Source organism: Schistocerca cancellata, chromosome 4, assembly GCF_023864275.1.
Source record: "Schistocerca cancellata isolate TAMUIC-IGC-003103 chromosome 4, iqSchCanc2.1, whole genome shotgun sequence".
Classification (NCBI taxonomy): domain Eukaryota; kingdom Metazoa; phylum Arthropoda; class Insecta; order Orthoptera; family Acrididae; genus Schistocerca; species Schistocerca cancellata.
In genome coordinates, this window is record NC_064629.1 from 98,069,354 (window position 1) to 98,141,442 (window position 72,089).

Consider the following 72,089-nt stretch of genomic DNA (forward strand, 5'->3'; position numbering starts at 1 on the left):
TAGCGCCTAGAACCGCTCGGCCACTCCGGCCGGCTCGAAATCAATCCATGGGTTTAGGAGAAGTTTTTCCCCATGACCTTGCTAGATTATGTATATGTCATATGTATTTCAGATCTATTTAACATATTTCACACGTGCAGGTACACATATTTCAACTGTATCTAGCGAATTTCGTCCTACAGTTCAGATTTCATATAGCTCAATATGTATGACGTCAAGTCTCCTGAACAATGTGTCTTGTAATTAGATAATTTTGCAGGTTCATTCAGTAGGACAATTTTTATACTGTCTGTGAAATGTGTAGTGAACAGTTAACACTAAGGACGTAAAAAATTAAATCGTCATTCATGATCTCGCTGTTCTTCAAGCATCTTAATTTTTATGAGCCCGCCGGTGTGGCCGAGCGGTTCTAGGCGCTTCAGTCTGGAACCGCACTACCGCTACGGTCGCAGGTTCGAATCCTGCCGCGGGCATGGATGTGTGTGATGTCCTTAGGTTAGTTAGGTTTAAGTAGTTCTAAGTTCTAGGGGACTAATGACCTCAGTTGATAAGTCCCAAAGTGCTCAGAGCCATTTGAACCAATGTTTATGATGTCAGATATCCTTAACTGTATGTCATAAGATTAAATAATCTTGCAGGAAAATTCAGAGGTACAGGCGAATACTGTATGTAAAATACGTCGTTAATACAGTTATTACCAGAGAAGCAATAAATTTTAACCTCGTGCAGGATGCGGCAGTTTTACTCGCATCCCAATGTTTATGATGTCGTATCTCCTGAAGCATGTGTGGTACGACGATATAATTTTACAGGTAAGTTTAGTGGTATATGTGAACATTATGTGAAAATTGTTCGCGAGTACAGTTTGCAGAAGTAATAAATTAAAACGTCCTGCCTGCTGCGGCAGTTTTACTTCAAGAACAGCGAAAATGTAATAAGCGATAAAGTTTTTTGCTTTCATCAGTTTGTGTTGAACCGAGAAAAAGTTTCTTAAGGGCTTGAAATTATGTCTACAGTTTGTTGCTAATCATTAAGTGCTCTCGTTCTCAAATACTGCAGATTCGAGCGTCGTGAGCTACGCTACTATTTCACCCTCGCCATTTGCTAGCTAGGTGGTTCTTTCCCCACAGTGATTATCTCCAGACTGTAAGTGATATGTATACCAAGTTTTGTTGAATTCGGTCCATTGGTTTAGTAGGATATATATATATATATATATATATATATATATATATATATATATATATATTAGTTTTAGTTTTTATATATATATATATGTTGTTGTTGTGGTCTTCAGTCCTGAGACTGGTTTGATGCAGCTCTCCATGCTACTCTATCCTGTGCAAGCTTCTTCATCTCCCAGTACCTACTGCAACCTGCATCCTTCTGAATCTGCTTAGTGTATTCATCTCTTGGTCTCCCCCTATATATATATATATATATATATATATATATATACATAGTGAACAGTTAACACTAAGGACGTAAAAAATTAAATCGTCATTCATGATCTCGCTGTTCTTCAAGCATCTTAATTTTTATGAGCCAACCGGTGTGGCCGAGCGGTTCTAGGCGCTTCAGTCTGGAACCGCACGACCGCTACGGTCGCAGGTTCGAATCCTGCAGCGGGCATGGATGTGTGTGATGTCCTTAGGTTAGTTAGGTTTAAGTAGTTCTAAGTTCTAGGGGACTGATGACCTCAGTTGATAAGTCCCAAAGTGCTCAGAGCCATTTGAACCAATGTTTATGATGTCAGATATCCTTAACTGTATGTCATAAGATTAAATAATCTTGCAGGAAAATTCAGAGGTATATATATATATATATATATATATATATATATATATAGGGTGGTTCATCTGAAGTTTCGAATGAGATTATCTGTAAGTAAAACTATACATGGGGTAAAAATAGTGGGTACGACAGGTTCATAAGCTCAAAGGGGGACGGCGGGGTCAGGGATTTTCACCTGCCTCGAGATGACTGGGTGTTTGTGTTGTCCTCATCATTTCATCATCATCCAGGAAAGTGGCGAAATTGGACTGAGCAAAGACTGGGTAATTGTACGGGCGCTGATAACCACGCAGTTGAGCGCCCCACAAACCAAACATCATCATCATCATCATCATCATCAAAGGGGGACATCAAATGATACTACACATGACCTCCAGTTCCCGCCCCCTTGGGGTGGGACGGGGCAACTTTTAAATCTTAAATGGAAATACCCATTTTTTATTGCAGATTCGGATTCTCCATAAAAAAGTAATCATGTTTTGTGTGAAACATTTTTTAAACCATTGGCAGATGGCGCTAAAATCGAGAAAAAACTAAATTCAGTGAAGAATTCTGATTTATTTAGACTTACCCGAGAAAGACACATCAAATCGATACCAAATGTGCACTAATTCTTTCGTTAAACCAAATTTAGCTATTCTTGTACAAAATGTACTGTATCCTACTTTTAGCGTTCCCCAGGAACAACGACGTGGATGTAGTAGAATGATGTTCCCATGGGGTACTTCATTTGTGTGAGTCCCCTTGCCTCTCACATGTTGGGGTGCTTCATTAGTTTTAGTCCCCCTGCCTCTCACATGTTGGGGTCCTTCATTAGTGTGAGTCCCCATGCCTCTCACATGTTGGGGTGCCTCACTGGTGTGTCCCCTTGCCTCTCACATGTTGGGGTGCCTCACTGGTGTGAGTCCCCTTGCCTCTCACACGTTGGGGTGCTTCATTAGTGTGAGTCACCTTGCCTCTCACAATTTATGTGCCAGACCGTGTCGCCAGAACAACGCCGCAAACACCACAAACTTCATAAATATGACTTTACACTTTTTTCTTTCTAATTCACATAATTTGACAGTATGCACAAAATAGAACATACAAATTTTGCATAATTATAAAATTTATGACTTTGAACGCACAGGGAAATCAGTAATGTCAGAGTACATCTTTACCAGCGAGATGTGTTCGTACTTTTTGCGTTACTTCTCGATAAAAATTTATTATTTCGTCAGTTTGTTGGAGTGACAGTGAGAAAAAGTTTCTTAAATGTTTGAAATTATCTCCAAAGCTTGTTGGTAGTCATTGAGTGCTCTCATTCTCAAATGCTGGATGAATGAAGCCTGCAAATTCGTCTTATAAAATAATATATTTCAAATATTTTCTTTCATGAGCATGCTGTATATTAATAAACTTTTGATCTCGAAGGACTACACCAGAAGTTACTGGATAAATAAATACACCAAATTTAAAATAAGTTTTGCGTCAGTGTACAGTGTACAGTATGATCGTAGCATCAGTGTAATGATTCAACACACACACGATGCAGATTTGATGAGGACTCGTTAAGAACTAATGTATGTTGTTAGAAAATTAAAATCATTCAGTATAATAATATGCATCGCTCTTCCTGACAGTTCGATCGCAGATTTCTCCCGTGAGCTGGCTGCCAGCCGATTCCTTGACGTGAGCTGCGCTGTCGCAGGCCGCATCTGCTGGACGGTCTACTGGACCATACTGTCATGAACTCGTGCCCTCCGTATGTAACAGAGAGAAACTACGCATATCTCTAAAAATTTTATTAACACCGCGTAATTTACGTTCCAATACCTGAGTGTTACTTAACTGATGTCGCTGAAGCGGGAAAATGTGGCGGTGTTTCAATTAAAATTTTGGAACACTATAGCTTTTATTGACATTGTTGCTTAGTTGTTCCATGCTATGTGTGAAATGGTTCATCTGTAAATAGATAGTTGAAAGCTTTCTTTTTGGTTTAAGATATTTAGTTGCATCTATTTTTCACAGCTAGTAAAACGATGTAAATGCGAAAAATTTCAAGTTGCGCAATGGTATTCTTTGTTGAGCCGCACGCCGCTCATAACCATCTGGGTAAGAGTGCTTAAACTCTTATACTACCACCAATATGACCATTCTTGTTAAGGTACAGTGATCTTGAAATTAATCTCAGGAAGTGGAAAAATCAAAATACCCGTAGACAAAATTTATTTAGGGAACATGCCAACAGCAATCAAGACACAACAAAACATTACAGTGACATGGACGCGTTCAGAGCTTCAATAAATGCATATCATATACAAATACAGGAAAACATGTAGGAGTTGTAGTTGTGGTCTTCCCTCCGAAATCTGATTTCATGCAACTCCTGACCCTAGTGTATCCTGTGCTGTTCACTTCCTTTCAGCCGAACTATGGCAACCTACACACAATCAGACCTCTTTACTGTAGTCTAATGTTAGCATCCCTCTATAATTTCTACCGACTACACTACCCTCCATTAACTAATTGACGATTATTTGATACCTTATATTTTGCCATAAATTTCTTTTTTCCTCAATTCGATTCAGTATCTCTTGATCGTTTATTCGATCTTTTCATATAGTCTGTATAATTCTTTTGTTGGGCCACATTTCAGAAGCCCGGAATCTGTTTTTCTCTTAACTATTTGTCATCCATTTTTCGTATCCTTACAATATTACACTCCTGACAAATACTGTCCGTCTGCATTTTATATCCTCTATAGTTCTGTCATAAGTTATTTTGTCGTCATTATTTAAACCCCTTCTATTACTTTTAGTATGTAACTGTCTAATCCGGTTTCCACGGCATCGCCTGTTTTATTTCAGCTACACTTCTTTTACTTTTATTGATTTCACTTTATGGCTTCAAAGCTCTTACAGTGCTCTTTCAAATACTTCTCACAGTGTGATATTCTAACCTCATCTTCATTACATCCTCTTCCCCGTCTATAATACTGTGTTAAGTTTAGTTCTAAATTTATCCTCCAACTTTCTACCTTTTCTTCTTTGCTTGATATTGATTTTCGATCTGAGGCCTGTATAACAAGTAGGTGCCTTTCTTTTCTCCGAAGGTCGGTTTAATATTCCTGTAGGTAGCATCTCTCTTTGGCCTGGGAAAGCATGCTTCAAAAATCTTTTATTTGCCTGCTTAGATGTTTTGTACTTTTTGTCAATGTCAGTTTTTAAATGTCCATATTCCCTCTCACCTGCTTTATTTACTACGTTTTCATAATTCCCTTTTTGTTTAGTATAATTAATATCTCCTTTGCTGTTACAGATTTTCTACTGAGCCTTGTATTCTTGCCCATTTGATCCTCTGTTAACTTCACTACTTCATCTCTCATTGCTAACTATTTATCTCGTACTGCGTCCCTTTCCACCGTTTCAGTCAATCGTTGCTCAATGCTCTCCTTGTAATCGTTAACAACCTCTGTTCTTTCAATTTATCCCGGTCCTGTCTCCTTAATTTCCTAATTTTCCTCAATTTATTCAGTTGTAATTTGCAGTTCATGACCAATAAATTATGTTCAGAGGCGACATCTACGACTGGAAATGTTTTGCAGTTTAAAATCTGGTTGGGAAATCCCTGTCTTACCATTATATAATCTACCAGACACCAACAGGTGCCCCTGATCTCTTACATGTAGCCAATCTTGTTTCATGATTAATTGTTTGTAATGTGTAAATTGTGCTATGTTTAATATTCTACCAGTAAGTTTCCCTTTCATTCTTCTCCTGTAGTGCGTGTTCTCCTGCTATTTTTTCTTCTCTTCCTTTTCCGACTTTCGAACTTCAGTCCCTCATTAGAATTAAGTTTTTGTCTTCCTTAAACGTTTGAGTAATTTCTTTTATGTCATCATACATCCTTACAATCTCTTCATCGTCTGTGGCACTAGTAAGCATATAAACTTGCACTACTGTGGTGCGTGTTGGGCTTCATGACAATCCTAGCTTCAATAATACATTCACTGATAATAGTAGCTCGTGTGTATTCCATTTTTCTTACTGAACATTTCATTTACTCCTCAACTTGATCATCTGTCTGGAAGGCCCGTTCTTCCTGAAACAGCCCTTCAGAAGCTCACATTTCAAGCAGTCCAGTTTTTTTTATTGAATTCTCTAACCTACCTACCCAATCTAATGTTACAAATTCCAATCTGTAGAATACCAGTTTCGTTTTGTCAGAAAATTTATCATTTTCATTATCAGCTGTCGGTATTTGTGCATTATCTCTAACATCTACAGAAATCTTGGGAATGCTTGTAAGATTTCTTGCTAGTTACGTTGTTCCAGGCAATGTGATGTTCATGCAACATAAATTTCTATTTCATTCGTAGATACTATCATTAACTTTAATTTATTTACCTTACCAAAGTTCTGTGGCACATATTTCGTAGTTGTTTTGTTTAGTTCAATATATTCTGTCACATTCCTGTTAGTATTTACATGAAACTCTCAGCCTCACTTGAATGGTTGACTTGTTTCATTTCAATTTTCTGGTCCTTTGCACATATCTGTAGCATTATTAGCTGTTTCTGTAATCTCATATTCCATCTCATTTTTCAGTTAATTCTCATTCATAATATCTATGTAAAGCAGAGTGTAAGTATGTATATCTGAAATCTCTGCCAAATTCCTGGATCGATCTCAATGAAATGTGACATACAAACAGTGAGCTTCACGAGTATCAGCAGTGTGGTGTTTATAACCTCCTGGCTCCATTAGGAATGGAAATATGAGGAAAAACGTGAATTTCAGCCCTTGAAATATAGGCTGCCCTGCACAACAGGCCTATTATGTGGTAACAGTATCAGCCTGCCTTATCGACCTACTATGCAGGTCACGCTATGCATCTGGGGCGCGAAACGTTTTTCCAGTCTCAAATAAACAGGCTGCTCTGCACAAAAGGCCTGATGTGTTAATTGAGCTGTTTTATTTACCTGCTTTGCAGGGAAACCTACATGTTAGGATCGAAAAATGGTTATCAGACCTCTGATGTGTTGGATGACTGGCATGATGAGCATGTTGTGGGAGTAGTATTGGCCTGATTCACTAATTGACCAACCAAATGTCTAGGGACTACATATTTGATTGGGCATGCCTGAGTAGGGAGAGAGGAGAAGGAGATGGGCAGAGAGAGAGAGAGTGATGGAGGAGATTGGCAGAGAGAAGGGGAGATGTAGGAGGCAGGTGGAGAGCACAGAGGCATAGTGGGGAAAACGAAAAGGGTCAGGAGAACATGGAGAGGTAAGGATGGGAGGATGAGGTGCACACAGAGGTGGGTGAAAAGAACAGCTGGAGAGAGTGAGAAGGGGAGAGGAAATGTGTGGAAAATATGTGTCAGAAGCATTGTGGATGAAGCAGTGGGGAAGAGCTATAGTCTACATTTCTGATTTGCTGTCGGATGAGATTGTTTTATGCTAGTTTTGTATCTATCTTGATTATGAACACTACTAGTCTTTGACCACTTGAAATTCTAATGTTTAGATATATCACACACTATACAATTTCTTTTTCATTTGAAACTACACTCATTATCACCTTCAGTTCCATTAATCCTAGTTAAGTTTCTTCCTATCTCTATACACCTGGAAGAATTCCTCAAGGGCGAACATGCAGATCTCAGAAATGTATACTTCTGTATGACCTGTATCATTTCTGCTGTTATACCCATAATTTCCCCCTGAAGAGTCATGTTTTTTAAAATTTTTTTCCTATTTTCGCATTAAAATATTCTCTTACCATATGTTCTTGTTACAGTGTATTAGTTTCTGTAAAGGTATTCTACTCTCTTATCAGTATGTGAGCAAGGAAAGTGCATACATCTAAATGATTTCTAAGTAATATATTTCGTATATATATATATATATATATATATATATATATATATATATATATATATATATATATGAGAAGTATTACTATGCTGTCTGAGATTCTTGCGATTTCTATAACGCAATTTTGAATACACTCATGTCCTCATCTTCATTTTATTTAGTACTTCATTTTATTTAGTCTCGTAACTCTGGTACAGTCTGTTTGGTGTTAATTAACTCTTATTCCATCTCCATTTACTTATTTTTTGGAGAAATAAAGAATAGCAAACACCTAAGAAAATCCACAGCTTCTACGGCTTTCACTTTAGAGACAATCAGTTCCAAGACATTAGGCTCCGAACTTCATGTAGATGCAAATTTCGGGCAGGAAGGTACAATTAGAAACAGATGGGACTATGACTGAAGTCATTGCCTGAGTTTCCTGAGTCCTCTAGTCTCAATATTCTTGCACAGGTGTGGAACACCGAAGTCTCAAGAACTTATTCCTGTCTGTGGTACAACAGCCTGCCCGAACTAAATGCTCCTGAAGTACGGTAGCAGTGCTCAACCTCGGCTGAGAAGTGTCTGTCAAGGCAAAAGTGTCTCTAAATCTCAGAGTCCGGGATCGACTCAGCTAGTCGACGTTAACATCTGAACTAGACATTGGGAACTCTCATGGACGATCAAACCAATGTTCATTAAGCTGTAATTAAAGACTCTCTGTCCAGTTGTTAGAAAGTCATAATATGTACCTCTGCATTACATTATATGAGAATAAAACCGGTAGAAAAGTATCGTGAAAGAATTTTCTACTGATTTGTATCGTTCAACGAATAATTTGACGAAGAATACTGGGAAATGAATTCCTTTATAAACAAAGATTTATTTCTCTATTAAAAGTTTAATCTGGCACGTTGGAGTAAGACCGCAGTTAACTGTCCATTACTCGCTGCGTTACAGAATATGGTCTCAGCATGCTGCATGAGAGGAACTGAAGGCCAGTAATCCGTTGTTGCTACGGATGGCCCATAAGCACCACAAGTACCTGCTATTACCGAGAGGAACACAGTGCTACATCTCACAATCTTCCACTGTCACCTGCGCGATGGCTTAAATCCGGTTCCTTTTGAAACACGTGGTCCCAGGTTCTTTAACAACGACTGTAATATACTAGCAACTAAAACGTTTTGTCTGACTATTGCGACCACAAAGCGTAGTGGTCCGAGCGTGCTAAAACTTTAAAGGCCACCTACCGCCTACCTTCCTCTGAACATATCTGGCCAGAGAAATTTACGACCTTCGCGCATGCGTGACAGGCGACGGGACACTTTTACGTAGTGGCATATATCGTGCCAGGCTCTGAATTAATGTCCCTCTTCGTGGATCGCTTTACTACAGCAGGGCCAGGCGCTGAATACGAATTCGCAATGGCCAACGTTTGTGGTGTATTTATCCGTGTCGTTGGAAACTTAACGTGTACTTAAGAGTACGAGAACGCTATAACGCTATTCACACTGGTTACAATTTTTTTCTGTTAAATACAAGCAATTCTGCTAAAAGTTTGACGGCACAGTGAGTATTACGTAGCTTCATAAAAGACTACGTCCTAACAGGTATTCGCTAGGACGATGATTTTATGCAGACTTAAATTATTTTACAAATGAATGGAATTATTAATATCAGAATGGTGTGAACAGGTTGTAGGAGCATCTCGCCGATAACCGACTCTCTCTCTACGCCACGCTATCCGACAGGCTGAAACTACCGGGGTTGCATACTATTACATCTCGCTTGGTGCACCGTATAATTTTTTATGTTGATTTGAAATGAGGCTCCTCAAATAAACGATTCTGAATCCTGAACAGTAACTCTGACTGTTCAAGTAGCATAAAAGTGGGTTGCTAAATTAGTTTTGACCAACGGTGGGGACCACCTAAACATAGAACAAGCTCTCAGTATTCAAAACTTGATTATATTACGTATGATGATATAAGCTTCAGCAGCCTCGCGTATTTCTGACATACTGGTAAACAGAGTGAGGACATAACTAATAAGAAATTTGCAAGGGCTGTTCTAGATGCATGCTGAGTGATTTCCGATCAAGAATCGAAGGTTCCCATTAGTTTATCACCTTGTAATTATATGTTGACTTTTTACACGTGTAACGCGTCGGGGAATGCGACGTATAACGGATGTATTTAATAATAAAAAATAATTAAATCTGAAACTCATATGTTATCGAAATTGAGAGATCAGGAACATGTACCCTGAAACTTACCATCTGAAAGATATGCGTGTCAGAGCAACTCTCAAGTAAAACACTTAAATTTTATTGCAACTGCTGTTCCTGTACCTAACTGTGTTCTTTGCAGTAATGTGAATTGTACAGCCTACTACATTTCAGCTGAGATTCTCATACACGATTGCTACACTGTCGACAAATCTTAAATTTTAACTCATAGGAAGGTACAGAGTGTGTTATAGTGTGTGCCATGTCATTATACTGTCTGACTTAGATGTGATTGCTGACAGTTTGAGCAACTGTGGAAGAAAGACAGTTGTTTAAGTGAGAGAAAACACGTAAAACATTATAATAATAATATATTTGTTTAGACAGAGAACTGGAACATTACTGACATTACTATAAGGTTTGGTCATTTGAGAGTGACTCTACAGCCGTCAGTCCGTGAGTATTGAATAATCTCAACATCAAATTCCAAATCCAAGTGTCACTGCCCTAGAGGATATTATCTGTATAGCTCATCAATATTACATTCAATGGAAACTGGCCACTGGATTCCATGTGTTCCGCACAATAAACCATTCAACGAAAATCCCTGAATTAATTCCAGAAATATATCGGTGGAGTACATTTGCACATTTGTTATTTTTTAATAGATCCAACGAGTTAATGGAAGCGAATTAGCAAAGAGCTCATTTGTTCTGCGTCGATACTTGAACAGCAAATCCGCACTTGGTCACTCCTGGATGGCGCTCCGGAAGCCTACAATGGAACCTGCACACTAACATAAAAGCTAGTTTTATACGTATCTCAATTTAATTTTAGTGGTAGTTTCGAAATTTAACGGTTTGAAACAGACTAATGTGAAGTTTCAGACACAGACCAACATTATTCAGTTTTCATATTATACAGTATTAGACTCTGATAGTACTTAAAGTTCCTTTGATATCTACTTAAATGCAAAATTGTTGGTTATGTCATCATTAGTATCATCTGTGTCGTTCTTATTGCTTCCTGTTACCAGTTATTATATACCGCGTAAATTTCAAATCACAGTAACACTTCTTCTTCTCACAAGATGCCTTCTTAGTCCAAGCCTCTTACGCACACCGATACTATCGGAGGCAGCCGGTTCAATTCTTGGCGGCGGAAGAAATTTTCACCAAAAATATTTGACCGATAAGGAGAGAAGAGAAGGTGACTTAAAATTCATGATTTTGCGCTAAAGTTGTGCATAAGCGTGATACCATATTATGCTCACAAACTTTATAGTTGCCTACATTCCCGTGAAGTACGTAAGATACAACAGATCATGTGCAAAGGCACCCTTGTGCACGGAGGAAGAAAATTCTTTTTCATTAACCAGCTCACAACCTCTTGGGGTCTCTCAGTCAACTACACTAAACCATTCTTTCTTCCTTCCAATAATCCGTCCGAACTGATTTTTGGGTTTTGATTTCATTCATTTCTTTTTCACATAACTTACCAGTTTCACTCTTCATTGATTTCTCTAATCCTTTCCCATTATTTATAGCCACCTGTATAGACTCTATTAACCGCTCACTGCTTCGACATCGCAAATTTCTCAACGCATTATCTCTTTATTTAACTTGGTATCCATTGACTGCGGGGATCAACATGTCTATTAACAGCTATTTTTAATTGCTGTTTATTATGCTGAGAGAGACATGTTTTGAGAAGTTTTTTCCGATTTTAAAGTACTTCCGGCTTTAGATTTGTACATTAGGTCTGTGATGTATGAGAGCCTTCGAGCAAACTTAAGCGGACAAAATGCGTTGAAGTAAACATTATTTAAAAATTATGTGAATTTGCAGTTACAGAAGTCATTGGATTTACGCACAGATCATTATTCTTTTGGTGCTGCATAAAGTCATTCAAAAAAGCGTAAATAAGTATTTCGCAACTGAGACATCTTTTTATGGAGGTCACTCCTACAATCGGTAAAGAAGAAAATTCCTCGGCCTGACAAGAAGATGGCGTTGATATAAAAGCAACTTTACTTTTGCTGTAATGGTGCCTGTTTTGAGGTAACGTAAAGTTCGGCTTCATCTGCAGAATGGTTTAGTTAACGTGACTTTTTAAAGTACTCATATGAGCATTTTTCGTTCCGTCTATTATTCTCATTGTGAATGACTTCCCAAATCTGTAATGCTAGCCCAAAAAAGTGAGAAACTGCATACTATTGTATTGAAGTATCAATGATAATGAGGATCGAGGCAGATGATGCTAGAGACATATCAGAGGAAAGAGTATGGTTCCCATTTCATGCACAACCAAAATAAGTTTCAATCTTGTGAAAAAAGGATAAAATGTAGTGCAAGCACAATGAAATTAAGGAACGAGAATTCTAATATGGAGTGATAAATGCTCTCGATTTTCTTAACTACATTTTAAAATTGCGTTAGGGAAATTATGACACAGGCATATCCTGAATAAAAACTGTGAGCCAACACTTAAAACACAGGACTGATTTTTTAGCAGTGACTTTTTGATGAACGGTAATTATCCATTTTCGGATAGCATTCCTTGGTAGCACTGTAATCCATCGAGAGGGGAAAATACAGCTTTGTATTCCTAACATGAATATTCTCCTACGGTCTCTCCTCATGTTTCGTAAGAGCTTTTATGTTCTGTTTATACTTTATACAAAAAGTGTCCTCCATGTGCGTAATCACCGTTTCTGTTCTGTGGCCTGAAAAGGAAAGTGGCTATTTTTACCATTCGAATCTATCCAGAGAACTGGGAGAGGTTTTCACAGGACCTTGTTTTACTCTTCCTGAATTGAAAATTGACCTTTTGACAATTTGCTCGGCTGAGTGTGCTTCGTGGTTGGATAAATCGTCTCAAAGCACCGCTGTGCTGTAACGGTGTCGCGGATGACAAACAAAGGTGTCCTCATATGAGAGGAAACGATACGGCAGACCATCACTCCTAGTTGTCGGGCTGCGTGACGGGTGACATTCAGGTTGATATCCCACCGTTGGCTGGGGCGTCTCCAGCCACGTCTTCGCTGTTCATTTATGTTCATTTTGGTGCGAGACTCATCACTGAAGACTATTATACTCCAGTCAGTGAGATTCGAGGCAGAAGATGTATCTGGAGACACTACAGACAGCGGATACTAAGTTCAATGTCGCCCGCTGTACGACGCCACAACCAAGAATGTTGATCTGGAGTGACATTTCTTTTCATAAGATGACCGATTTGAGGAAATATACATTTTAATCTACGATTTATGATTATGGAATGGACTATTTATGTTTTACCCTGTGGATGTCTGTCTACATGTGTTAGTGATAGTGATACGAAAGTGTCATTGAAATCAGGAGAAAAATATCGTCTTCAGTCCAGAATTTTGCCCACCATGATACTATCAAATGTAGCGATATTAACGAATTAGTACTGCCCCTACACAGAATGTATTATGTGGAGCTTATGATAAAGAACCAACGGGTTGAAGAAACATATGACATTCCTTGTTAAATATTTCATGTATAAATGACATATTTGTAACACAACTGTTTTGCCTTAAATGTGTTATAATAGTAGAAAAAATACACGTGGCTTACATATTGCCACTACTGGGGTAGTGGGTGTCTGTTGCCTACAATTTTAATACCGTGAAATACAGCGATACACCTTTGCTTATGTGACACTTTGGACATGCATGGAGACTTACAGTTGTGCTTAAGACGTATGGGAATATCACCATACACTACAGAGAACAAAATGCTAAAAGCAACTTTTGACGATAACAGTTGACTGTCATTACGATATTTTGTGCTACATTTGTTGTTTAAAGATGGCAAGGAGAGACACAGTGTTCGCTTGGAATTGGTATTTCTCTTTAAAAAATCACTGAGGCTGACACTTGAATAAATATATGCTATTAAGTTTCCCCATTAAGTAGGTATTTCCTGGTCTACAGTGACACTATGCATACAGATACACGTGGATGGTCAATGTTTTATGATCTTATTAAATTCTCTTATGTACCTCTTTCTGTCTAAAGAACATGGTATTAAACTGGTAATTATAGCTCCATGCCCATGCTAGACATTTTTGCGCTATTAAATAGTATTTTGTTACTGTGTACGCCATGTGAGATGCATATAAATACTTAAATAAATAAAAAAGGCAAAAAACCTTTTCTCCCTGTTTGCATCAAAATCGGTAAGTATAATATTATTTTTAGAATTTCCTGTAGTATTCTTAGTTACAGCTAACCAAAAAATTGGGACAATTTACCCCATATGTTCCACATTACAGCAAACTGTTGGCAAGCTACTCTGTTGGCAGTAAAATATTAGTTACGTAACCTTATGAGTATGTAGTGGAATAGTATACACAGCGCATAAATAAATGCTTTGACTGTTGCAGGGTGGCAATTCTCTGTAGTTAATAAAGTGTAGAATCGTTATTTCGCTTCGTAGTAAAGATGCATATTAACCGCATGCTACACACTCCGAAACATGGTTCTAAGATCCCAGAGCTCCACACAGCAGTCATGTACCCATGACATCCGTCTAACTACATCATCAAGCTCAATAACAAATGTAGGCAGACGCTGTATAAAGTGGATCGAATTGGGAAGCTTCAACAGGCAGCTGACTAAGAAGAAAAAGTTTTAGGTAAACCACCCTGGAGTTTACAATGAAGCGTGTTTTCCCCTATTCACATTCCCAGCACGCTATATTAACCAGAGCGAGGAGATTGTGGTGTTATTTGAGTTAGAAGTGAAGTTGTCGCCGGAGTGACATTTCACCTTAAAAAGACGTCAAGGCTGCTACTTTAATAAATATACACCAAAAAACTTCCTTCATCAGTAGGTGGAAGTAATAGTGTGTATACAAAACTGATGCAGGTTATAATACACAGGTATGATTACGAAACTCTGATTTTTCCATAATACTCTCAAATATAGATATTAACGAATTATGATTTGTTCCCATAACAATGTTGTTGCACAGGTCTTAGGAAAAATAATCAATGTGTCCAATATACACTCCTGGAAATTGAAATAAGAACACCGTGAATTCATTGTCCCAGGAAGGGGAAACTTTATTGACACATTCCTGGGGTCAGATACATCACATGATCACACTGACAGAACCACAGGCACATAGACACAGGCAACAGAGCATGCACAATGTCGGCACTAGTACAGTGTATATCCACCTTTCGCAGCAATGCAGGCTGCTATTCTCCCATGGAGACGATCGTAGAGATGCTGAATGTAGTCCTGTGCAACGGCTTGCCATGCCATTTCCACCTGGCGCCTCAGTTGGACCAGCTTTCGTGCTGGACGTGCAGACCGCGTGAGACGACGCTTCATCCAGTCCAAACATGCTCAATGGGGGACAGATCCGGAGATCTTGCTGGCCAGGGTAGTTGACTTACACCTTCTAGAGCACGTTGGGTGGCACGGGATACATGCGGACGTGCATTGTCCTGTTGGAACAGTAAGTTCCCTTGCCGGTCTAGGAATGGTAGAACGATGGGTTCGATGACGGTTTGGATGTACCGTGCACTATTCAGTGTCCCCTCGACGATCACCAGTGGTGTACGGCCAGTGTAGGAGATCGCTCCCCACACCATGATGCCGGGTGTTGGCCCTGTGTGCCTCGGTCGTATGCAGTCCTGATTGTGGCGCTCACCTGCACGGCGCCAAACACACATACGACCATCATTGGCACCAAGGCAGAAGCGACTCTCATCGCTGAAGACGACACGTCTCCATTCGTCCCTCCATTCACGCCTGTCGCGACACCACTGGAGGCGGGCTGCACGATGTTGGGGCGTGAGCGGAAGACGGCCTAACGGTGTGCGGGACCGTAGGCCAGCTTCATGGAGACGGTTGCGAATGGTCCTCGCCGATACCCCAGGAGCAACAGTGTCCCTAATTTGCTGGGAAGTGGCGGTGCGTTCCCCTACGGCACTGCGTAGGATCCTACGGTCTTGGCGTGCATCCGTGCGTCGCTGCGGTCCGGTCCCAGGTCGAGGGGCACGTGCACCTTCCGCCGACCACTGGCGACAACATCGATGTACTGTGGAGACCTCACGCCCCACGTATTGAGCAATGCGGCGGTACGTCCACCCGGCCTCCCGCATGCCCACTATACGCCCTCGCTCAAAGTCCGTCAACTGCACATACGGTTGACGTCCACGCTGTCGCGGCATGCTACCAGTGTTAAAGACTGCGATGGAGCTCCGTATGCCACGGCAAACTGGCTGACACTGACGGCGGCGGTGCACAAATGCTGCGCAGCTAGCGCCATTCGACGGCCAACACCGCGGTGCCTGGTGTGTCCGCTGTGCCGTGCGTGTGATCATTGCTTGTACAGCCCTCTCGCAGTGTCCGGAGCAAGTATGGTGGGTCTGACACACCGGTGTCAATGTGTTCTCTTTTCCATTTCCAGGAGTGTATTTAAACCATTCTGTATTACATAAGTTGTTCCTTTAAGAGCAGTTAATGTGTTATAAGGAATCTAGAAATGGAAGAAAGGATGAATACTGGCGTGCATGGCGACAAGTGTCACAATGGATGAATATAAACGGCGACTGGAAAAAGAGCAGATTATGGCAGTTGAGGAAACAAGGCTTATGTATTACTTTAAACACAGTGTAGGGAACTCTTTCACTACAACTGCGGAATACAAAATATCAGTACTTACTGTTACAATGGAAAGTGGCCATATATGGTGATATTTGCTGAACTCTATGGATCCGTGGACGTTTACTATGCTAAACAATGTACAGACCTTTTTATTAACATTCATTCTCATTTGGATTCGCTTTAAAAAGAATGGTTACACTATACCTAAATGTAGTGGAATGGAGCTTATGGCTCATTTCCATGGGATGCCTACCGGGTTGGATTAGTAGAATATCTCATGCAGAGGAGCCACATATTCCGTGTGTCTCATGTGGTATATGCTACAAGAGGGGTGTTATCTTGTTATCATCTTAACAAGATGATAAACGAATTCTAGCATGGTCGCAAAAAGAGAGCTTTATGCATCATGGAGAAGTTTACTGTTTCAAACATTGGAGGAAATGTTTTGCAGGCGATATATTACTTCCTCCTACGCACATCTCGCGAAATGACCACAACAATAAGTTGCCCCACACGTCGTAAAGTGGTATGCCAGGGTTACGTATCTAATTTTAGGTGTAGACTGTAGCATCGTCCGGGAGGAGCTTTATGGAGCATGGAGTGGGTGAAAACTGTATTGTGCATGCCACATGTTTCTTTAATCAGACATCAACAGTGTACTAGGGACTCTAATCTGCAATGGGACACTGGAAAAGTTATAAGCAGTGCCATATTAAAGAAAATACTTCCAGGTTCCTGATGGTACTTGGTGGCGATTTTAGCGTTGTTTTATCTCCCTTGATCAATGGACGTCTGAGAGTTAACAAAGGAAATGAAATTTCTATACACTGATTTGCACATGCTGTAATCTCTCTTATCTTATTCTCATGGTCTAGTATACGAGATACATGACTGTGGCGATAGAATTATCGCGAAGTCTACCTTGAACACCAGATTCTCAAAATTTCCTTCATAATATATAGCGTTTCTTTACTATCATTGTTATGTAGACGTCATAGAAAACTACAAGTTTCATAGCTGTGGAATGAGTATACCGATACAGAAAAAACAAGTGATGGGAACACTGCTGGATGATTGCTTAAGTGAGAAGTAGCAGTTAGAGAGAAAGATAAATGCTGAAGACAGCAAATTCAGAATCGGATAATGAAAGTTGATGTGTATCTTATTAATGTAGCATTTTGCATTGGTGAGGACATACGGAAAGACAGTGCATGCAGCAGTACACTAGTGTGAAGTGTAGCCAATCCGTTTTTGTACAGATTTTCTGCATCTTCTATATGTTTGTGTAATAAAGTGTAGTATCTGGCTTGTCATTGCATGTGACCTTATCACTGCTGTATAGTGTAGTAACGTTATTTGGGCCCATTTTACCATGAAGTTATTTAGAAATGCGATTACTGACTTAATACGAGGGATATTGGGCATTAGGTGTGTTGACAGAGGATGAGTTATACATGGTGGGGATTAAAGCGAAAATTTCCCGAGCTGCATGTAGTGGGTCACTGGGAAATGATCATTACTTTTTGATTTGTGGTAATATGAATGGAAGCACTTCAGAACATTGGCTTTAGAAGTGGATTGTCGTGGGGACTAGAGCAAAGGCGACGATGTGGCGCAGACGGATAGCGAAATTCTCCATGAACCACTGAAGTGTTGGAACATCAGTGCTGTCGATGACCTCCTGAATGGCTGTTTTCAGCTCAGCAATGGTTTTGAGGTTACTGCTGTATACCTTGTCTTTAATACAGCCCCACGAAAAGGAGTCGAATGTGTTCAGATACCAAGAATATGGGAGCCGATCGAGGCCTGTGCCAGTGTCCTCTGGGTACCCAGAGCCAGTGTGTGGTCCACAAAGTACTCCTCCAGAACATCACTCTCCTGCTTCAATAGGGTCGAGCTCAGTCTTGCATGATCCACATCTTGTCGAAATCAGGGTCACTCTGAATAATGGGAATGAAAAGATCTTCCAGAACCTTCACGTGTCGTTAGGTAGTCACCATTCCATCAAAGAATATTGCGCCGATTATTCCGTGACTGGACACTGCACACCACACAGTCACCTGTTGAGGGTGAAGAGACTTCTCGATCGTGAAATGGAGATTCTCAGACCCCCAAATGCGCCAGTTTTGCTTATTGAAGAACCCATCCAAATGAAAGGGGGCTTCGTCCCTAAACCAAGCCATGTGCGCATATTAATGCCCATCATGCCCTGTGGCCAACTGTGCAGTTTGAATGTCCTAATGTAAACTCTTCAGAAGTTATGACGATTTTATTTCATGTAATTCAATAATTGTCATTGTGTTAGAAGGGCGCAAGTTATGCCCCCACTGTTGTTAGATAGAGCAAGGTGAGACTTTTTTTATGTATCATCAGTCTATTGGCAGATGCACTTGGCATGCATGCTCTAGGTCTGGCAATTACTTGTTGCGAAAATTAGATGACCACTGCTGTAGAACTGAGTCATACCACAGCCCTGTGTACTTAGGATGCACATCACTGACATGGAAGCAACTCCCGCCAATTTTTATTTGCTTCTATAAAGAAATTGTTATTGTTCCAGTCATAGTGGTGGCAGGACAGTTGTGGGATATTGGGGTAATTTAGTGAAGTCTTGTCTGTAGAAACATTTTTATCTAGATTTTTTATTTTGTCATTACTACTTGCAGATCTGCAATAATGCTACTGTATTAGGCTCATCTAAAGAAGACTGATAGTGACATCATAGTTCATAGGAAGTTACTTACTTACACACAAATAAAACAGGGACACGTTTCTTACAGTGAAACATAGACTTAGCATGTAGAAATACTGTATTGGTTCTTAAATAATGCACTGTGCTAATTGTTAAACATTTGAAGCCTTCATACTTGTGTGTGTCTATCGACAATGGTCTTGAAAAGTGGGTATTTGAATAATGGAGAGAAAAATCAGCAGAACTGCAACAAACCGACACAAAATTGCATATTTCACTGTATTTTCACGAGCATGCCGTATCACCATAGTGTCAATGTGTCTGATGTCAGTCTTTTATCTTAAATAATTCTGATTAAGATAAGCTTGACATAAATATATAATGATAGTCGACTATAATTTATATTAATGAAGGTAAGTGGAATAACATTCTGGGCACAAATTGTATGATACACTCCCTTATTTTTAATGCATCTACAGTGATGTCAAAATGTCTGATGTAATTTAGTCCACAGTGACACGGAACATCAGCCAACTGACCTAATATACATATATACATTTTACACATGTGTGGTTCATTTATATAAGGACCAAAGCCAAGTGGCAGCACTGTTTATAAATGGAGAACAAAGGGAACATTGAAGTAGAACTCTCCCGGCCCCACTACCCACATGCATGTGGCAAAGGATGCTGTGATCTCAGGTCTGCAGCTGTTGTCTCTGCTTCCATGTTGCTCTGTCCTGTATTCTTCGTTTTGAAGTTGTGGTAAATCACTCGTTAAAGTTATAGTAGTGCATACTGTGGAGTGAGGTGCTGGAAAATTTACAGTTTTGGAGTAGACAGATGCTTTCAAGAAACTAGAGATGAAATGTTCTGATTCCATTTATACAAAAGTTTTGGTGACACAAATGTTTTTCAGACAAAAATGATCTCAGTCAAGATTTAATTATTTTTAGTGAGAGAATGTACTAAATGATGACGAAATTTTATTGACTGTTGTTCTACATCGTGCAGAACTGTATATTTCACTGAATCTGCTTTACATACAGATGTCTCGTACAGTCAGTCAATTCAGTCCCTTTTCTTTGAAATGTTATTATGAATTCATTTCAGTTCATGATATTTTTACAGGCTTTGCACACAAATATCTAAATTTTTATGCAGTTGCCCATAAAATCTTTGTGCCCCACAATATCGACAACCATTACAACCTCCTTGGAATATGCGCTATTCGTCGATTTCTCTGTGGATTTTTTTGCTAAATAGTACCACTTAGTTATATACAACTCTCTACGTCATGCTAGTTTTCATACAACTTAAGTCACATTATTTATTTTCAGGTCATCTTCTACGAAGAAATTACACAGTGTCTCCTACCACAACTTCATAATTCCACTCCCATTCTCTTTCCAATGTTTTCCCTTTCCTTTACTTTTATGTTGGTAATATTTTCATTCTGGGCATAGCACTGCAATTACGTACGTTATGCACAAATAAACGTGTTATATATCATAATTATACTCTATAAACGGAAAGAAAATAAAAGAAAGCAACTTAAATTCCGTCATTGGCTGTTGGCTCGTGTTGAAGCGACAGAAACCTTTTTTGAATGGAACATTGGAAAATAATCGGGTTCCTTCACTAACAGGTGAAATTTGTCGAAAGTCTTCATCCGTAAAATCACCCACAGCACTAAGCTATCGACGTCCAATAATACCGTACTTTTCCTCACAGTTTCCCTCGCCAGAAGCGAGAGGCGGCAGCTAAAGGAGACAAAGACCTCACCGAGCGCTCCTTCCTTTTTTCTTCCCTATGTGCAGATCGCTAGAAGGCGGAAGGAATAAACCGGGTGGGTAAGGAAGCGCTATTGGCGCTAAGTGCTGACGCGCACAAAGAAGTAGGAAGCGATGTCGTCTGTGTGGGAGCGTGCGATCACCCTGCCAATTGCAGCCTTTGTCTCTGCGGCGTGCCAGCCAGATAAGGCTGCCGGCTAAATGGACACGGCCCGCCCGCCCGGATGCCGCTCCCTCCAAACTCTCTCAGCTCCTCCTCTTTCCAAGATAACCTGCCGCTGCACTTCGTAGAAGAGTACTCACGTCTCAGAGCTTCGACCGCAATTAGATACGGCAGTCCGCGTCTTTTTTTCATTTTCTTTTATTGTTTGGTCTTGGTCAACCAATTATCAGGCCACCATGAGAGACATAACGCTCTTCCTATTCAATGGCCTGCAGGAAAATTTTATACACTGATGCACCAGTCCGATGTTTGTCAAACAAAACATGGTGTGTCTCAAATCATTAACTTGCATTCTGGCATAAATATACACTAACATTTGTAATGTCATTGAGGAAAGAGCCTTTGGATTTCAACTTGATGGACTTTTTGCCTTGTCTGAAAGACGTACTGTGTTCGTTCATGACGATTACTGGATGAAGACTGTTATGTAAGTGTATGTATTCTCATCACATCCCAGATATTTTCTATTGCTGACAAATCAGGCGACTGGGCAGTTCAGTGAAAGATCTGTAGATTTTTCGAGGCACTTGATGTGTAAACTAAAGTGTGATCTCGCATTATGCTGCTGGAATGCACTGTTTGATGATTTGGCCATGAAGGTTATGACAAAACAGTTTACCAGTCATGTCACAAGCTGACGATCATCCAGTCTCCCTTAAACAGTAACCAAATCAGTCCTGTTGTCATGTCCAATAGCTCACGAAGCCATCATTCCAGGAGTTGGAGAGGTGTGGGTCTCGAAAATCGCTGCTTCTTGTGACCTTCCAGCGAGTTGTCTATGGACACGTTGGCCTTCGTCTGATAACTACAGACAGAGGCCAGACTCATTCCTCATCAGCACAGAAGCCAATCAATGTCCCATTTGACATTGGTTCTACACCATGCCTCTGCCGTCTGTGGTATAGTGTCAGCGGCATACTATGCATAGCAACTCGAGATCTCAGCATTGACTCCAGTAATCTGTTCACGACGGTTCGTAGCGAGACTTATCCCGTTTTTTAGTTACTTTCGTCTGTCTATATTTCAGAGCCCAACTATCAATGTGTTGTAGGAAATTTGCATGTTACGATTTTTTTGCAAATAGATGTTACCTTCCTATGTCAATCATTGGAAGGTAACCTTGGAACCGTGGCTTAAAAGGGACTGATAACTAAATATGTACATATTATTTACTGTTGGACAAATGGTTGGCTAAAAATTTATGCCATTCAAAACCCATTCCCTTTGTTTCTTTCCCTCTCACACATAGAGAGATAATCTGTTTAAAATCTGCAACCTACAGTTAAATATTTGGTACGAATTTTTTCCTCTTCCTTCTTTTTTATTCCTCTCGACCCAAGAACGAATTTTTATCCAAATGAATACAATGCCTTGGCCTCACTTAAAGCATTCATAATACTTTTGTGTGAATTAGCAAAGTGTATTTATTTGTCCTCTTACACCACTTTGCATTAGAGAAGGATTACAGGGCGCTCCTCGATTTGCAAGATATTAAGCAGATGTCGAAATGATAACAGTTTCTGCGAGCAAAACCATCTTTTTTTGCTTGGTAAAGAAATAGTCCACTTATCCGTACAAGGTCTTTCGGTTTTGATTTGTATGTGTAGATGGTGGCCTCTGTATTTCCTAATGGTCTTTAAGACAAATATTTTTGCCGGCGTTACTGTGCTCCAAATCAGTAAAGGGTATTTTATGTGAAATTCGTACTAATGTCATTATGATTCACTAGAGCTGTTCTTTTATATTTTCTTTACAGCTACCGGTTTCGAGTGATGGCTTGTTCTCAGCGGTATGTAAATACACTCCTGTAAATTGAATTAAGAACACCGTGAATTCATTGTCCCAGGAAGGGGAAACTTTATTGACACATTCCTGGGGTCAGATACATCACATGATCACACTGACAGAACCACAGGCACATAGACACAGGCAACAGAGCATGCACAATGTCGGCACTAGTACAGTGTATATCCACCTTTCGCAGCAATGCAGGCTGCTATTCTCCCATGGAGACGATCGTAGAGATGCTGGATGTAGTCCTGTGGAACGGCTTGCCATGCCATTTCCACCTGGCGCCTCAGTTGGACCAGCGTTCGTGCTGGACGTGCAGACCGCGTGAGACGACGCTTCATCCAGTCCCAAACATGCTCAATGGGGGACAGATCCGGAGATCTTGCTGGCCAGGGTAGTTGACTTACATCTTCTAGAGCACGTTGGGTGGCACGGGATACATGCGGACGTGCACTGTCCTGTTGGAGCAGCAAGTTCCCTTGCCGGTCTAGGAATGGTAGAACGATGGGTTCGATGACGGTTTGGATGTACCGTGCACTATTCAGTGTCCCCTCGACGATCACCAGTGGTGTACGGCCAGTGTAGGAGATCGCTCCCCACACCATGATGCCGGGTGTTGGCCCTGTGTGCCTCGGTCGTATGCAGTCCTGATTGTGGCGCTCACCTGCACGGCGCCAAACACGCATACGACCATCATTGGCACCAAGGCAGAAGCGACTCTCATCGCTGAAGACGACACGTCTCCATTCGTCCCACCATTCACGCCTGTCGCGACACCACTGGAGGCGGGCTGCACGATGTTGGGGCGTGAGCGGAAGACGGCCTAACGGTGTGCGGGACCGTAGCCCAGCTTCATGGAGACGGTTGCGAATGGTCCTCGCCGATACCCCAGGAGCAACAGTGTCCCTAATTTGCTGGGAAGTGGCGGTGCGGTCCCCTACGGCACTGCGTAGGATCCTACGGTCTTGGCGTGCATCCGTGCGTCGCTGCGGTCCGGTCCCAGGTCGAGGGGCACGTGCACCTTCCGCCGACCACTGGCGACAACATCGATGTACTGTGGAGACCTCACGCCCCACGTGTTGAGCAATTCGGCGGTACGTCCACCCGGCCTCCCGCATGCCCACTATACGCCCTCGCTCAAAGTCCGTCAACTGCACATACGGTTCACGTCCACGCTGTCGCGGCATGCTACCAGTGTTAAAGACTGCGATGGAGCTCCGTATGCCACGACAAACTGGCTGACACTGACGGCGGCGGTGCACAAATGCTGCGCAGCTAGCGCCATTCGACGGCCAGCACCGCGGTTCCTGGTGTGTCCGCTGTGCCGTGCGTGTGATCATTGCTTGTACAGCCCTATCGCAGTGTCCGGAGCAAGTATGGTGGGTCTGACACACCGGTGTCAATGTGTTCTTTTTTCCATTTCCAGGAGTGTATAATCATATTATTTTAAGTACATATAGGTATTTATAAATGTATAATATTTGTCTGTATTATAACTTTTTACTTACATTATGTCATCTTATGTGTTATTTTTTTCAAAATATGAGCTCCTTTTGTGCATGGTAGTTATATCATTCCTTTAGGTGGCAGAGATATGGTTTGCAATTAAATTTATATCGTTGCTGAAAACTGTTTAATGTAGCGTACAAAATTTAGGATTCTCTTTTGTGCTATATTCTCTGTCATCGATAAGAATTTTGTTGAAGTCTCTGCGTCAGAAATCGATAATGTTACGATTATGCACAAACATGACAAAATAAAAGTTGATAATATTTTACAGTTAACACGGAAGATCTTATACCGAAAGTAAAAATTTATAATACAACGAAATATTATAAAATTCTATGTACACATGTAGATATCTGTGTTATCAATAGGATGATTTTATCTTGGTACCGCTAAGAATGAGTACAAAAAATTTAAAACAGCTGCGCTGGTGGATTGCTATTGTATTAGTAAGCATTTCATATGACTCGTAGAGGCAGCAGAACAGCAAACACAAGAAATATTTTTTAAACAAGGATATTTTAATGCTTCCATTCAGGGCGAAGGTTTTTTTCATTATTGAACCAAGTCATATTGTAATATTACTGCGCTGAGGCATATGAGTCTAGTCAAACCGTATGTTCTTGACATGACTGTGTAAGGAGCAGTCGACATCCTGTCTCTAGCTAATAAGAGATCTGCAGAGGAGAAAGACTCTTGCGGTGTAATTGTCGGTGTTCTAGCCACGTCAGGTTTGATCAGTAGGTCGCTATTCCACAACAACATAACTACTTCCATCACAGAGTGAAAAACGTTCATCACACAGTCCACAACAGTCAGTTGATACATAGGGATACAACATTTTCTGTCAGGAATCGCCTATGTTCCAATATTAAACGTATGGTGCAGTCTCTAAGAAAAATTATGTCTAACAGGGTGGAATTCGTACGGTGCACTTTCCATTCAGCTCAGTTAGAACTAGTAAAATAAGCATATTTCGACCGCTCATACAATACCACTCCCGCTCCTTCCGATAAAAGGCACTTTTGTCCTTACGGTCTCTGGAATTAATAAAATTTCATGTGTACGCAACAGCAATACGTTAGCCAGTAAACCAGAACAATTTCAGGTCGTTGTGCAGAATATCAAAGCCATTTCAAATACCGAGATTTAACCAATGGGCTATTGCTGAAATATCCAGAAACAAGATTATCTGAAGAAAGAAATACATAGTCCAGGTCGTCTACAGAAAGGGACTCTGAGAAAAAGGAGGCCATTGACATCCGGTGTCACTACATCTTTAACTGAGATTAAATTCTTCATTTATGTGGCCATAGTGTCCGTAGTTGCTTTATAATTCTTGAGGGTGTTTTTGTTCTGTCGTTGCAACTAAGAAAATGCGTAATTTTTTTTCATCAGCCGCGTTTCGCTTTATTGTGGTAGAGTATCATCAGTGGTCTGTAATTAAGTTATTTACATTTTGATTTGCCTTTAGTTCGAGAAACAGTTCGTTAAGAAAAATTTGATTTGTACTTACGGTGATATTCGGTTGATTTCTCGCTTACATCGGGGAATGTCGTCTGCTAACACATCGTTGTTTTTCTGCGTTAGACACTGATAATTTTGGTCTAATTCTTAGATGTTCTGCAGCATTACCATTTCTTACGTTTTCACAACACATTTTTATGCACACCATTGTATTCTGTTAGTTTTTGTATGTCAAGTATGTGTTGTGGCTTGTGTTCTGTAGTGGTGCCAACATCTTTTTAATTAGATTATTGTACGTGCGTAATTCTATTTAATTATGTTTCTGTGTACTTATGTACTGTGTAAGAGCAGAAAAGGAATATCGATGCAGCAATTTTTTTTGTGTGTGTAGGGGAGGAGGAACCATGACGAGTGGACAAAAGTATATAACAGTGTGATGGAGTGTGTCTTAGAGGAGAAGGTGAGGAGCAAGAAGTAAATAAATCTGTGAGGGGGGAGGGCGGAGGTTGTGGAAGAGTGGGAGGGGGTGAAGGATGGAAAAGGCTCTTTTCATTTTAATATAATTTCTTCAATTATTCTATGTAGACTCTGGTCTCCAATAGTTACTTGGTCACTGAGCAACTGTTTGTTTTGTGTTAATACTTTTTATGTGCGGAAATTTTCTTGCAAAGGGAGGAGGTGTCTGTCTTTACTGATTTTTATGATATTCATATCGTTTTCTATATTGCTTCGTCTATTATGTTCTTATTTTAGATGATCCGCAAATGTTTAATGATTTGTACTGTATTTAAATGCTCTGATATGCTCTTTATATCTTGTGTCGAATACTGCCAGTCATTCCAATGTATATCTTCTCTCAATCTCTGCATTGAGCTGACAAATACCACATCGTTGGTATCGGTCTGGTTTTGATTGCAGTTTTGAAATGTGCTTCTGTATGGAATTGTTCGTTTTGCAAGCAACGTTTATGCCATGGTTTTTGAATATGTTACCTATTTAATGCGTGAAATCGTCGTGGTAAGTCACTTTATGCCATTTTTTGTTGTAGTGCAAATTGTAGGAGTTGGTATGGTTTGGTTAGTTTTTTCATTATTTGTCTCTCTACTTTTTTGCTTAGTTTGTCTACCATTATTTCTTTGTGTTCATTTTTTAATGTTATTTGTTTTATAATGGCTACTTCTTGCTGGTAACTACAAGTGTTTAGGGGGATCCTGTTCAGCCTGTTTAACACGTATCCGATTGCTGCTTGTTTGTGGTTCTGGGGGTTGCCTGAGGTTTCATTTAAGATAACGTCACTTGCTGTGGCTTTTCTGTGTCTGTCAAATGTGTGTTTATTATTGTCTTTTATTACGGTTATATCTAAAAAGTTGAGTGTGTTTACTTGTTCTTCTTCTACTGTGAACTTTACGTTTTTGTGTAGAGTATTTATGTCTTTGTGTAGTTGCTACCATTCTATTTTTAGGTTCATCTACCACATATATTATGTCATCCATGTATCTGTGTCTGTAGATGACGTTGTAGCTTTTCTTTGTTAATATGTTTTCAAATATTAATTTTTCTGTATGATTCATGAAAATGCTGGCTAATGTTCCTGAAATAGGTGAACCCATTGGTAAAACTTCTTCTTGTATATAGTATTCTTGACTGAATTCAAAATAATTTTGTTGTGTTATTAATTGTCATAATTTTGCTGTTTCGCCTGTTTGTTTATGAGGTAGCTGGTTGTGTGTTTACAGGTCATTTTTCAATTATTTTTATGGTTTCATTAACAGGGGTCCAACTGTACATGCTTTCTACATCAAAGGAGAGCAATGTTGTTGTGTCAGGGATTTTAGTGTCTATTATATGTTCTACCAGTTGCGAGGTATTTCTGATTGTTCTATCTTTCTCTAGTTTATAATACTAGGTGAGCTGTGACTGCATTTGTTTTGCTAGTAGGTATGTAGGAGGTGCTCTGAAATTTACTATTGGATGAACTGGATAATTTTCTGTATGGACCTTTGGTTGCATTTCATGTTTGGGGGCTTGAGGGTTTTTTGTACAGTTCTCTGTGTCTCTCTGTCTGTAAATGTATACTCTATGTTTTTGAGTGTGCTTTTAACAAGTGTTTGAAATCTGTTAGTTGGGTTTGATTTTAACTTTTTTATGTGGTTTTTTGTTATGAATTATTCTGTGTTTTGTATGTATTCTTTTGTTTTCATGAGGACAACACTATTACCTTTGTCAGATTTTGCTATAATGACATTTTCTGTAGCTGCAACGACAGAACTAAGATACTCTCAAGAATTAACTGAGATTGTCTGTAACTGAAATGGTATAGGGAAATGGGCGCTCGAAGCTAATGTGCTATACCGAAATAATCTTGAGTTGTTCACTTTCCAAGAGAGCCTCTGGCGTTCCTAATGTAATTTAGTTGCAAACATCGGCGTAATTCCTTCCAGAAGAAACTAATCCCTTAACTTTGACACCAGGTACCCATGTTCTATGTCGATTATTGTTATCAAAGGTCACTAGACTAACAGCCATATCATTACGTTTTCCATTCTATGACGATGAAGGAAGTTGTCGAAACCTCGCTCTCATTCAGATCTGTTGTTCCAGCGTTCGAAATGAAACTGAAAATTCATGACTTTTCACGATTGGCTATATTTCCGATAAAACTGATAACAAATACAGAATATTTCACGTTGAGCTAGAAATCTGATATTAGGCTCAGTGCTTGTCCCATAGACTCCCATGACGTCATTCGTTATAAAATCAGACGATTTCGTGCAAGTTGTGAGTTTTGTGTAGATGCTGTCAACCTTTACAGTCAAACTAACTGTGGTGTTTCATAACACATAAACACATAGCTGACCAATAAAAAAACGACACTACGAAGACGACATGCAACAAACCTCAAATTGGCATTATGTGCACTACATGCAAATAGAGAGCATTTCGACTTAAACGCACGAAGAGGCACGGGTAACGCCATGTACAATGTGTATAGAAAATTTACCCTGCTTTTCCTGTGAGAAGATCGTATTATGCCTCGTTTAAAAAGGAGAAACATTTAGCAGTACTTCTCGGAAACTGACAGAGGCAGGATCGTGGCCTAGCAAGACTGCGACTCATCGTACAGTGATATTGCTGATCGCTTTCGTCGGTATTTCACGACTGTCTTGTGAATATGGAATTGTTGCCATATTTAATTAAATGATAATTTTAAAGGACTCCACGGTACTAGCGCCCGGGGTGACAGACACATTGGTCGCTAGGTCGGGTAATTCGGTGCACACACATCACTTTCCTCGAATCAGGAATCGGACTTGTTTGCTGATAGACAAGTATCTACCCTGAAAGTTCGACGACATCTGGAGCACCACACACTGTCTCGAAACAGAGGGAATTGCGCCAACAGTGGTGCCCCAGAAAACAGTGGATACAGAAATGTCACCACGTCGTCTTTCCAGACATTCCTCGGTTCTGTGTACAGAATCATAATCTACGTATTCGTATGTAAAGGATCGGAGGAGAAATAACGACAATAAATTACGTTCGTCATCGTCACGACTGCTCAGCGTTTGGCTTGATAGTACGAGTTGCTACTGGATAAGCGATACTATCACCTATGGTTCGCATAGCTGGTAATTTAGACAGTGGTCATTACATTTCCGACGTGTTAAAACCGGTGGCCTATCTTCCAGGTGTCCCTGATGTTATCTTCTAGAAAATTACGCAAGACCAAGTGTTACCCGTTCGGTCCAGACCTATGTCGATACAGAGAGCGTTCGGCTGCTCATCTGGACAGCATTTTTCTCTGTTCTCCGGCAGATGTCAGCGAGGTCATTTCGATGGGCAAGGTATTGCTCATATGCTACAGAACAGCCCATAAATGAGGTACGATGAGTGTGTCTGTGTGTGTATGCGAACCATAGGTGATAGTATATCCATTGATAAAACTCACATACAGGTATCGATGTTTGGGGTTAAAGGGCCGACGTTATTATGTTGTAAACACACATACACACACACACATAAACACACAGACACACACATGGTCGTATAAACAGAAATAGCTGATCACACATGGTAGGTAATAGGAGCACGTCCTTATGGAAAATTGAGGCAGCAGCAGGAGAAATCAGCTTTGTACACAGGTCATCTCCCTGTTGCAGCACCCTACAAGTTGGAGTGCGAATCAAGTCAACACGCAGAACTATCTCCAGACTTTGAGTTTCTATCAACTGCACCACTACACAAGTCTTTTAGGCATAATCTCTGAAGCATCATTGTGAGACACTGAATTGCTTCCAGACTTCGAGTTTCCACTTCACATACTGCTCTTGTAGAGTCACATGTAGTTACAAAACTAGCGTGGCTATACTTTCAACTATCTAGTTTGATTACTTTCATGCTAGTCCGATCTGAAAGGGCATGCAGCATGTGATAAAAAGCATCCGGACACACCCAAAAACATACGTTTTTTACCTTAGGTGCACTGCGCTGCCACATACTGCCAGGTACTCCATATTAGTGACCTCAGCAGACATCAGCCATCGTGAGAGAGCAGAATGGGGCGCTCCGCATAACTCATGGACTTCGAATGTGGTCAGGTGATTGGGTGTCACTTGTCTCATAGTCAGCCTCGATAGTTGAGCGGTCAGCGCGACGGATTGCCATCCTACGGGCTCGGGTTCGATTCCCGGCTGGGTCGGGGATTTTCACCGCTCAGGGACTGGGTGTTACGTTGCCTTCATGATCATTTCACCCCCATCCGGCGCGCAGGTGGCCCATTCTGGCGTCGAATGTAATAAGGCCTGCACCAAGGCGGCCGGACCTGCCTCGTAAGGGGCCTCCCGACCAATGACGCTAAACGTTCATTGCCATTTACTTGTGTCATACGTCTGTACGCGAGATTTTCACATCCCTAGGTCCACTGTTACCGATGTGACAGTATAGTGGAAACGTGAAGGGACACGTACAGGCCGACCTCGTTTGTTGACTGACAGAGACCACCGACCGTTGAAGAGAGTCGTAATGTGTGATAGGCAGACATCTATCCAGACCATCACACAGGAATTCCAAACTGCATCACGAGCCATCGCAGGTGCTATGACAGTTAGGCGGGAGGTGAGAAAACTTGGATCTCATGGTCGAGCGGCTGCTCATAAGCCACACATCACGCCAGTAAATGCCAAACGACGCCTCACTTGGTGTAAGGAGCGTAGTCATTGGACGATTGAACAGTGGAAAAACGTTGTGTGGAGTGACGAATCACGGTACACAGTTTGGCGATCCGATGGCAGGGTGTGGGTATGGCAAATGCCCGGTGAACGTCATCTGCCAGCGTGTGCAGTGCCAACAGTAAAATTCGGAGACTGTGGTGCTATGTTGTGACCGTGGTTTTCATGGGGGGGTGGGGGGGCCTGCACCCCTTGTTGTTTTGCGTGGCACTATCACATCACAGGTCTACACTGATGTTTCAAGCACATTCTTGCTTCCCACTGTTGAAGAGCGAGTGGGAGATGGCGACTGGACCTTTCAACATGATCAAGCAACTGTTCATAATGCAAGGCCTGTGGCCGAGTGGTTACACGACAAAAACATCCCTGTGATAGACTGGGCTGCACAGAATCCTGACCTGAATCCTATAGAGCACCTTTGGGATGTTTTGGAAAGCCCACTTCGTGCCAGGCCTCACCGACCGACATTGATACCTGTCCTCAGTGCAGCACTCCATGAAGAATGGGCTGCCATTCCCGAAGAAACCTTCCAGCATCTGACTGAACGTATGCCTGTGAGAGTCGAACTATCATCAAGGCTAAGGGTGGGCCAACACCCTATTGAATTCCAGCATTACTGATTGACGGCGCCACGAGCTTGTTCGTTATTTTCAGCCAGGTGTCCGGATACTTTTGATCACATAGTGTACATGTAAATCATTGGAAAAAGGGAAATTTCTTGAAACTTTTTAGTAGGTTGATGGTTATTCACATATAAAATCAAACTACCCATGGTTATGTTAGCAGTATCAGCATATTGTAACGAAAAAATGTGGAAAAAAATGCCCTAAAAATCGGTACGAAAATTATGAAAATTGGCAGAAAATGCATATAAGTTGAGGGGAGGTTCCACAATATGCGGGAAAATTGAGGGAAAATGAGAGAGTGCTTACATGTCAGCAAAGCTCAGGAAAATTCTTGTACATGGGAACGAGCATGTTACAAGAAGCGAAGTACAGAAACAAAACGAAACTAAAGCACTGGGACCCAGGGAAACAGTAATGTGGTCATGGACAACGACAAGACAGCTGGGATAGACTGTTTAACGTGGATGACCTACAAATGGGGAGTAATAAATTCTTGCATGTCAGATCACAAGCCCAGTTGCGACTACGGAATTATCTGTAACCACTCAACTTGCAGATTTTTATAAAGTGCCTGGACATGTGAGTTCAAAAAACTTTTGGGTGCTCTTTAGGTAAAGCGTATTGTATTACCAAGTTTGGGGCTGCGATATGCAATTACTGAGTGGATCTCGTGCTTCACCCTGTGCAAGACTGCCTAACTTTTTTAAACTCTAATAAACAGCATTTATAATGTACTTCTCTGTACTCTCTACCAATCGCGACCATGTGGTCCTGCTAACAGTTACATTACAGAACAGTTGCTGCATGATTTTGCTAATAAGATTCTGCTGTTTGTCCACTGAGCTGATGGGAATACCTACAAGTTGAGTGCTGACTTGGATGAATTCCTAGAAAGGATTTCTGGCTGTGAGTTAGAGCGCTACTTACCTGCAATCGTTAACAGCAAACCTTTCTATACCACAGCCAACAGAGGACTTCCCACACGTGTGTGACGACACAAGTCCATCAAACCGATGGAAAACCTGTTTCGGCACTCGCCTAAGGAAAGATGCATGGAAAGTACACCATTTCCCGATCACATTTTGCACATGAATCGAGTCGTCGGTATATATATATAAGTGTGTGTGTGTTAAGAGAAGGTGTTCTTTTCACGAAGTTAGTGCAGCATGTCCACCAGACCGATGGGAAACGTATTTCGGAGCCCTCCTTTAGATGAACGAAGTACATCATTTCCCAGTCACAGTTTGGACGCGAATTGAGACGTCTTCATGACTACTTTGATTCTAAGTCAACGACGTAGCACGCATCTTCGGACACTTCATTGAGTCGCAGCAGGTGATTGACAATAGTTTGTCCTACAACAACTGTAGTATCCTAAGTAATGAACATTTTGTGTACGGTAATACTCCTGCTTTCCTTCAGAAGCTCTTCCACCCTAACAATGTTTTGGTTCGTCATTACGCCCTGTATCTGGCCGGGTGGGGAGCAGAAGTTTCGATTCTCTTTAACTTTCCGCACCACTTATGCACTTGCTGCAGGGACATACGCAAATCATCGTACCGTTCTTTCTTCCTACAGTGACTTCCTATAGGTTTAAAAGATTCGCTAATAAAAAAACGTATCGCAGATGGCTGCACCAATGTAGAGCAGGTCAACAAGGGGGTGACCTGCAACAGCCAACTGACAAATCTGTAGTTCAACTTTCAGGAATGTTATAGTACTTACAATTTTCGTTTGAATGAATCTCGTAATAGTAAACAGCATAATTACCAACTTTTTGGTAGCCTATGGCTCCGTTTGGATGACAGATCTTAGTTTTACAGCAACTAATGGGACTCATATTATTTATCCCGTATGAGTATACTTCCTAGAGAGATTAGTTCCTTCAGTCTTCACCTATCATGGTTGTGATATGGAGTAATTTATAATGTACACTGATGAGCCAAAATATTATGATAGCCTGCTTAATAACGTGTTGGTACCCCTCTGAGACGCTATGAAGCAGCGACTTTGGGTAGCATTGATTATACACGTCCTTGGTAGCTTTCTGGAGGTATTTATCACCGCTATTTCCTTAAATTACTGGTGGAGTTTTGTGAGCGCAGAGCTGGCGCCCGATTGCCCGATAGCATCCCAGATGTGTGACATCACATTCACATAGGTGAGTTTTGTGCCGAAGATCTTAACGTGCGTTCACTATCATGTTCCTGAAACTAGTGTAGCACGATTCTGGCCATGTGGCACGCACATCTATCGTGCAAGAAGTTGCCATCACTGTGAGGGAAGACATGAAGGAATACTTGAGGGTCCGTCCACACTAATGTTCAGGCAGTTCATAGCTGTACTGGCGCCTTAGATTGTTACCTCAGGTCATATGTAAGTGCAGGTAAATATTTTCCGTAGCGTAATACTACCTCAACACACCTGCGACCTTGTTTCGAGAAGCCATTCGCCTGGATGACGGTGTACTCGGAGAAGTCTATAGACTTTATATAATGGCAAACGTGTTTCATCCCATCAGGCGACACAATTCCGTTGATCTAAGTTTCACTGCCGTTGATCCCGTGCCCAATGCAGTCGTAGTACAAGACTTCATGGAGTTAACGTTGTGACTTGGCAAGACAGCCAAGCCACTATGACAGGAAGCCGAAAGGCACCCGTTTAAGCTCACGCAGGCTGGCGTGAGGTCTGAAACAGTTATAGGATTTGAGTCTAGTAAACAAGGTACATAGCTTTTGGAATACTTAACTTTAATCCATAATTGGTGAACATCGGTCTGACGGTACATGCATCACAAGATAAATAGCAAATGATAATGGCACCTTACTAGGTCGTAGCAAATGACGTAGCTGAAGGCTATGCTAACTATCGTCTCGGCAAATGAGAGCGTAATTTGTCAGTGAACCATCGCTAGCAAAGTCAGCAGTACAACTGGGGCGAGTGCTAGGAAGTGTCTCTAGACCTGCCGTGTGGCGGCGCTCGGTCTGCAATCACTGACAGTGGCGACACGCGGGTCCGACGTATACTAGCGGACCGCGGCCGATTTAAAGGCTACCACCTAGCAAGAGTGGTGTCTGGCGATGACACCACAGTTAACATGGAACGCTTAGAGCTCATCTGCCACAGAGCCTTATGTTCTACAATGTGTGTTGAACGGTGTGTCTGAAACAGTTGTAATTTCACCAGCATTGCACTCTGTCCTTAGATGTGCTATAGATGACCACCTATCCTGTTTTATACAGCGGCCAAGCGTCCAACCACCTGGTTCTGTGACGCTGCGGGGACTTCCAACATCTGGTCGCCTACTCGCGACTTCACCTCCAGTGAAGCACTTACCGTAAGTGCTCAGGACAGTGCAAGTGAGCAGCCGACTAGCTTCTACGCTTCCGAGATGCTCGTTCCCAGACTCCTGGCCATAGCAATCCAGCCTCTGCCAGATTTCTTATACTCCTTGATTTCCTCATTTGCGTCGGCATCGTCGTTAGAATGATTCCTCACTCGTCTCTGCTCCGTATCTATACTTTCCTTACTGCGTTGAGTGCCCGCAACGCAAACCAGGCGGCATTTAGTCTCGCTGTGGGCAACGGTCATTCATGTTTTGCCTCACTGGTGTATGTTTCTTCTGCTCCTAAACGCTTCGAATTTGCTTTATTTACCTACAAGAACGACGTCACTTACACTGAGCTGTTAGTTTAAGTGAGTACTTTTCGAAACACAATTGACTAGTTTCGAGCTGGTGCTTATGTTCAAGTCCACAGATGGATGTAGATACATATTTCTCGCAACAACGCAACAAAAATCCCGTGACACTCGTAGTTACACATAATATGGTCATCAATGGACACAATATTAGAATAAGTATCCGAAACCCTAGATATACAATTAAGTATGTGCGTTTACATGATACGCACCAAGTTTAGAAACTTCTGAGGCACACTCAACATGGTGGAAAATAAAAGAGTCACGTGCATCGTTCTCCACGAGCAGCATAAGATCAGATGACAACCCAGCGTGGAGTATCACGAAAGGACCGTATATAATAAGTTACATTCAAAGCTTTGGAGGCCGCATTCTTTCCATGCAGAGAAGGTACTTGGAGGCTTCCACAGAGGAAGTGACGACCGTTGCTCTGGAGGAGGGTGAACAAGGCGCAGCTTTCGTATTAGCAACGACACTTTGAAAGAGTGAGGCTTCGTGGTTGTCACTGCTGATTATGGGTTTAAGGAGACTAAACGTTAAAGGACATCAGTCTCCTTGTCACCTCCAGGATGGATTCAGTGTACCCCATCTGTCTGCTTCTAGAGTTAGTCGTATATACGAATGTAAGAAGGTTTTTCAAGTATTTGCGTAGTGTGTATTTGAGACAGAACATGGGTACCGATCCGGCATTCACCTAGCAGCATGTGGGAAACAGCCTGAACACCACATCCAAACTCGCTGTCTCACCAGCCACAGTTATTAATCCGCAAAGAGGATTACAAAATGGCTCTGAGCACTATGGGACTTAACTTCTGAGGTCATCAGTCCCGTAGAACTTAGAACTACTTAAACCTAACTAACCTAAGGACATCACACACATCCATGCCCGAGGCAGGATTCGAACCTGCGGCCGTAGCGGTCGCGCGGTTCCAGACTGTAGCGCCTAGAACCGCTCGGCGACTTCGGCCGGCAGAGGATTACATCCGAGTGAAGCTCGCCTTCCGATGTCTCAGAACCGGAGCGTTAACTCGCTCGGCTAACAGGCCGGATATACATTCTGGGACCAAGGGAATTATCCCAGGATAAAAGACGATACAGGAAGTAGCAGCAGTCTCAGGCGCCTTGCAACGGTTCGCGCAGCTCCGCCTGTTGGAGGTTCGATTCGTCACTCGAGCATGAGTGTGTGTGGTGTCCTTAGCGCAACTTAGTTTAAGTTAGATTAGGCAGTGTGTAAGCCAAGGGACCGATGACCGCAGCAGTATGGTCCCATATAAACTTACCACAAATTAAAATTAAATGAAGTAGCAGTGAAACTCTCACACTCTGAGCTCGGTAGTTGCCCCAGGTACGTTAATTTAATCGTAATAATCATAATTTGCAAAGGCATTACGTAAATGTTAGTCCACTATGTGGCAATACGGTGATGCTTTTGTCGCCCCGTTGCAATGGTGTACTTGGTTGCTGTACAAGATGATTGCGAGACGGTCCAGGGCACAGCCTTGTTGGCAAACGAACTGGTGTCATCAGTCCATATCACGGTAATGATGACGGAACAGGCTGTGGCGGTGTTTGCAGTGAATACAGAGCGGTCACATGTGACTCTCCCGGTCTTCATCGAGAATGTACCTTAACCCATCAGTGACGACCAATTGCAGGCTGTGAGTGATATCATATCCGTTCTTTTGTTGCAGGTAGCAACGTCTGTACTATTCTGAGATAGTGCGTCTGGCAGGCACTTAAAAGTGATTTGCAGAGTATCCATGTAGATGTAGATAAAAGTTCAGCTTGTAGACCGCTTACTGCAAGAAGACGTCGTAACAATTAATTTGACTTTTGCGCCACACAATCGTTTTCAAAGTTTAAGCACACGAGTTGTTTTTTGAAGTGCGTTTCCTTTCATACCTAATAGGTCCATTATTGACCAAATGACTAAATACGGTCGCGCCTTGGACATATTATATCAGTAGTTGAGGTGGCCAATAAATGTAGTCAAACATCTAATAAAAGGTAACACATTCATGAGTTCATTTACATTATGTATATTTGTACGCTTAATAATTTAGTTATATAGGGTGACTGTAATTATAGTTAAATTTTCAAAAGGCTGTAAGAATAACTCTAATGATTCGAATGACGTCAAATTGCAACGGAATATTATCGGAGAAGAGGGAAAATGTATGGCAGAAGAAAAAAAAATGTACGCAATTAATCAATAGATGGTGCTGTATGTGTCAGAATACGTAAATTAATACACCTGTCATGCGCAAGACCCATACATGTTGATAGAAACACTCTGGGTACACGGATTTTCCTTCTTTCGCGACTGCGACGTTCGCCATGACTGTCTCAATGCAGGATCGCGCTCTGCATGTAAAGCTGTATTACAAGAATGATGACTGTGCACACGTCGCTCTGCAGAAGTTCCGCAACTGAAGGGTTTGAAAAAAGGCCTTGGTCCGATGACTGCCGTGGGCTTGGAGAAAATGATTCGGAAATTCGAAAAGACGGGTTCTTTTGGTGTGCAACCTGTTAGAGGGAGGAAACGAATTGATTCGACGTCAGTGGAAGCAGTGGCCACAGCAGTGCAGGAGGAAACGAGTGGTGGTGTGCAAACTGTAGTGCACGCAGAATAGTCTGAGCATTGGACATTCCCGTGAGCACGGTGCGTAAAATCCTACGAAACATCCTTCTTTGCGAACCATTCAAAATTACTCATGTGCACGAATTACTTCCTATTGACATACCGGCAAGAGAGTATTTTGCTTTAGAATTTCTTGCTCGCATGGAAGTGGCCAATGATTTGCCATGTTAGTTTTTGTGGACAGACGAAGCCCACTTCCATGTGACAGGATTTGTCAATACACAGAATTGTCGAATATGGGCAACGGAAAATCCACACGCAAATCAACCAGTACTACTTCATCCTGGAAAGGTTACTGTGTGGTGCGGGTTTACAGCATCATTTATCATAGGGTCGTATGTTTTCGAAGAGACAGGTGCTTCCGGTCCTGTCACCTGTACCGTCACTGGTAAGCGCTATGAGTGACGAAACCACGTCATTCCAGCTCTCCAACAGCGTCGATGTGCGCTTGGGATCATTTTTATGCAAGGTGGCGCACCTCCGCACATTGCAAATCCAGATAAGCTGCTGCTGAAGCGCCATTTCGGAAATGCCAGAATTATCAGCCGCCATTTCCCTACAGCCTGGCTGTCCCGATCACCTGATCTTAGTCCGTGTGAATTCTGGCTGTTGGGCTATCAGAGAGATGCAAGATTGCAAACCTAGCTGCATTAAAGGCACGCATTGCGCAACACATTCTGAACGCGATCCCGGAAACTCTCGATCAGTTGTGGAACGTGCTATTTCTGGAGATCAACTTGTTGCAGAAAACGGTGGACAGCATAGTGACCATGTTTTGCTCCAGTCACACGGAAATTAATAATTCGATCTCATTCTGATCGATGCTTTTTATACTTTTTTGGCCTCAGGACAATTAAAAACAGAAGTGTTTGATGCTTTTTATGCGGTTTTTGGCCTCAGGACAGTTATAAATCGATGTGACGGTTTTTGGCCTTAGGACAATTAAAACCCGATTTTCCCATCCGATGTGATATTACCTGGTCGTGGTGGATGGGCTTACGTAACTAACAAAATGGCTCAAATGGCTCTGAGCACTATGGGACTCAACATCTTAGGTCATAAGTCCCCTACAACTTAGAACTACTTAAACCTAACTAACCTAAGGACATCACACACACCCATGCCCGAGGCAGGATTCGAACCTGCGACCGTAGCAGGCCCGCGGTTCCGGACTGCAGCGCCAGAACCGCACGGCCACCGCGGCCGGCCGTAACTAACAGTATCACACGTGTACATCTATGCACACTGAGTAATACAGTTTGTTTAAATGGTTCAAATGGCTCTGAGCACTATGGGACTCAACTTCTGAGGTCATTAGTCACCTAGAACTTAGAACTAGTTACCTAACTAACCTAAGGACAACACATATATCCATGCTCGAGGCAGGATTCGAACCTGCGACCGTAGCGATCGCGCGGTTCCAGACTGTAGCGCCTAGAACCGCTCGGCCACTTCGGCCGGCAGTTTGTTTAAAGTCAGACGTACACCTTAGGCATTGTTGTATGATTCATTTGTCATTTGTAGTCGATCACTATTAAATTATGATGCATACAGGGCCATCTATTGCTACAATTTGTAACTATTTATTTTTCTTCTGCCATACGTTTTCCCCCTTCTCCGATAATATTCCGTTGAAATTTGACGTCATTCTTACCAATGTTGTTATTTCTATAGCAGTTTGAAAGTTGAACTTTTATTATAATCACCCTGTACATAGCTCTAACTGCTGTGGTTCTTCAGTGGTGCTCAGTTATATACAATGATAGTAATGTCCTGACAGAATCAAATAGTCTTGCATGCTGGTAGACTTATAACGTTAGAAATGCTCAGTAGCGTCGTGTACACCCAGGTAATGTTCCTCACTGCAGTCTTCCACATTGATGTTAAGCCTCTAGATGTAATTTATGTGGGGGCGAGCTCTGAACTGCGGCTGATTTAAAAGACACACCGGGCAATCAGAGTCTCGAGCTGTGAAGTCATCAGGATTTGAATCCTCCAGCGTCGTGTATGCGTGGCACTACCCATCAGTGTGTTACGACCAGACGAAACTGCTGTTATCCGTCCGTAACTGTGGGCTCTTTCATTGTTCTGGGAGATGGCTCATCGAACTACAACATATGAAATATTAATTCACTTTATGCCATTAATGATATGTAGATTAGATAACATGGCAAATGAAAAGCAGTAGTTATCCACTGTACGTTCTACCTCGGTATCTATGGGGCCCGCTTGGCTGGATGCCAACGAAACGGGCCCAGGCTCAGTTCGCAGCCGGGTCGGTGATTTTCTCCGGTCGGGAACTGGGTTTTGTGATGTCCTCATCATCATTTCACCATCACCGACAATCAAGTTGCCTCAGTGGCGTCAGCTAAAATGATTTACACCTGGCAGCCAGCTGCTACACAAATGAGGGAATTTCAGTGAATGAATGACAAAAGATAACGACCTCATCGCAGGACCAGTGATAGGGACTTCTGGTTTCAGGTTACACACTTGTGCTATATACAGTCAAGATCACTTCCGCTCCCCTTCTCACCTGGGAAATCAGCGACAGTTGAGCAAAGTCATCCAGGTGAACCCCTGCCCTATTCATGATCTTTAAGACAAGTAAACTATTTATATTCAAGGTCTTGACGTAGCTCTATACTGGTCACGTGGTATAAAATTGGTGGGAAACCCCAGGACCAATGGGAGCGCATCAAAACGGTGAGAGACCCCTCCCCCTAGAATAAGATTCGAGCTCCTCCCTCCTCCTTTTATCATCCTTTATAACTAGTTCCGTTGTGTAGGCCTCTTCATTCTACGCCTGTGGATCATGGAAGAAGGTTAATATTTGTTATAAAAATAATTCTATAGCGGCAGCGTTTGAAAATAGTAACAATAAATTAAAAATTAACTAATGGTCTGTTATGAAGAATTTGGTTCTTTCTAATACCATTTTTTGTACAATCGCTTCTTGTTGTTTTATAACAACTTTTTCCATTACAAAGCTATTTGTTATGCACAAGGTGGGATTTTTACAAAGCTTTTTTTCATATTTGCAATAATTTGTAATCTTTCTGTTAGTTTTTATTCTTACATTTATTTACATTTTTAAGATGACTTATGACTATTAGGTCGTTACAGGTAATTATTTCATTAAGATCGCAGCTATCAGCCAATATATGGAATTGTTCGTATCAACATAAAGTAACTGGGAATTAGTGAAGTCTGGTTTCGTAAACTCGTAGTGGAATCGGTATATTTGGAGCTCGGAGATGCCCAGAACAGACATACTATTATAGACAAGCTTCGTGAACTGCTCTGCAGTTTGTATATCTCCGCAGCGACTAGTCCTTCATTGATGATGGTGAGCCGGCCGGTGTGGCCGAGCGGTTCTAGGCGCTTCAGTATGGAACCGCGCGACCGCTACGGTCGCAGGTTCGAATCCTGCCTCGGGCACGGATGTGTGTGATGTCCTTAGCTTAGTTAGGTTTAAGTAGTTCTAAGTTCTAGGGTACTGATGACCTCAGATGTTGAGTCCCATAGTGCTCAGGGCCATTTGAACCGTTTCAACCATTTTGATGATGGTAACCCATTTGAAATTTGGTCTGGCGATGTAATCTCTTGTACTAGAACACCTATCCCACCAGTAAACTAAATGATTCGTGATATTCTCTAACATTTTCCACGGTGTTTCCGAAAACTGAATTATTCATTAATTTGTAAAAATATTTTTCAATGACACACGTCGGGGTAGAACCATGCGCTGGACACAGTGACAAGGCGCTGTGCACGTCATGCAAATGGATGGAATTTGCCAGTTCTGTCTTCAGAACTTAATCCTCACCAGCATCAGAAGCCACATCGTGGGTCTTTTCCTTCAGTCTTGCGATTACTTTTCTGGACAAACATAGGAATCCTCAAGTGGTAGACTTTGTTTCACGGTTTGTCCATAGACATTGTTTTCATCCACGTCATGGATATAACTTAAATAGTCCGATGGCCTGTATTCCTCCTCACTCATTCGCAATTTATTCGCCTCGATGGAGCTACTGATGCACTGGCAAAATCCTCCATGAATCATGCCCTCGATAAAGGGCAACTTGTCAACATCGGTCAACAGTTACAAGCTGACGAGTACCCTTCTTAAACGTTGCGTCCAACAGACGCCGCTGTGTGTTGAAAAAAAAGCAAGATCCAGAGAGTATGTGCCCAGGCGTACACTGCGGAATATTTCGAAAATGTGTTGCGGGTGTACATTGGTGTCCATGTATAATCTAGCATGTTCCCATAAATCAGTGATGCCAAACATTCACCATAAACTAATACCCCACATTTGTTATGGCAGTGCCTGGTAGTTTACTGGAGAAAGTGGTTACGTTGGCAATGTGGTTTCATGGAGTCTCTTCATTGAATCGATGTAATCATATGGAAAGGTCTTCTTCGTCAGAAGCTGAAACTTCGCATCATTGGGATATGTGGCTCTGGTGATATACATAACCTCTTGACGCATTGTCGCAGCAAGTTTCGGAAGAGACGCGTGCATGGAGCAAAGCGACTACAGAAAGTGGAGCGATATTCATTGTCTGATTCTCTTGAAAAAAAGAAATGCACTTTTGAGCGGGATCAGAAATGGCTCTGATTTTATCTCCTTCCAAGCAGAAACAACCCAAATGCTGAACGAGAAAGTGGGCCAAGTACCCTACCAAATTGTGAAGGACGACTGGTATATGTCGTGGCAGTTGGTACCTCAAGTTGTACGCATTCTGAACTTGCTCAGCAGATATTCCCCGTTAGATGACAATACTCTCACAGTTACCGAAATGAAAATCATGGGCGTCAGCTGAATGTTAAAAGATCAAGCATTTTACTTTGTGTGGTCGTATTTTAAGTGGGTAGAGCATTCCGAAGAAGGGACACAGAGAAACAAAATAAGAATAAATAGCCGACGTGTTTACTAGATACGACCGTTAATCTGTCGTGTGGGTTAGTTACGCCTGTGGCTTATGTTTCTGCCTCGCGAGCAGAGCGCAGTGCATAGGCACAGCATTTATGTCTTCCTTTTATATAAATGTTTTAACTCGTGGATACATAGATAGATGAAATAAATACACGAACTCATGTTAAATAGTTGCTTTAAGTTGAGAACAACCTCAAGTACGCAGCTAATAACGTACGTAATTTTGATGTTTGCATAATTTTGGTAGATTCGATACGAGAAGATAATGTCTTTGTCTCATAGGAGCCCATTTTTGCGAAAGTGGATTCACATTTCTCCATCAATATCGTCTTCTGAGGTGCTGCATCAATTCAAATGGTTCAAATGGCTTTAAGCACTATGGGACTTAACAGTGGAGGTCATCAGTCCCTTAGAACTTAGAACTACTTAAACCTAACTAGCCTAAGGACATCACACACATCCATGCCCGAGGCAGGATTCGAACCTGCGACCGTAGCGGTCGCTCGGTTCCAGACTGGAACGCCTAGAACCGCTCGGCCACCACGGCCGGCCTGCATCAGTTACTGTAAGTATGTTACTGATGGTACCTCCTGATCTACTACGAAATGACCGGAAAAAGCCACGTTCACAAACGAAGATATCTTTCAATCTTTGTGACATGTGTATTCACTGACTCAATTAAATCACTAACTTGTATTTTTCTCATTTGTGACCGCTATTGAAGTGAAGTATCCTGTTCCTGTGACTATCTCAGTTTAATGGGCTATATAAAATGAATAAAATATAACTCAGTCTCTATTTCTTTCTGTAAGACAAATGAAAGAGGAAAGGTATAGGACAATTAACAGAGAAGAGAGTTCGCCACTTATCTGTGATAGGCCTGCGCAGCTGCAACAATTGCTCCTGAGCATGTTCTCCGACCTCGTTCTTTAACGGGAGTAAGAAGATATTCTACATGTAACTTTTTCATCCGATATGAGATCGGCACGTTTTCGGGGTCGAAGCACTTCGATGTCGCGTTTGCTTCGTCCTTTATCAGTGATAGTCCCCGATGTGCGCCTTACGCTGTTCGCAGTTATCCTGCAATAACTAAGGCTGTTGGGGCGTGCACAGTCCCACCTAGAGGTGTAATCTGGCAGGAACAATAACATGATTGTTACCATCGGCCCCAGTGTGGCAACCCTTTGGCGTGAATTATCCCCAGCCAGTGGCGGTCGCGGTCGATATGCTGTAACCGTCGCAGCAACGATAGCGGCTAACGGCGATAGGGCCGCCACATTCCTTTTAGATATGCAGCCAGTGGACACTGTCAAAGGCATCCCGACGATTATGGCTAGCGTAAGTGTTATAGCGAGCCATCGCCATTTTGACCAAATAAAAACAAACAGGACACACAGAGGCAATCTTTTAAATAACAGCGGGAGCTTCCCCCTCTGGAACTACAGCGGTTGTAGTCGTGAGGTTAATTGCTGACGATTATCGTACGGAATAGTAATGAGCTCGCCAATAAAGATAACAATTAGTCACCTCAACTACTGTCGAGGGACAATCAAGTTCGATCTCCGGCAGATATGGACAACGCGTGCGTCTATTTCGTGGCAAGCGCAGTAGGAACATTTTATTAGACTCGGGTTGGACGCCAGCAGTAATAAAACAGTTACTACATTCGTAAACCACTTCATACGTTACACCTTCTTTGAAACTCAAGTGAGTATTTATGGTATGTTATAACACTGAGCGCTTAACATCAGCGACATGAAGTTTATATGTCGGGCATAAGAGAGGGTGAGACGGTTGTTAAAAAGTTACTTTGTCATCTACTTCATAAATAAAAAGATGGTATAATTGTGTAAAGTATATTTGTGGTGCTTTAATAGAGGTAGAAATATATTCAATAGAACTATCAGTTTCATGTATTTCTTTTATGTAGTTTCTGAACTTAATAATAACAAATTTATTTTTGAGTTTATATTCCAATGCACGTTTCCTTTTCTTGCCTTTTATAAATTAAGAATTCAGTCATAAATTCTGTGAAGTCATTTCTTCAAGCTAGCAGGAGGGCCGTAAAATCATCCATGCGTACGAACACTTTAATGTTGTGTTGGAATTAATAAAGACCTACAGATTTCTGTCACTGAAATTCAGACTACAGGGATGAAATGTGACTAGTAATGGCATCATCTAACACAGCTGAGGGAGTTTATGACTTGGGGTGAGTTCAACAGCTACACGTAGCGTCGCAGAGGAAAACAGTCTGAAATTGAGGATTTGTAACACTAACTCGCGATTCTCACTAATGGAGTTAAACATGACACATGTAAAACTTCATTATTAAGACTCATATTATAAACTGGTGCAAGCACACGTATTCCCTGTAATGAACGAAAGTGCAAAGTTTTATCTTTTTTTGACCAACTGGTATTACATAATAAGTTCAGTTTCTTTACTTTCTTTGTTTCGTTTTTTCCGGCACACCCCAAGCTGTCTTTTCCATGTTCCCTACTTTTCTGCCTTAAAAAGACTTCTAATATAGCATTTTGTTCTTAAATTAATTCCCTTCTCTTCTTAAGGTTCTTTGATGTATAGTTCTTGTTCCTTTCTTGTTTATGTGTTCCATACTATTATTGAATTATTTTTTCAGAAATAGATGAGTATTTGTTTTATTAGCCTGTTCTCATTCATTGCGGGCTGATGTGCAGAGAATATTAAACTTTGCTTCGCCATTACTTCTGATACTGACTGTATACTTTGCTAAATCTACTCATTACTACTGACATTCTTCAAGATATTTATATTGTATATTTCCTTCTGTTTTACCTACTTGTTTTTCTATATACGGGTGTTTTAGCGCATTACCTCATTCGGTAGAAACGAAACCCTAGGGATCATTTTGTTGTCTGTCTGTCTGTTGGTTGATTCTGGGGGAGTGTACCAAACATCAAGGTCATCGGTCCCATCGGATTAGGGAAGGAAGTCGCCTGTGCCCTTTTGACGGAACCACCCCGGCATTTGCCTGAAGCGATTTTAGGAAATCACGGAAAGTCTAAATCACATTGGCAGGATGCGGATTTAAACCGTCGTCCTCCCGAATGCGAGTCCAATGTGCTAACCACTGCGCGACCTCGCTCGGTGTTCGTCCGACTGTCTGTCTGTCCGATTGTTAAAGACAGATTTTTCTCAGGAACAAGTAGGGGCATCAAGATGAAATTTATGTAAAATATTAAGCTCTACGGTCTCTTGATAGTATAAACGATTTAAGCTTCTAAGTCAATGAATAAAAAAAAACGGCTATGTGTGTCACATACTTTGATACTTGCAAACTCACTCACCCCCTCTACAGATGAACGAAATACACACATGACGGGCCTGGTGGTCCAGGGGTAAAGCGTGTGCCTCGAACCTAAGAGGTGCGGCATCAGATCTCGGTCGGACTTCCGGTTTTTCAGTCACCTCTCAGTAATGTGAGGAGTCACCGAAAACAACACGTAGTTCGGATTCCAGGTTAAGCTTTAAATCTCTTTTCCTCATTTGGATAACTGGAGTGGACAGGCAAGTCACCAAAATGGCGCCCAATAGAAAGAATGGCGCCAGACCACAGAGCCACACGAAATTGTTATTATTATTGTCCAAATACATAATTAAGTTTGTACGGAACCCTCAGAGAGCGAGTCCTACAGCCATCTGACCGTTTTTTTATATTTATCACGACATTTTTTCAGCTAATATTCATAGACCACTTCTGTTGTCTGTTCTTTCAGAAAAGTACTTCGAATAACTGCTTCTATCAGATTTTCTGAAAGTTTTGTAAAACTGACTGCAAAATCCAGACAATTCTATTCAATTTACATCCTAAGTTGTTAGTTCAGTTTTCGTGAATTTTATATAAAAATTAATTGTTTCTGTAGGTTTTAAACGCATATACCCGCACGATGTTTATTTACTACTTATAATGAATAGTTCTATGCTACGTTTATAGGTGTTTCGCAACAGTGAAGGTAGTTATTCCAGAGTGTGATAGATGATATATTATACAATCTCTTGTAAAAATAGCCAGACGCAGGTAAATGGAAATGTCGTGTGACTAGGGCCTCCTGTCGGGTAGACCGTACGCCGGGTGCGAGTCTTTCGATTTGACTCCACTTCGGCAAATTGCGCGTCGATGGGCATGAAATGATGATAATTAGGACAACACAACACCCAGTCCCTGAGCAGAGAAAATCTCCAAACCAGCCGGGAATCGAACCCGGGCCCTTAGGATTGACTTTCTGTTGCGCTTAGCACTCAGCTACCGAGGGTTACCCCAGACGCAGGTGAAGAAAATGGAATAACTGTCCGATTTTCAGAGCCCAAAAACTGCTGGAGACCGATTATTGGAGGCAAGTGTACCAAAGTAAGCGACAGCAATTCAGAAACTGGGGAAGGAGATCAGCGTTTAATGCCCCCTAGACGACGATGTTATTATAGATAGAGCGTAAGCTCGGGATGGGACAGGAAATCCAGCGTATTCTTGTCACAAAATGGTTCAAATGGCTCTAACCACTATGGGACGGCAGGCCGGAGTGACCGTGCGGTTCTAGGCGCTACAGTCTGGAGCAGAGAGACCGCTACAGTCGCAGGTTCGAATCCTGCCTCGGGCATGGATGTGTGTCATGTCCTTAGGTTAGTTAGGTTTAATTAGTTCTAAGTTCTAGGCGGCTGATGACCTCAGAAGTTAAGTCGCATAGTGCTCAGAGCCGTTTGAACCATTTGAACTATGCGACGTAACATCTGAGGTCATCAGCCGCCTAGACTTAGAACTACTTAAACCTAACTAACCTAAGGACATCACACACATCCATGCCCGAGGAAGGATTCGAACCTGCGACCGTAGCGGTCGCGCGGTTCCAGACTAGCGCTTAGAACCGCTCGGCCACCCCGGCCGGCTACGGAAGAAGGGTCAGACATTTTATAATAATAGAAGGCATTACATTTGACTATCAAACACTGACAAATCCTGATGATGCTGAAATACCCTTGCCAGCTTTTCGAGGGCACACTGAATCACCCCAACAAGTAAAGCGAGACTTTCAGTTTCACCTAGAATCCGGGTGGCAGTAAACTTTAATTTTCCATACAGGCAGCAGTGCGATTTCGGACTGAAGCACCTAGAACCGCTCGGCCACGACGGCCAGCCTGTCACAAGGACAATCCTGCCATTTACCTTGAGAGGTTTACGGAAGTTCTTTATTTGCGCTCCAAAACACATAGGAAGAGATGGGATCCCCACGTGTACCTGAACATGGATTTGGGAAGACCTGAATGTCCGTGGTAGGACGAGGATTGGAACCGCTGATTTTCTGAAAACGACGTAGGTGTTTCAATCACTATAACATCTTGTTACAACGTTTCAGATATACTGAGAGTAACAGTTACCGAGTTAATAACGACGACGTGCACTACTCGAGAGAAGGATAATAAGCTAATGAAAATTTCAGTGATCAATATTATTGTACATTTGTCACGAAGAATATCGAAATGATACGTGCTAAACTTTGTCACGACTTGAAGATGACTAGAACTCCCTGTTTGTGGAATCACGATCAAAAGATGCCGCCCAAAAAACATCGCTAGTGCTCAATTATCTAATCAGCAGCAAGATCGTGATTGCAAGGTAGAAATTCTACGGATAACATGCCGATTCGACTAAAGATAATAGAGACGGCTATGGCCCGACTCTTCGCTTTGTTTCTAGTAACAAGGATTTACGAAGCATACGGGCACTAGAATGCCTACTTTCCACGTTCCAGAAGGTTTCACGGAAGGGTGGGGGAAGGGGGAAGGTGGGGAATGAGGAATGACGAGGAATAGTTCTCTGAAGTAAATTTGCGAACTCTAAGCATACATATCACGCGAATTCACACTATATGAAAAGTCTTAGCAATGGATTATTACTCACGTTTGTTCAAGTATTTCTATGCACTCGATAATTACCTTTTTTAAGTAGTTTATGGTACACACTATTAGCATGGACAACATTTTTCCCCTGGGCTGTTATTAAGTGTTGTTATTCACCACGGTCGCCATTACGGTCGATTATGCTGTTTTCAAGCGATATCCCACTATGAAGTGCGTCAATGAACACTGTTCTGGTGGCAAACATCTTTCATACATCCTATGTGTTGACTCGGTGAAGGCCTCATTTCATAATGAACATTCAACTGACGCACTTTATACTGAGCTATCACTTGTAAATGACACAAAAGGTCGAAATTGTGATCGGGTTGAATCATACATTTATCGACATTCTAGGCAAAAAACTTCGTCGTTTGTAAAATATAGCAGGAATTTGGACACGAGTAAGCAGAAACCAGTACAGACTGTTCCGAGCAGTGCTCTGACGTCCTGGCATCAATCACTTTTCGGTCATTGTGTATGTTCTGTTATCCATATACGAGGGTTGGAACATTAATAGTGGCAACTATTTATTTACAGATCGTACATAATAGATACGTGTTTCAACGTCTTACTGACCTTCAAAGTAGTCACCAGCATTGTATAAACCCGTTGCCAGGGATGTGGAAGTCGTAGGATACTCTTCGCAGTGCCAGTTGTATTTACAGTTCGAGCCGCGCGGTCTGTTGCCCGATGAATTTGTAGCAGTTCTGAAGCGAATGCCGTGAAGTGTTTCCTTCAGTTTAGTAATCGAACTGAACTTACGAGGGCTTAATTCAGGGGAGCGCAGCGGGTGGTATAGCACTTAGCAGCCCCATCAGTCAAACAAATCAATAACAGCTTGCACTGTACATGCTTGAGCACTGTCATGCAAAATGATAGTCAGGTCCTGCAGAAATTGTCATCACTTCTGTCTCTATGCTGTTCATTTTTGGAACACACACAACCTACAACCAGCTTAGAGACAGAAATGATGACACATTCTGCAGGACCTGAGCATCATTTTGTATGACAATGCTCAAGCACGTACAGTGCAAATTGTTACTGATTTGTTTGACTGATGGGGCTGCTAAGTGATATACCACCTACTGCACTCCCCTGACTTAAGCCCTCGTGAGTTCAACTCGATTTCTTAACTGAAGGAAACACATCATGGCATTCGTTTCAGAACTGCTACAAATTCGTCGGGCAACAGACCGCGCCGCTCGAACTGTCAACACAACTGGCACTGCTAAGAGTATCCTACGATTTCCACATTGCTGGAAACGAGTTATATACAATGCTGGTGATTACTTTGAAGACCAGTAAAATTTTGAAACACGTATCTATTTTGTACGATCTGTAAATAAATAGTTGCCGCTGTTAAAGTTCCAACCCTTATATTTGTCACGTAATCGAAAACTAGCTCCATAGAAAGCAACGATGAAGTACGGAGAGCGAATGACTGTTAAAAGCTTGAATAAAAACCACACTGTGGAGGAAGGACATGGTGGTAACCTTAGTTAATAAGGGGGTAAAAGAGTGGTCTCGTCTGCTACCGATGTTATTTATTCAGTGTGTGTACTGATCAATTAGAAAAGTACGCTATTTTTAAAGTAAATTAAAGTTCTGAGGATAGGTATAAAAACTTTAAGAATGAAATTTCCACTCTGCAGTGGAGTGTGCACTGATATGAAACTTCCTGACTGATTAAAACTGCCGGACCGGGACTAGAACTCGGGAGCTTTGCCTTTCTCAGGCAAGTGCTCTACCATCTTTTTTTGTTTTTTTTTGTTTTTTTGTGGGAAATGGGTACAAATGATAATTCTAGAAACCGAGTGCTACAACAACAAAGGTGTCATTCAAAGAATAAACAAAAAAAAATGTAAATCACTAACGCAGTTCCAGCGGAAAATAGTTCTTCAGTAAACGTAACCGGTTCAATTTGGTACATCGCCATCGGTATCTGATATATTTACCAGCCCCTTTGAAGGGTATCTGCAACGGAGGCATTCTGCTTCGCTAGTGCCACTAGGAAAACAGCAGTCCGTGAATTAGCCTGTCTCGTTCTTCTCACAATGCCGACAAGGCACGACGTTCAGCCGTAAGTGTGATGCGGCACAGAACATTAACCGCAGCTTGGCACTCCCCAACTGAAAGGAGGGGTTAACGAAAACACTACGTAAATAATTTGCGAAGAGCGTAAGGTATCTCGGTGTACGTTCAAGTACATTGAGAGCATTTTGTAGGCACCACTAACAATCAAGCTGCTCTTTTTGTCTCCGTCGCTAAAGATATAGGCGACGGTAAGTCCTTTGAACCATGTAAGCGCATGGAATTTTACGGCGGGAAAGTAAGATTAATCTGGACAGAGGAGAGTCTGAGGGTCAATCATATCAGGCGTGACCCGGAGGTAACAAGCTAATACCTTCTGTGTTAGTCGCCAAACTCCGGACGACTACACGCATGTAAAACGATGTTCCTCGGTAGCCATTAGGTGACAATCTGGACAATAAGGAGATTCTGTTAGTCCAATAGCGTGAAGCCGCTGTTGTGTCGCATATTTTTTGTTGGCGATCTGATACCACTTCTGTAAGTAGGCTGTTTAGGTTTTTATGTTGGTAACGCCACGTAGCGCTCTGTATGAAAATCAGTGGCTGTGCTGTGTGAAGTCTGTGGCTGTTTTGCATTGTTGGAATTTGCTATTGTAGTGTTGGGCAGTTGGCTGTTAACAGCGCGTAGCGTTGCGCAGTTGGAGGTGAGCCGCCAGCAGTGGTGGATGTGGGGAGAGAGATGGCGGAGTTTTGAGAGCGGATGATCTGGACGTGTGTCCATCAGAGAATGTAAATTTGTAAGACTGGATATCATGAACTGATATGTATATATTATGACTTTTGAACACTATTAAGGTAAATACACTGTTTGTTCTTTATCAAAATCTTTCATTTGCTAACTATGCCTATCAGTAGTTAGAGTCTTTTATTCAGCTGGCAGTACTGGCGCACTCTGTATTCCAGTAGTTTGAGTAACGAAGATTTTTGTGAGGTAAGTGATTCATGAAAGGTATAGGTTATTGTTAGTCAGGGTCATTCTTTTGTAGGGATTATTAAAAGTCAGATTGTGTTGCGCTAAAAATATTGTGTGTCAGTTTAAGCACAATCATTTATAATTTTTCTAAGGGGACGTTTCACTTCGAACGCACAGTGGTCGACAGAATGTTGTGGTATTTGGTTTTCACTACGTTATGTGGAACAGCCCACAAAAGGTTCCTCGCGGTTCTAGGCGCTCAGTCCGGAACCGCGCGACTGCTACGGTCGCAGGTTCGAATACTGCCTCGGGCATGGATGTGTGTGATATCCTTAGGTTACTTAGGTTTAAGTAGTTCTGAGTTCTAGGGGACTGCTGACCTCAGATGTTAAGTCCCATAGTGCTCAGAACCATTTGAACCATTTTTTTGAAGGTTGGTATAAAAATCTTTCGCCTTTGGTGGACATGTGGCGGGGAGATTCGAGCTTACATAGCTGAATTCAAGAACAAAGGTCGACACATGGGAGAGCTGTGGGTCGTCATGTGCAATCAACACCGGCGGAACGGGAGATACTGTTATCAGAACCTGTAGTAAACGACCTGTGAGAGAAGGATGTTGACTTTTCCATCGTTTCTACATGTTGCTCATGTAAAGGGCCGTGGTGTCCGGACAGTTGCCACGCCGGACATTTGCCGCGGCGGACATTTGCCACTGTTTTACCTGCTCCGGAGGGTTCGGTCCTTTGTCTCCCCCCCCCCCCCTCCACCTCCACCACCTCCTCACCCGCCCGCCCAGTTTGCTTTCGAAGTTTCTAACGCGACCGTCAGTATGAAAGTTATTACATCGAACAAGGGCAGGCCTCCTGCTCATTAGAAAGGTTACGCGTATCTTAAACAGAGGGAATCTAAAGAAGGTGGTGTTACATGGATGTGCTTACGCCGAAAAGCGGATCATTGCAAGGGAAAGCTGCTTTCGAGGAACGGAGAAGTGTTGAGCGTATTAGAACATCTCTGTTGACCACCTGACGATGCAACTCTGAAAGTGAGAAAGCAAGTGGAAAGAGCGAAGAGAAGGTCTCGAGAAGAAACTACACAGTTATCAGGGATGTATGCGGATGAAATGGGAAATCTACATAATAAAGTCTATGACTTTGTTACAGTGATGCCTAATTCAGAATCTATGAAGAGAACCATGCATCGTCAATGGAGTCAAGAGTGGGGGAACGAACAAGAGCTTATGAAATTGATCTTCATGAAGATCAATTAAAAATGGGAGATGGCAGTAGTTTTCTTCTGGAAGACGATAGATTAGAGGTGAGAATAATGATTTTTAGTGGAAGCAAAGGAAAAGAAAGTTTAAAAACATGTTCCAATTTTTTTATGGATGGAACATTTAAGAGATGCAGCAAGCAATTTGCGCAGATCTACACCATACATGTAGACTTAGGAGGCCCGATTAAAGAAACAAACATGATTCCTGCTGTATTTCCACTGCTCCCTAATAAGAAGAAAGACACATATGTTCGTCTGTTTCGTCTGATAAAACAGGCAGTCTCTGCGTGGTGTCCTAAACGAGTAAAGATGGCCTTTGAGGCAGCTGCGGTATCGGCCATTCGTCAAGTTTTTTCCCACAACTGAAATGAATAGATTCTATTTCCATATGAAGAAGAATTTATGGAGAAGAACTCGAGTCTCGGTCTAACTGAGGAGTACCGCTAGAACGAGGATTTAAGACTTCACGTCAGTATGTGTGCAGCGCTGGCAGTTGTAAAACCGGAGGACATAAGTAATGGATGGATTGAGATTCATGCAGAAGCTCCTGATAACGGAAGGTTCTCTCAATTTTTGACTACTTTGTGGATAACTGGCTAGAGAATGAGGATATCGCAATAGAAATGTGGGACTCTTACGGAAAAAGGCACCGAACGACGAATGCTGTTGAAGGGTGGCACAACAAAATAAATAGTATTATTGGAAACCCTCACCCTAAAATCAATTATTTGGTGGAGTGCTTGAAAAAGGAAGCAGAGCTCACAAACCACATGTACATGAAATTGGAAATGAATCTTGAAGGTAAGAAGGGGAAGAAGAAGTACTTGAAGCTGGACGACAGGACAGAGAGAATCGTAAAGAATTATGAAAAGGCTGGCAACATTAAGCATTGCTTGAAAGCCATTGCCCATATTCAGAAACTGGACTAAAATACGTTAAAAATAATGTATTAAAAACTATGAAGACCACAGAGTCCTCGCAGGTTACTGAGATAAAATTATTAAAACACTGAAGCAGCATTATCGGGGCTAACAGTAAGTTGTAATTGTAAATAGAGTGTACATTAGTTCAGCGTGTTTAGGCTGATTTTACACACGCCAGAATGGTAGATGGTCATTTATCATTTTCGCGATCCAAAGCCTGTGCGAAGTGTGATGCGAGTCAGCCTTTAATGTAAAAATTAAAAAGTGTTTCAAGCCTCACAAAAGTATCCCTATTGTTGTCACGTTAAGATAACTTTTTTCTACCTTCCAATATTCTGGCCATACCATTAAATAATTGTGAGTTCTAAAATAATTTTCTGAAGCTTCAGAATCGCAACTATCACCTAAAATATCATGGTTTGTTAAACTGATAGTATTCGCATTCGTAAAAAAAAAAAAAAAGAAATGGGAACTGAACCTTTGAATTGCACCTAAAATTGACATCCCAAAACTGATCTGATGCTAAGGTTGTCAATTTTGGCACCTCAAATATTTTTTATTTAAGTTTAGCTGCAAACATTTATAGTAGATGTAAATCTACTTAAGTACATTTAGATATAGTCCATTAAAAATTAAAATTGCTTACTAAATTGTTGATTATCTTTAAACAGGCCAGTAAAAGCAAGGATCTTACTAAAGAACATCAGAAACAAATGTATTAGACCTACTTTTCTTATACATTAGAGACTTTTTGAAAAGATAATTGATCATTTCCTCTGTCACTGACTGTAATTTCAGTTGCTTTGCAACACCAGGGATGCCCACTTCTAAATTATGTTTGCAGCTGTTCTCATTTAGAATTATGGAATATTTACTTCGTCTTCTTTGGTGGAGGAATTTCGGAATTGGCATTTACTGACTCCACTTTAGTGGCACTGTCATCAGTGACATTACCGTCGCTGTTGCCCAGTAAATGCACTTAAATGGTTTACTTAACATGGGACCGATATCTCTTTGGATTTTCCGCACATTTCTAGAGCGAGTTTCATTGTGGAAACTACTAAATGCATCTCGCATTGAAATCCGCACCAAATTTCGAGCCTCAGTAAAACTTCACCAATCTTGGAGATTTTGAGTTCATCTAAATTATACGTGCCTTTTGCGGTGCTCCTGCAACGGTTTTCTGTCGTGTTTTGTGTATCATGAGGGATCAGTTCCGTCTCTCATTAATTTATGTAGTATGAATATCTAGAGTGCTGTTGAGACTATTTCTTTCAACGTAAGCCACATATGGTGTTCATTTACATAGTTTGAAAGGATTGGAGACTAGAAAGACGTCACCCGAATTTTTAACTGGTTTTATAAATAGATATATTACGCGTTTAGTTTTGGTGAATTTATTTGTTACGAAAGTGAGCCTCTTTACGACTGCGTGTTGACTAATCCGTGTATCCGTCGTGATGCTCAGGATTATGTTCAAATGTGTGTGAAATCTTATGGGACTTAACTGCTAAGGTCATCAGTCCCTAAGCTTACACATTACTTAACCTAAATTATCCTAAGGACAAACACACACACCCATGCCTGAGGGAGGACTCGAACCTCCGCCGGGACCAGCCGCACAGTCCATGACTGCAGCCCCTTGGACCGCACAGTTAATCCCGCGCGGCTCAGGATTATTTGTGGCTAAGATGTCAAGTGTGTTTTCGTAACCATTTACAATCTGAATGGCCTCGTCAACTAATTGTTAAAAATAATTTTAAAAAAAGCACTTAGAACAATTACGGAAGTTGTTTTCTATTTACAATAGGGTATGAAAATGTATTTTTGTCAACATGCGGAAGGTAGGTTGAAGTAACTGCCACTTATTTGTGATGAGACTCAGGTTTTCTTTTCTTTGAACTGTTCAGCAACTGTTTCATCGAGACAGGGGGTCGGTAAAAGGAGCCAGTTATTAATTTATTTCGATTGTCGAATATAACCTCTGCCCATACTAAGTCACAGGAACTACCTGCTTCAAAGTCGATTGTGAGCTTACATTATTTTTCCTTAAGTTGTCCTTCTTGTTTTTGCTGTAATGCAGATAATTACAATTACGGCTTTTCCCTCCAAAACCTAAGATGCTTTCTCTGTGTCCCTGTAAATACCAGAGCTAAACAATGCAGAACGACAACGTACGTTACAAGAGTAGCATTCTGTATTACTTCATTTCCTTATTTCTAACATTTTAAAATTGTAAGTCGACTTTAGATGACATGTCAAACATAGATGTTCTATCTCTATTTAGTGAAGGTGTTTTCAGTTATGTTTTGAACATTGTCCGCTACACTTTATTAACGAATGTTTTTAGAGAGTAAATTAATATGGAGTATGTCGTTTTTCTTTTCAAACATTCACAAACCCTTTTTTTCATTCCCTATTGTCTTTTGGGTATGCAGTTGTAGTAATTAAAGTAGGCACAAATGCAGTGATAAAAAAGAAATGACTAGCGTACATTTGTATTCTCGTTTCATCGTTCCTTTCTTGTTGCTCTCATGACGATGGACTGTTTCTATCGCAATCAGTAGGCGTCAAAGGAAGCTACCGTACAGACAGAGGAATCTATATTTATACTTGGCAGAACTAATTACATACTGACATAATCGTCGGTATTGCTTTCGCTTCCCAAAAGTTATACATATTTCGATTTCGGAAAAGAAGCTCTGTATTTGGCCAAGATGTCGAAGGAGAAGGTCCCTTAAGTACTGGTTGTATCGAGTAAGATGTGGAGACGGCGGTTTGAAAGCGGACTGAGGTAGTGCGGGGAAGGGCGTCCCTTACTCAAGCTACCTGGCGAAGGGGCATGTGTGGCAAATGTCCGGCGTGGCAAATGTCCGGCATTCAAGGGCCGCTGCTCCTGCCCTGATCCCTGATGTTGACCAATCCCAGCCCCCCCTCCCCCCCCCACACACACCACGCCTTTTGCACTGGGAGGGTAAGAGCGTCGCATCGTACTTTAAATATATGACCTGCGGGAATGTAATAACTGAAGGCCGCTTGAAGCCGGCGACCTATCTGCATCGGTAGTGGGAGGACTTGTGGCACATGGTTAAGTTTTGATGCCACGTAGTAGTTCAAGTATTCAACACGTTGTAGTTGATTCAAGTCCCGGAGCAGGTTCTGGCGCACCATCGCGCGTATGATCTGTAGTAACCATTGATAGTTTGTTGCAGCTCTTTTGCGTACATCCTTCGTGAGGGGAGCGAGGACCACCAGTCCGAGACCACGTCCAATATCCAACGCCGCTGACTTGTTGATGTTCAGAAGACTGCCTGCAGCCTGTCCGTATCGCTCGATCTAGGTTAGTACGCATTGGAACGAACCAGCAGTAGCAGGTCGTCAGCATATGCCCTATGGCGAAAGGTGGCGTCCCGCAGCGTGATGCCTGATAGCCTGTGGTTAAGGCCCCCGACGAGTGACTCGGGTGCGATTGCATAAAGGTAGGTAGAAAGTGCGCAACCCTGTCGGGGAGACCTCTTAATGGGTACTGGTCCTACCGTCCTGCCATTGACCTGGACGTGTGAGTTGGCTGCGGTCCAAAGACGCCGTAGGCTGCAATTAGGGCCGGGGCAAATCCCACACGGTCCATCACTCGTAGGAGGTAGTTACGGTGCACTCTATCAAAGGTGCGATTGAAATCGATGGAGACGATCGCCGCTCTCAGGCGGTACGCAGAGGCGATCGCTATTAAGTCCCTGCATTCACCGGTGGCCATGTGTATGTTGGCTTCTCCCCCCTGCGACGTCTGTTCTGGGGCGAGAATCATCGGCAAATTCGTCTTAATACGGCCCGCCATAAGCCTGGCGAAAATCTTGTAGTCGGCGTTCAGCCTCGTGAGTGGCCGATAGTCGTTAATTGATCGCCCTCCACCTGGCTTGTGTACCGGTATGAGAAATCTTTCGACAATCGTTGGCAGCGCAACACAGTCTGGGGACATAAGTTCGCCGAACATTATAACCCAGCGAGGCATCATGATGGTACGGCAGGTCCGGTAGAATTCGATGGACAATCCATCAGGCCCACGAGACTTATTGGCCGCACCTTTGTCCAGGGCGTCTTCGACTTCTTCGAGTGAGACTTTCTCAGTTAATGCATCCACTGTAGCCTCATCGATAGGACGTGTTACCTGCTGCAACATTTATGTAGTGGCCTCGACATCTACTGTTCTTTGATGGTAAAGATGACGGAAATGATACTCCACCGCCCTTACTATGGTTGCTTGGGTCGTACAGGAGCCACTGTCTTGTGTCCTGAGTTGTGTGATTCAGTGTTGGCGATGTCGGCGCATATCGCCACAGCGTGGTGCATAGTGGGTTCCTCTGCGGCCGTTCGGTCGTGTCGTCGCAAGCGGACGACGGAACCGTCTAGTCGGCGCTTCGTCAATGATAGTATGCGAGTAGTGATTCTGCATTGGTCATGTTGCTTCCCTGGTGAAGGGGGTAAGGTATCAAGGTCCCTGATTGCCGCGTAATAAAAAATCTAGGGTCTGCCGATGCCACGCAGCCACATCTTTCCCAAATTGCAAAAGCGTCCTACGGATCGCCGGTTTGGCACAGAGGAGCCACCACTCCAGAGTCGAGGTGTATCGGGGGTGACAGCGTTCACAGTCAGTTCACGTTGCTTCAACTTTCCGACGGCAATCCAGGTCTTGGGAGTGAGCTATATTAAGCTTCCAAAAGCCTTTGCTGCACCAGACTTGTTGGGGGAGGGGATGTATAGTGCAGTTATGGGCACTATGATCGGAAAAGGCCTGAGGACATATTTCGGCTGCCACTACTCCTTGTGTGAGGCCTTGCGACTCATATATGCGATCTAGTCGGCTGGCCGAATGACTGGTAAGATAAGTGTGGCCAGAGCGATTACCGTGGTCTTTTTCCCAAGTGTCGCACAAGTGAAGTTCTTGGATCATCGCACCCAGTTCCGGAAAGAGCATGTAGTGTGGGATTTAGTCCTTGGGGTAAAGTGTGCAATTAAAATCGCCGGCGAAGACATTATTTTCGTACCGTCCGAGGAAAAGGAGGGCGTCATCCGTGGAGTAGAATCTGCGGCAGTCGTGACGCCTGGTGGCACCCGACGGCGCGTAAACATTAATGAATCGGGTGTTGAGCGCCGTAAGTGCTATTCCTCGAGCAGAAGGAAGATACGTGACGTCAGTAACCATCACGCACTAATCTGCCACTCCGGTGTCTGCAGGGCCACCGGGCGTCACATATGTTGCGTAACCATAAAAGTTCGAGAGTGCGGTCGTTTTCACTTCTTGCAGGAAAGCAAAATCAACTCCAGTGGCTCGCATTTTTTCTTTTAAAAGTTGGATCTTGACGGGAGAACTTATCATACTGATATTCATTGTCGCCAGGCGGTAAGCCTGGTTACGCGTTGGTTGGGCGAGGTTATCCATGTCAATGTTGGAGAGAAGCGAACAACGGAAGTGATGTCACCCCCCGCCGAACGCGGTCCTCCTTGTGTTGCTCATGCTGCACGATCCGGTGGCGCCTCAGCTGGCCCCCGATCGGGATATTGTGTCTCGACGTCCTCGGCCCACGAAGCGGGCGCCGATGTCTATTCATGTTCCATAGGCTCTGAATATGTGATAGGAAGGAACCGCACTGGTACCTTCCTGCTGCTCAGTGATTATTTCAAGGGGCTGGTGGTCGAACGCTGCATGTTTCTCCGTCTGTTCTGCAGGACTGGAGTCAGTGGAAACGGCCTCAGCCTCGCGGTTGGTTTCTTGAGTCGTCAGTTGTTCCTCCCCGGCCGGATAGGAACCGCCGTGTTCCGACACGTGTCCCGACTCGGTCCTACGACAGCGCTTTCGGCGTTTCGGTGATCGCTGTTTCCGTACATGGCTTTCATTGTCAGAAGACGGCACTGACTCACGCCTCACTGGGACAAATGCTTCAGTCGGTACGATAAGTGAATCAATTTCCATCTTGCTGTCGTCAATATCTGTCGTGCTCGGTAGCTCCAGTGTCATCGTAATATTTTCCACCATTGGCCAGACCGGTTGATCATCCAGGTTTCTGTCCGTGGAAGGTGATTCCTGTATCGCGAAATCCGTCAGCTGTGTCTGTTTTGTTGAGAACGTCGTTAGCGCCGCCGCGTAAGTCACGGGGAGAATATTCTTCGTCGGTGGAGGTGCAACGTCCGTCGGTGGGAGTTGTGTGATCCGACGCTGAAGGCACTGGGAACGAAGGTGATCTTCCTTGCCGCATCCGGAACAAGTTTTCGGCTGGCCGTCATAAATAACTATGGCCCGGCATCCTCCTATCTGTAGGTAGTACGGTACGTGTCGTTGGAGGTCAATGCGCACTTGGCGTATTCCATTGAGCACTGGATACGTCTTAAACTGGGTCCATTTTTCAGCCACGTGTTCGTGTATCGTGCCGTAGGGGCGGAGCGCCGCCACAACGTCCGCCGCAGGGAGTTCAAGTGGAAGTTCGAATATGCGGATAATCCACAGTCCCAGTGCGACAAGGCCGAGCTCGTCGTCTGCGTGGCAGAAAAGGAGTTCTTGTTTCATCTCATGTTGCACCTTGGCGCATGTAGTTTCGTTTATGAGCTTTATGTGGTGTCACCGCCAGACACCACACTTGCTAGGTGGTAGCCTTTAAATCGGCCGCGGTCCGTTAGTATACGTCGGACCCGCGTGTCGCCACTATCAGTGGTTGCAGACCGAGCGCTGCCACACGGCATGTCTAGAGAGACTTCCTAGCACTCGCCCCAGTTGTACAACCGACTTTGCTAGCGATGGTTCACTGACAAAATACGCTCTCATTTGCCGAGACGATAGTTAGCATAGCCTTCAGCTACGTCATTTGCTACGACCTAGCAAGGCGCCATTACCAGTTACTATTGATACTGTGAATAATGTACCGTCCAGAGCGACGTTCACCATTAATGGATTAAAGTTAAGTATTCCACCAGCTACGTCCGTTTTTTTCTAAAGTCTAATTTCCTTGTCCTATTCCAGACCTCACGCCAGTCTGCGTGAGCTAAAACGCGTGCCTTTCGGCTACCTCTAGTAACACGGTGTTCGCTCTCCTGTCAACCCACAACACTTTACATAAACCGTCCTACTTACGATCGAAAAATGGATGCCGACAATGTCGGCAGCAGGGATCTTGGCTTCCTCTGTTAAAAGCGTTCGACTTCGAGCACCTTTGGTATGGTAAAGTAGCTCCGAAAGGATAACTACAAGGTTGATCTTCTGTATTGGTCTGCCATGGTCTTGCAGCGCTACGGCGTCGCGTAGTGTCGGCCGAAGGAAGCAAACAAGGCGCGCGGGCCCGCACTGCTGGCGGAAAGCACACACTGCACGTCTGCTTCGATCGGATGCGAGAGCCGGACTGACCATCTGAGCTACCCAAGCACGACTCACGACCCGTTTTTACAGCTTCAATTCTTCCAGGACGTCGTCTCTTCACCTACCTTCCGAACTTCACAGAAGCTCTGCGAAGCTTCGCAGAAGAGCTTCTGTTAAGTTTGGAAGCAACTGCTGAAAGCTGTTACATTCGTATTCAGCTTCCTACATCTACATCTACATCTACATCTGCATCTACAGGGATACTCTGCAATTCACCCTTAAGTGCCTACCAGAGAATAAATCGAACCACCTTTACAACAGTTCTCTATTATTCTAATCTCGAACATCGCGGGGAAGGAACGAACTACTATAGCTTTCCGGTAATATTGCGGTGCCTGTGTTCTTCTGATTACTATGCAAAATACCTCTGGACATGCATGCCCAAAGGAATGGGCACTGCGGCGATTACAGCCATTATGAAACACATTAGCTGTATTCGCAATTGCGAATAATGACAACCATCAGCTCTAGAATGGAATGACGACAGTAAAAATTTATGCCTGACCGGGACTCGTACAGGGATTTCTCACATGTCGCGAGCAGTCCCATTACCATTTCGCTATGTTTTTTTATCTCATTTTGTTTGTTGCGGGTCGTTGTATTCGTTCGGGGCGGGTGTCCTATGACACTTGTTCAGGTTTATCGTTGATTCATTAAGTCAGTCTTTTTTTTATAGAAGGCATCTCACCCTCACACCGAACACCCGGCATACCATTGGACTATCCGTGCACGATTCACGGGTAGACCCAATCGAATCCATGTCGTCGACGCATGGTTGATGACGTATGGATGTTTGGGTTTGGCCGTGAGTCGTACACGGAGAGCCCAATGGTACCCCGGCACGATAGCTCAGCGTCTTCGGCGAAAAAACTGAGTTAATCGCTCAACGATGAACGTGAACAAGAATCGTGGTATGTCCGCCCCGAAAAAATAGAACGAACGAAATGAGATCACAAAACAATGGTAAGGCGACCACTCCCGATAAGCTGGAAATCCGGGAAGTCGCGGTCCGGCAGAAATATTCATTGTCGTCGTTCCATTCTACAGCTGATGGTTGTCATTATTCGCAATAGCCAATAGGGATGATGTACTATAGCTTTTCGTAGGTGCTCTGATGTCACTCATTTTATTGTGACGATTGTTTCTCCCTATGTAAGCTGGCGTCAACAAAATGTTTTCACATTCGTGGGAGAAAGTTGGTGATTGAAATTTCGTGAAAAGAATCCGCCGCAACGAAAAAGTCTTTGTTTTAACCCACATCCCCTATCTCTCGATAAAACAAAACGTGCTGCTCTTATTTGTACTTTCCCGATGTACTCCGTTAATTCTGTCTGGTAAGGATCTCACACTACGCAGTAGTACTCCAAAAGAGGACGTACAAGCGTAGTGAAGGCAGTCTATTTAGTACATCTGTTGCATCTTCTAAGTGTTCTGACAATAAAACGTAGTCTCTGGTTCGCGTTCCCTACAACATTTTCTATGAGTTCTTTCCAGTTTAAGTTGTTCGTAATTGTAATTCCCGGGTATTTTGCTTTCTTGCGGCTTTTACATTTCACTATTTACCGCATAACCGAAGTTTAGCGAATTCCTTTTAGCAATCATGTGGAAGACCTCACACTTTTCATTATGTAGGGTCAAGTGCCAATTTTCGCTCCATACACATATATTTTCTAAATCGTTTTGCAAATTGTTTTGATCTTCTGATGACTTTACTAGACGAGAAATGACAGCATCATCTGCAAACAACCTAACACAGCTGCTCAGATTTTCTCCTAAATCGCTTATATAGATAAGAAACAGCAGAGGGCTTATAACACTACCTTGGGGAACGTTAGAAATCACTTCTGTTTTACTCGAAGACTTTCGGTCAATTACAACGAACTGTGACCCCTCTCACAGGAAATCACGAATCCAGACACTTAAATGGAATGATGTTCCATAAGAACGCAAGATTAGTACATGGCGCTAGTGAGGTACAGCGCCAAGAGCCTTCTGGAAATCTTGAAATACGAAATCAATTTGAAGTCTCTTGTCAATAGCAGTCAACACTTCGTGTGAGTAAACACTTCGTGTGTTTCAGAAGAACGATGTTTTCTAAATGTGAATTGACTGTGTGTCAATAGACAATTCTCCTCGAGGTAATTCATAATGTTCGAACACAACATATATTCCAGAATCCTGCGGCATATCGACGTTAACGATATGAGCTTGTATGATGATGATGATGATGATGTTTGGTTTGTGGGGCGCTCAACTGCGTGGTTATCAGCGCCCGTACAATTACCCAATCTTTGCTCAGTCCAATTTCGCCACTTTCCTGGATGATGATGAAATGATAAGGACAACACAAACACCCAGTCATCTCGAGGCAGGTGAAAATCCCTGACCCCGCCGGGAATCGAACCCGGGACCCCGTGCTCGGGAAGCGAGAACGCTACCGCGAGACCACGAGCGGCGGACATGAGCTTGTAATTTAGTGGATTACTCCTACTGCCTTTCTTGAATATTGGTGTTACCTGTGCAACTTTCCAGTCTTTGGGTACGGATCTTTCGTCGAGCGAACGGGTGTATATTAGTGCTAAGTATGGAGCTGTTGTATCAGTATGCTCTGAAAGGAACCTAATTCGTATACGGTCTGGACCGGAAGACATGATTTTATTAAGTGATTTAAGTTACTACACGACTCCGAGGATATCTATTTCTCAGTTACTCATGTTGGCAGCTGTTCTTGTGCTAAGTGTGGAGTATTTACTTCGCCTTCTTTGGGGAAGAAATTATGGAAAGCCATGTTTAGTAACTTTGCTTTAGCAGCACTCTGATTGACAGTATTTCCATTGCAGTCGCCCAGAGAAGGCATTGACTGTGTCTTCCCGCTAGCATATTTTAGATACGACGAGAATCTCTTTAGATTTTCTGCCAGGTTTCGAAATAAAGTTTCGTTGTGGAAACAAGTATAAGCATCTCCCATTGATATCCGCGCTAAATTAGGAGCGTCTGTAAAAGATCGTCAATCTTGGAGATTTTGAATTCGTTTGAATTTGGCACGCTTTCTTCGTTGTTTCTGCAACAGTGTTCTGACCCATTTTGTGTACCAAGAGGGATCAGCTCTGTCGTTTGTTAATTTATTTGGTATAAATCTCTCAATTTCTGTCTATACTATTTAAATGAATTTAAGCCACATCTGCTCCTCAGCTACATTTTTAATCTGGAAGGAGAGGAGATTGTTCTCTCAGGATGGCGTCAAGTGAAGTTTATCTTCTTTTCTGAATAGATATATTTTCCGGTTATTTTTGAAAGATTTTGGAGTTCAAATATTCAGCGTCACTACGACAACCCTGTGTTCACTAATCCCTGTAACAGTTTTGATGCTTGTTATTAGCTAAGGATTATTCCTTGTTAAGGGGTCAAGTTTGTTTTCACAACCGTTTACTGTTTGAGTGGACTCATGAACTAAGTGCTCGAAATAGTTTTTAGAGAATGCGTTTACCATAATTCCGGTTGATATTTAGTGCGTACCTCTGGATTTAAACGTGTATTTTCTCCAATATAACGAGGGCAAGTTGAAGTCACTACCAACTATAATTGTAACAGGCGGGTACATGTTTTAAATTAGACTTTTTTTCTTTGAACCTTTCAGCAACTGTATCATCTGAGTTGGGAGGTCGGTAAAATTATCCAATTATTATTTTATTCCGGTTGCCAAGAAAGACCTCTACCCATACTAACTCACAGAAACTATCTACTTCAGTTTCGCTACAAGATAAACGACTTCTAACAGCAACAAACACGGCACCGTCAACTGTGTTTAGCTTATCCTTTCTGAACACCGTTAGGTTCTTCGCAAAAATTTCGGTTGAACATACCTCCTGCAGACTCCAACCAAAAACGCGATGAACTGTAAGTGATCTCTTATTTACGTAAAAAATAAGTCGTGAATTGTTTTATAATCTACAACTATCGCATATCAAAACAAAACTGTGTCATTCTAGATTCCACTGAAGTTGCCTTAAGCCGACCGCTGTGGACGAGCGGTTCTAGGCGCTTCAGTCCGGAACCGCGCTGCTCCTACGGTCGCAGGTTCCAATCCTGCCTCGGGCATGGATGTGTGTGATGTCCTTCGCTTAATCAGGTTTAAGTAGTTCTAAGTCTAGGAGACTGATGACCTAAGATATTAAGTCCCATAGTGCTTAGAGCCATTTGAACCATTTGAAGATGTCTTAAAGTGAAAGGTGAAACACGTCTGGAGAAAACAAAATACATTGTAGAAAGGAAAGGTGATTTTTATTTACAAAACGAATATGCCTGTGTAAAAGTTTTAGAATGAGCCATTTCGGTAGTTGTAATACTTTAGGCATTTGTCTAGAATGATAAAACATTGAGAAACAGTCAGCATCTCGTCTTTCGGCAGCTGTTTTGAGATTTTCTGAAAAGGATTCTTCTTATGCAGTCGGTTAGTGCATTTGAAGTTTAGACTGGACAAAAATGTATTATACTCCTGGGAACTTTCATGCAAGGCGTACTATCTTTCAACAAAATTCTGATCAGTGAAAGATAGGTGGCAGTGAACCGATTATTTATCAAATTGTAAAATACAGAACATGTTTAGAGACCACCATTTTACTTGTTTATCAGGCGATAAAGTTTTTTTTATGCAAATTAACCACGGTAACTGTTGTATGCACCGGATCAGAGCAGTGAGCTACAAGTTGCTAAGAAGGGATAATCCCACACAACAACGAAGAACATCGCACGTGTCTATAACCAGTTCTGATTGTTCGCTAATACAATAATGTCTTCGCGACTTTCACAAGGCACTCAAAATTACTTTCAGATCATTCTAGATTTGAAACTATAGATAGTTGAGACTTTCGAGATGTACAATGGCAACATTCTTAAGAAAAATTTATTTTAACTTCATAATGATGAAAAGAATAAGAAGTGTTACATCGTCTTAATGTTTACCATGTGATCACTGGCGGCGCTGGAAAATAAAAAGTGTCTACTGAATGAATTTCTCAGTTTAACGAAGAATAATAACAAGTATGAGGGCTACTGAATAGTAGGGCCACCCAAATAATTCCCTCTGTTCTTTATTTATGATGTTCGAGTTGCAGTCACTGCCTCTATATATTATTCGTAACTACGCTTTAGGCAAATAATAGTAACAGAGATGCCAATAAAACTCATTGGGCTGTGCCTTCGTTTATTTGGCTACTAGCAAATGTGGTAGCAGCTAGCGCCATCACATCTTCGAAGCTTCAGCTTCCCAAGTGTTAGCCAGCTCAACACCTTGGCTGAGGAAACGTGTTCTTCCTAACACTAGTCTAATGGAGAATTGATAAGATTGTAGAAGTCGTTTGCCAACAATATAACCATCTATTTACCTCCTACATTGGTCCAGGCTTGCCTGTTAAATTCAGTTGATATTTCCAGGTCAATTTCATTACATAATCTGAACGATTCTCAATTAAGGTGTAACACTGCATTGTAAAATTTATTATTATTTGATTCCAGGAAGATCGCTCCACACACAATCGATAAGTAATCTCAGATTTAACATTGCGGTTATGGCAATGTGACAGTACTGCACTTCTGCAGGCAGTACCGACATGTTAACTAATTAGGAACATGGCTACTTTGTGAAGGTAAAATACATTAGCTCCAGGTTCTGAGGAGGAGGAGGAGGAGATTATTGTTTAACGTCCCGTCGACAACGAGGTCATTAGAGACGGAGCGCAAGCTCGGGTGAGGGAAGGATGGGGAAGGAAATCGGCCGTGCCCTTTCAAAGGAACCATCCCGGCATTTGCCTGAAGCGATTTAGGGAAATCACGGAAAACCTAAATCAGGATGGCCGGAGACGGGATTGAACCGTCGTCCTCCCGAATGCTCCAGGTTCTGATCTCGTTTGAGACCAAGAATGTCTTTTCCTGATTTTGCTAGACCATTACAGCTCCAATGGAAAGCAACACTTCCTGTAGAAATTTCCCGCGTTCGAATATGTTGCCACTTCGTCCAGCTGGCCGATGTGAGGTTTCAATCGACTACAAAATCAAGACAAACGTTTCTGGTATGAGGCGTTGCCGAGGGGGGAGAGGGGGGAGAGGGGGGAGGGGGAGGGCACTTGGGGGCCGAACCGCACAATAACCCTGGGTACGGTGTAGGGCGACGGTAGTGTGGGTGGAGTTCTGTGGCCTGTTGAGGGGTTGTGAACTGCGTGACGAAGCCTGTCCGTCGTTTCTAGGTCCCTGGTTTAATACATACATACATACGAGACGAACGTATGCGTTGGGCAGCTAATGCAGCTAGTGAATGTCGAGGCTGATGAGCAAGGAAATGAATATTTTTGACAGGAGTAATCAACCTCCAGTAAATCAGAGATCTCATCCAGTGTGGAGCAGTCTTAGTTGCGAGAAAGTAATGAGCCAACCCTAACTGTAGTTCGTTGGTCTGTTGGAATGGATGTAGCTTCGTGTGTTTAATGTTTGTGATGGATTCACCATTTTTCAAAATGGTTCAAATGGCTCTAAGCACTAAGGGACTTAACATCAGAGGTCATCAATCCCCTAGACTTAGAACTACTTAAACCTAACTAACCTAAGGACATCACACACATCCATGCCCGAGGCAGGATTCGAACTTACGACCGTAGCAGCAGCGCGGTTCCGGACTGAAGCGCCTAGAACCCCTCGGCCACAACGGCCGGCTCACCATTTTTAACAAGCACAAAGAGAGGGTTTTTTTTCTTCGGTAACGCCAGATGAACAACATAGGGTGGAACCGTGGTTCCAAATACACATTAAACACATTACTCTTCGCTTACTACTGTAGGACAGTCGGTGTAGGTTGGACCATGACCGAGGCAGAACTCGCAGCAAGTTGGATCTCTGTCACCAGCAAGCTTTCTTACACCATAAATTTTATTTCATTAAGGAGCCAGTCATCATGTAAGGTAATCAGCAGCTATTGCTTATTGTATTTGAACTTGAGATGTTGAAGATATTCATGCAGGATTGGAATTCGAACTTAGATCTCCCTTTTCGCGGTATTTAATCCCTTTGGACAACGAAATTTCATCGCTACGTTGTTTCAGCAAGAGTCCAGACTCTTCAAGGTCTCCACTAAAGACGCGTGCCAGGTTTCGAATCCTAGTCGGGAACAAAAGTTTTTATCATGTCATTTCAAATTGTAGCATGCACACACGAAACTGCATATCAAATGTAATTATGATTTTTAATGTCTCTTCGTGCCTTGCGACTCTCAGTCAGACACTGAATTGTCAGGTCGAACATGCCACACCTAGTTACTTATCCAAAATAATTCGATAGTCAACGTCTACTCGTGTGTAATCAACAACGATTATATAACCAGAGTCGACTCCTAGTCATACAGTACGTTTCGTCAAGTTTTTTACAGTTCAGACACGTGTACACCTCGCTACTGCCGAAATAAACTGAATTTTAACATCTATTCATGGCTAGAAAACATCGGCGTTAGGTGTAGGTTTCAAGACTTTGTAAGGCAAAACCTTTCCGTCTCGTCATTTCAGTTTCAATCAACTCGCTACTAGTGAAAAATTTCTATATTTGACATCTGATTGCACTTAAATAATAACACGGTTAGGTGCTGGGTTCGAAACACCGTCCAGCACAGAAGCTTACGTCACGTCTATTCAGACTGACACATCGGCACACTTTGTTACTTGTGACTGAAAACACGTTTACAATCTTTAGTTGTTAATTAACAGGGACAATGGTTGCCGGACTGAATTCCCATGTCTGCGTCAGTGTGAAAATTTTCGCCCTCTAATTTCAAGTTGAAACTTGCGTTTTGAAATTTCATTATTGCCATAAACTATGTTTAAAAGCGTTAAAGGCTGTGTCAACTCTAATAACGTATTTTATCATACTTGCATTATCGTGATATTAATTTGCATTTGGACTGATAGCGAAACTGAGCAGTTTCCTTTAGTGCTCTCTAGTAGTAACTATTTTGTATAGTGCGACGGTTGTAGCGAAAAGAGAGCAAAGGATACGCATGGCAGGTACGTTATGTGGGTTGTACACAAAGCAGGCCGAACGAAATTCAGGTCGTTCGGATACTTTTGAGCATAATAGTATCAAATATCTAATATTTAGCATAGATGTCAACAAGAATTCTGCCTTTCTGTTCACATGAAACGTAAGAAATTCAGCACATATTCCGTTCAGCCAATCGTGTTTATTGCTTCTTCTTCTTCTAGACAATGTATACTTTGTTATCCAAAAGTAAAAGACCGTTCAAACTCGGTCCTAACCATAGACATAGTGGATGCATATTCACTTCATGGCTGTCATGCCGTGTCAAAGGTGCAGTTTCAAGATGTAAGTGCTGCTGTTTGCTACAGTATGACTTGTTACTTTCATATTCCAGAGCCCGTGCTCTTAGCACCGCACACTTATCTGGTTGGTTGTGGATCTTTGATAAGGATTTCATTGGGTTACTTCTTGTCTTGATTTGAAACTGCGAGCTGTGCAATTGAGAAACTCTGATTTTTTTCGTCTCTCAGTCTTCCTAGCGATTGCAATCAAAATCCTACATAATTACATTCAATATTACATGTTAGTGTTCTGTGTTTTTGATTTTCAAGAGCCACACTGGAATACCATTTAATTTTGATTTTAACCTAGAATAAATATTTGGTATTAAGATATCGAATTCCACTTATGAACCCTACTTCCTTCAACTTCTCCCATGATTAGGCGACCCTTATTTAACGATTATGATCAGGAATACACTTAGGAGTTGTTTCAGTGTGATGTTGCTACCGCTGAGTGCAGTGGCCAAATTATTAATGGGATGTTGCATGATGTGCAAAGCCGTTTATGGTGGTATTTAATGAGTGATGCCTGTATGTTTTTATTTCAGAACTCATATGGTTTCTAATGCAGGTTAGTGTCATTTTGTCAGAATTCCAGCTTATGAATGTGTCACTATAAAAATGCTTCCAGATATCAAAAATAGTCAAACTCTACCACATTCTACTCAAGTTAGGAATGCTTGTGCACTAGATTAAGAGCACGAGTTTTTATGCAGATCACTCCATACTTAAAGCTTGGAAGATACAGTCGCCTTTCGCGAACAATTCAGTTATCGACTGATCTATGCGATAACTACGAGGTGCATTCAAGTTCTAAGGCCTCCGATTTTTTTTCTAATTAACTACTCACCCGAAATCGATGAAACTGGCGTTACTTCTCGACGTAATCGCCCTGCAGAAGTACACATTTTTCACAACGCTGACGCCATGATTCCATGGCAGTGGCGAAGGCTTCTTTACGAGTCTGTTTTGACCACTGGAAAATCGCTGAGGCAATAGCAGCACGGCTGGTGTATGTGCGGCCACGGAGAGTGTCTTTCATTGTTGGAAAAAGCCAAAAGTCACTAGGAGCTTGGTCAGGCGAGTAGGGAGCATGAGGAATCACTTCAAAGTTGTTATCACGAAGAAACTGTTGCGTAACGTTAGCTCGATGTGCGGGTGCGTTGTCTTGGTGAAACAGCACACGCGGAGCCCTTCCCGGACGTTTTTGTTGCAGTGCAGGAAGGAATTTGTTCTTCAAAATATTTTCGCAGGATGCACCTGTTACCGTAGTGCCCTTTGGAACGCAATGGGTAAGGATTACGCCCTCGCTGTCCCAGAACATGGACACCATCATTTTTTCAGCACTGGCGGTTACCCGAAATTTTTTTTGTGGCGGTGAATCTGTGTGCTTCCATTGAGCTGACTGGCGCTTTGTTTCTGGATTGAAAAATGGCATCCACGTCTCATCCACTGCCACAACCGACGAAAAGAAAGTCCCATTCATGCTGTCGTTGCGCGTCAACATTGCTTGGCAACATGCCACACGGGCAGCCATGTGGTCGTCCGTCAGCATTCGTGGCACCCACCTGGATGACACTTTTCGCATTTTCAGGTCATCATGCAGGATTGTGTGCACAGAATCCACAGAAATGCCAACTCTGGAGGCGACCTGTTCAACAGTCATTCGGCGATCCCCCAAAACAATTCTCTCCACTTTCTCGATCATGTCGTCAGACCAGCTTGTACGAGCCCGACGTTGTTTCGGTTTGTTGTCACACAATGTTCTGCCTTCATTAAACTGTCGCACCCAGGAACGCACTTTCGATACATCCATAACCCCATCACCACATGTCTCCTTCAACTGTCGATGAATTTCAATTGGTTTCACATCATGCAAATTCAGAAAACGAATGATTGCACGCTGTTCAAGTAAGGAAAACGTCGCCATTTTAAGTATTTAAAACAGTTCTCATTCTCGCCGCTGGCGGTAAAATTCCATCTTCCGTACGGTGCTGCCATCTCTGGGACATATTGACAATGAACGCGGCCTCATTTTAAAACAATGCGTATGTTTCTATCTCTTTCCAGTCCGGAGAA